The following is a 66880-nucleotide window of genomic DNA, read 5'->3' on the forward strand; positions in this document are numbered from 1 at the left end:
CATTTGGCAGATTTTTGTAGAAGTGAAATAAACAGAAAAAAGTTATAGAAGTTTGAGTTTAAGAAAATGTACAATGTAAAAAAAAAAATTATTTCTATAAAATATATATTTTCAAAACATGTTGGACTCTAAAACTGAAAAAAAAAAAAAAATCTGAACAAGTTGTGTTTCAAATTTTAGGTTGATATCTAAAAAAATTAGCTTTCGATAAGATTTTGTTTGGGCGCAGTACTAAACTTTTTCACTAGGTGACAAACTGACTCCATTACTGCCATAATGGCACCTCCATTTCCATATGTGGTTTGAGTGATCTAAAGTATTGGAAGTTTGGCAGATTTTTATATGAATTCAACCTCTAAGAAACAAATAAAAAGAACACATATGTGTGTTTATAGCTCGCTGCCACATCACAAATGGACTATTATTATTTTTGTTACTCTATTAACATTTTCAGACCTTTTATTTCTAAAAAAAATTGAACGGATGCTATCTTTTGAACTCTTGGCATGAAAACGAACTGAGGTTTCTTCCATTCTTTCCTGATTTTTTATGTTCATTACCATTTCAAAATAAAGGTCTGAACAGGAGTATGAAAATATTCTTGTTGCAAATTAATAAATTACGGCTCCTCTGTAATTTATTTTGAAAATCACCTGAGAACTAAAAACTGAAAACTAGAGATTGTAAGCTTTCAAATGATATATAGTTTGTCAAGATTAGTTTAGGTTTAGTATAGGATATTACTGTTTTAAATATGTAATGGCTGTGGTGGGCCGGTGACACTTTTTTTCTCACTCTCTTCCATTGTGGCACAGGATAATAAAAGGACTGTGGTGTTATAGTCTCAGGCCCTTATTATCACATTCCCCTCCTGACACAACAGGGCAGGTCTCATATGTGAAAACTGAGTTCTTAGAAAGACCCTGTTTAACTCCTCATCTCATTCAACATTTCAGTCCATTAGTCGCGACTCGCTAGTGTTATTATGTCTCTCACACCCACAGTTTCATTCTCCCAGTGATTAACTCCCCTTACAAAGCAGGAGATACAAAACTCTTGCACTCTTTTTTTTCTTTTCTATTTTTTTTTTTCTAGATGTATGCAAAGGGTGTACTTAATTTATTTATTTTGCATTTCTGATATAGGCTACAAGTGAATTTGCGTACTCGAAGGAAATATATTTTATTGTCTGAGTTTGCTCTATCAAAGCAAGGGAAACTAAATGGAGTTCTCATTAATATTTCCTAAAAGTATCAAATTGACTGCCGGCCGTCAGCACAGAACGTGGCTCTACATTCCACTTCTTTTCCATTGTTTTTTATGTAAATGCACTATAGACGGACATCTTAGACCTCTGTGCTTGCGTCTTTTGCACTACAGAGCAGTCTAATAATGTGGAACTTTTATAAAATGTCTCTTGACCTTTTTTTTTTTTTTTTTTTTTTTTACCATTCCACTACCCTGCATTTCACATTTTTAATCACATGCAAAAACGGGTGGCAAGTTCACATAAAAGTTATTTCACTCATTTTATTAAACATGCTCATTGCACATGTCTCGATCCTTTTTTCAACGTGTTTATCACACACAGTGTTGTCAATTCCACGGTTTTCCCGTGGAATTGGGCTACTTTTACACTGTTGACGCAGGTTGTTTTTTTTAGTCTGCTGATTGAAGTGACTCAGTTTTCCAAAAAGCATCTCGAGACCCTGTTTTCTTTTTAATTACATTTTGCTGCATTTTAAAACAGAAGAATGCATTCAAGCATTTAAAAGCGTCAGACCGCTGCAGTAATGGAAATAACAATAGCGGTAGCTAATAGCATAAAATAGCATAACAAAAAAAAAGCTGCTGAACTGAGTAAAATATTTTTACTTCAAAATAAATACATTTACATTCACATTTACGTTCATGTTTTAAACAAGCTTTTGCTGGCAAAAATGTGGTCCATTGTCCATTTGTAATAATGAAGCACACTTCACACATAAGTCACTTTCAAACCAAGAAACGTTTTGTTAGTGAATGTGGCAAATTCGCGTAACCATCTTGAACATGACCAACATCTGCATGGGGAAATCTTTTGCAAGAAGCTTCACAAGAAACTCTTCCTATTGAAATGACTGGATTTCACCCGTAAAAATTCACTAAACAACAAAATATGAAATATTACAGAGACCTCAGTGTTTTCTCTTTCCTATAGATAACTTTTCTTCTATACCCTTTAAATCTCCAAGCAAACCATAAAAAGATCCTCATATCTGCTCAATGAGATACAACATTGTAAAACAGGGGAAAACAAGTTACTTGCATTTAGACTAATCACAAATCATATACTGAACGGATAATACTGCAATCCGTAGCTCAGATGGTTCGTTTGGAGATCTGAACAGGCCCGCAGATGCAGAGTAAGCATTTTACAAGTACAGTGGTTCTTGCACACGTTAACCTTAGGCTGTAATTTACATTAAAGCTCCTCAACCTTCAGTTGTCACAAGGCCTTGTTAAGTCCACTGCTGAGACTGAGTGTCCTCATAAACATTTGAAGGGTTGGGGGCACGGGCCCGGGCTGCTTACTTTTAAAGCCCACTAAGCTCAAGTTGTCTATAATTTATTAATGAGCTGTTAGGAAACCTTGAATTTTTAAAGCAGTGAGGGATGAAGATTAAAATTTAGCCCAAACCGGTTGTCGACAAGCCCATCCGGCTTTTGCTGACTCTCTCTCTCTCTCTCTCTCTCTCTCTCTCTCTCTATTTCTCTTTCTCTCTCTCTCTCTCTCTCTCTCTCTCTCTCTCTCTCTCTCTCTCTCTCTCTCTCTCTCTCTCTCTCTCTCGCCGTTGTTATTACTCCTAATGCAAACCCTTAATTTATTAACAGAACGTGCTTTGAGATACTTTGCTGTTTAAAATGCTCAACCTGTTCCTGCTGTGTGTGAGACTGTGTTTACTGAACATTTTGCTGTTCCCTCTCGCTCGCAGGGAAAATCACTTTGAGGGTGACCATTTCTACACCTATAAGTGTGTTGTGTGTGATAGTCTGGGCTTCTACTGCCATTTCAAAAAGGACACAGCTCCCTTTTACAACTTTCCCATACAAAAGGCTTGGATTTATTTAATAAGTAATTATGTTGAATTTATAATATGACAATTTTATTAATTATGTACATAATTTCATGTGTAAATACAATAGTCATCATATTATAAAGACATGTTGTTTCCAAATTTAAATAAGTAGCTTTAATTCCACTGTTCTAAGGCCAAAGCAAATTCTAAAAATATAATCTAGAAGTAATTTCATTAAAAAAAGTATATATATATATATATATATATATATATATATATATATATATATATATATATATATATATATATATATATATATATACTGTTTTTACTGTTAAAACTAAGATCTCATGATTTCCATCCAGTCTTAAGAAAGCAAAATAATAATAGCAAATTTGTAAAATGCTTTAAAATATTGTTAAACATTTATTTAATGAATAAAAATGGTTCAATTAAATAAGCATTTAGTAGGCTACTTTGTAATAAATTATTAAGTGTTTTTATAAAGAAGTAGTTTTTCTCTTTGATTTATTTAAAAACCCTTGGTTTATATTGTATTGAGATCTTGTTATTCTATGGTGTACATTTATTCGATAGTCTACAGTTATTATTTTGAGGTCATGGGAGCAGGCAAGCTGGACAACTTTTCACTGCTAAATCTTGTTTTTTAAAGGCCAGTTTCGAAATATGGATTTTGTCAGACACAAGAGGCACTCAAAGCATGAGTGGCTATTGGGAAGATTACAGTCACTCCATATGCTATATAAGATTTATCCTCAGCACAATTCTCTTTGAAATGAGATCTGGTTATCTGTTCACTGGTAAAATTGTTTTCTGCCACCATCACAATCCTCTACAGCCTTTGTTGTAGTTTTGGCAAGGAAGTGTAAGAATATTCGAAAATGTGTCTGTACTTTTCTATAAAAAAACAAACAAAAAAAATTAACACAGAAAACAATTTTAAAAAATTCATTCAAAGACAATGAAACAATGAAAGACATTATTATTATTATTATTATTATTATTTAAATCTCAAGGTTTCTGTTCCATTTAAACAGTAAAATAGTCTTTTCTTCCCTATTGTGACATACGTTCAAGAGAAATAGGGTGGGACTTGATTTTTTTCCAATTGGATGGTTGTGGTTTGCTAATTGCTGTGATGTCATGTGAGTGACAGGTTGTCCCGCCCTCCTGCCAGTAAACATCATCAGAAAAGAGATGTTGCTGCAAGTGAGAGAGGAAGTTATTTTGATTAAAGATTATAAGGGGGTTTAAAAAAAATACAGTGATGTGAACGGATAAATCATTTCTAATAATTACGGCAATATTCCATAAAAGAACAAGAATTGTTCATTTTGATTTTATGGTGACTTTGAGGATAAATTAGGTTTCTGTTTTTGAAAAGCTTTCACTTTTTGCAAATCCATTTGTTTTTGGTTTTCCCTGCACCAAAAAATAAATAAATAAATTTGTTACCAAGACTCCTCTGTGAATCTGTTTGGAAAGATTGCAAGGAGACAAAACTGCATTCAGTTTTCTAAGTCATTTTGGTCATGACTTCCATGTGCTCATTAGCTTAAGTGGCTACTGTTAACTATACTAAAATAAGGCTGTTTGATCAGAGTATAAGTGCATGCAAAGTCTTGAGAGATTAATTTGGAGTCATTTCCCTTCGATGGGTCAGCAGAATTACATTCGCTATGTTTACGTTAGTTATGTTTGCAGAATGAGTTCAGAGGAATGTTTCTTCCCTTGAGTCAAAGTGAGTGACAGTATATTGGCAGCAGGTGTTCTCCTGGAGGCCGTCCAATCACAGAGCACGTCTGTGGAGTGTGCGCCAAAGCTGAAGCCAATCAATTTTAGAGAGAAGTGTTGCAACCATCTCGTCCTCCAGCTGAGTCCTGTTCAAAGCACTATTCAATCATCTTCCTGAATTGAGTATCACCACCAGAATCCACTTTGCAAGAATCCCAAAGCAACCCACATTTTTTGGTCTTACTCTAAAAGGACATTCATGGGAACAGGACAGTCGAGTCATAATATTTTGCATCAGTTTCTTTATTGTAAATGCACTGTGGGTAGAAATTGTATAAAATGTAATATTGCACAATATAAATCAATTGCACTTTCTCAAAGTATAACGATGCATCTGTGTTATGCTACAAGAATACGCTATGCAGGTACTGTGCTCCAATTAAACAAGATATTGTGAAGTGACCAACTTATTATTACTTTTAAATATATGACATATAGTTATCAAAATGCCCTCCAAGTATGAAGGTTCTTGGGCTACCAGCTAAATACAGTGTTTGGCACTGTAGTGAATGTGTTGAAGACATTTGACTTGTGAATAAATACAAACACTTTTTAAAGCTAAATAAATGCTAAGCACAGATTGTATATACATAGCCCTCTATATGTTACCTGCATTATTACTTCCCAAATTGTGTGTTGTGATCGTTTCATTACATTGCTTTAGGTGGGCAAACAAGCACAAGATTTCAGTGATTGGCTGCCATCATATTCAAATTTAATTGAGCAAATGACACGTCAGCTTGAACAGAGTGGTGTGTATTATAGAGCCTGTATCTATTGTTTTGTGTTTTGAAGTTGTGCACTTTCCACCATATAACATATAGGCTAACATATTTTTCATCATGGGACATATTATGTTATGTTACCAATTTTCAGCCAATTTAGTAATATTTTCAAGCATCTTTATGAGTCTGACAAATATATGAATTATAGATATATAAATTTATGTTTATGCTGTAAATACAGCGTCATATTCCCAAGAAAATATTCAGGCCTGAAACACTGCAAATTTACATTTTTCTGTGAATGCTTTTCTCATCTCAAAAATGTTTATAGCCCAATATTTGATACAGAAATCAATATAATTGAAAGACAATTCACAGTTTGTATTTTCAAAAAAATAAATTAAAACTTTAAACAACTGTGTAAACCCATTTTCATTCATACATTTACAGCCTAACAATTTCTGACATACTAATTGTACATCCTCCACGTTTTTCAGGAAAAATATCTCTACAAAGCCATCGATTATTAGTGCATGCCGTCAACTGATTCTGCTTTTACTCACTACAATTTTTTATTTATTTAGTCATAGAATGATATCCAATTTCATTTAAAATTGAAGAGGTGAGAGACTTTTAGAAAGAAGGAAAGCAAGAAAGAAAGAGACAGAGGTATATCTCAGCTATCAAATCTACTTTTTAACTCTCAAAAGTTTGTGCTTTGCTGATTAGATGTCTTTGATGTACGGCTCCAAAGTAGTTTTGTGGCAAACTATCATTTAGCTTTGAAGTTTCTTGTCGCCTCTGCAGGGTCCCTAAATACGACAGGATAAATGTAGAAAGGACAGAGAACGATCAGAGTTAAATATGGGAAACAAAACACACACACACACACACACACACACACACATACACACTGCATCTACAGTACAAACATCCCTGCTCTCTTACCTTGCTAACTTGTCTAAACCAAAGGATCATTGTGTAATCCCTTTGGAAAACGTGAGATCAGGTGAATTCAGCAGTTCCCAAACTCAGAGGGTTTATCAGAGGGTCATGATTAGAAAACAACTGTTATTCCTTATTAAAATCCAGTCACTCGATGGATCCCATGGTGCATGTTCCAAAACAGTGGCTAGCAGTGAGCATTTCTCCATGTTTATCCATTTAGTGAAGCATAATTCCACTAGAATTTGCTCGTTGTGGTGGCCTGGTGGTTTAAGGTTCCCTGAATCCATATGTTAGAGGAACCAGAGTTTCCATCGAGCGTGCTTCTTGGTCTCAGTCTTGGACTTGCGTTTGGGTGTGGAGGTGAACACCTCGTGTGTGTAAGGCAGAGACGGGTAGCACGGCTCTTCTAAAGGACACAGTCTCTTCATTAAGGGCTGCAGTTTGTCCTCTTGAAGTTTAAAATCTAGTTCCACACTAAAAGAAAAAAAGGGGAACATTTTAGATGAGGACAATGTGGAGTTGAGATCATATAAAATCAGATTACAATGTCTGAATGGGGGTCATAATAAAGTCAACAATAAATCAAAGTTGACTCCATTTACTTATGTTAAATTAATCTCCTTTTGTCATATTGTGCCCATTTCATGATCTCAAAACGCTAGTGCATCAACATTTTTCAAAAACAAAGTTTGTCTTCATAATTTTTCATCAAAATGTAATAACTTGAACCACCTCTGAAATAGCATTCCCTTTTAGCTAACATCACTTACAGGTTGTTTTGATTGTAGAAAAAAATTATAATTGTTACGGTTGGTTGCAAGAAGGGAGCATATATGTAATCGGTCCTACTTGACCCACTCCGAGTGGGATTTGAACCGTGGGCTTCGATGTGGGAGGCGGGCGCACTAACAAGGACACTAAAACCCACAGTCGCTATAGGGTGCTTCTTGAGGCCAGGGGAGTGAGGTTTACACGTACAGCTCTTACTGGCCTACGTCCGTTACAGAAACAGGATCTATTTGCAGCTAGTGATGGACGCTTTCGAAACACTGCTTCATGAAGCTTCGAAACCTTTACAAATCTTTTGTCTCGAATCAGTGGTTCGGAGCGCATATCAAACTGTCAAAGTCACAGGCTTCGTTACATCATAACTGTATCGAAATGATTCGAAATTTCAGTGGTTCACCGCTGGGGGGCGATGATCTCTGAAGCCATGAATCATGCAAATTCACTGAGATCGCCCCCCAGCAGCGAACCATTGAACAAGTGTCTATAGTTTTCACCGTATCTCTGATCAGTTTAATACCTTTGTAAATCTTTTAATGAGACATTTGAATAATTAAAAGGAATAATACTAATTAATGGTCTCTTATTTCCCTGTTTAGCTGAGCCATCCATAGAACGAAAAAAAACAAGCCCTGGAAATTGATAAAAGAATAGGGGTGTAACGATTCGTTTTAACAACGATTCGATTCGTATCGCGATTCGTGGTTGTCGATATGATTCAAGGACGATATTGGTTCATTTAGAACGATACGATCCGAACCGATTCAGTGACTTGAAATCGATTCAGTGACTTTTTAGCCAAAAATTCTTGTAAGGGAATCAGATATCAATTAATTATGGATATAAACAAACAAGTAAACAACAATTAATGTCAAATGCATTCACATTTTATTTGAATAAAGTAGGGCTGCACGATTATGACAAATCATAATTGTTGATTATTCCCTTGATTATTCCCTTGGCATTTTATTATGGAAACAAACAACAATTAGGCTACCATGGTGATACACAATACTTAGAAGAACTGGTAAAGAAACATGGAAACTGCTCCTGATAAACAGCAACACACATGACGTACCAATAACGTAATTTATTGGTATTTTACTTTTATTTCGTAACTTACTAATTTATGACGTTGCATGCTCGTATTTCTTTTTGGTTTTAGTGAAGTGATACAGCTCGCGCCGGCGCATTTGCGCGTGCAATTAAAGAGTGCATGATGACAGGACATGAAATTTCGTTTTTCTGAAGTGAGAGACTTTATTTCGTAGCAAGTTATGAAAATAATGGTAGAATAATGACACGGACATATAGCCTGACAACATCATCTGACCGCAGATACTGAATCTGGACAACTCGTTTTTTTTCTAATTTAAAAGGTAACGACGTTGCATGCTTGAAGTTTATTTTGTGCTTTATATATAGTGAAGAGATATAGGCCTACAGCGCGCTCCCCGGGGGGTAGGGGTGTTATGTTGCATTTACACTGTTTTGACCAGCAGGCATCACCAGCATAAGGGTTTCGAACACTTCGAAACAGTGTCCCATTTCGTGAAGCAATTAGTTCAATTCATTTGAAGCTTTGAAAAGCTTTGTTTCTCCCATCACTATTTGCAGCAGTCAACTTTAATTAACAGTAGATCAAAATAACAAAACACTCTGGAACACTGGACAGAACAAAAGCACGCAGGAGAAAGCAAACCAAACTATACAGCAACAAGAACAGACAAAAAACAACTGAGAATGAGGGCCATATATAGACAGGTTAACTGAGGAAAACAAGGCACAGATGGGGACTAATCAATCAACTAAAGAATCACTATGACAACAAATGCAAATATACTTAGAAACCAAGAAAACAGAAAGGAAAAACAGAAAACAATGAGAACCAAACTAAAACTCCATGAAACATTAAACTAAAACAAGTCTGCACGTTACAATAATATTACTTAAAAACATTTTTAAACATTTGAAAAAATTAAGAAATGAATACTTCTATTCAGAAAGGTTAAAGTGACAGTCACATGTAATAATACATTTGTAATAATATTTCACAATATTTTTATTATTACTGTATTTCCAACCCAAAAGGTTTTGAACAGTATTTTAATATCATTAGATAATTTTAGCCAATCACCAAATAGCTGTTTAGCCATTGTTTTACACAGTTTTAATGATCAATTCCCAATAGATAAAATCTTTTTTTTTTGTTGTTGTTGAAAATCCTGTTTTACTCAGAAATTCACAATGTTATGAAAGTACATTGAGGTGCAAATGCCGTTTCATGCCCGAGTTCTGTTTGCCTTAGCAAATTTTATGCTATACGCACCTCAGTCCTGACCTCTAACATCATGACTAAGCTGTTTAGCACAGTCTCAGTGTATGTGTCTATGTATAGGTTTGAATGTCCTCGCACAGCCGTCTGACCTCGCCATCTCTCTAAAGTCATAATCCCATGACAATCAGATGATTCCTGATGATTGCAGTGGCTAAACTCCTAGATTAACCGTCAGAGGCAGCTTTAATCTGATCTAAATGAAATCATTCACAAAGCAGTGTCTGACTCATCAGTGTAAAGAACAGAGACAGACAAACCAATCACACACAAGTGCCCCATTTCTCTCTTCTTTTGACTTTCCTGCAATGCAAATGAGCGTATTGGAAATCAATGCTGTTTGACTCATCAATTACATCCATTTATTTAGATTTGTGCAAAAAAAGATCGCTCTGACCAAACTGCAGCATGGGAGTCAATTATGTTTTATCTACGTCCTTACACTGAGGGTTTATTTGGTTTGCGGTAAGGAATGCCTACTTCTTATAAGACAGAAGCCTTGCAAAAATCCAAAGTTTTGTATTGGATAACCCAAATAATGCTGCTATGCATTGAATTTTAACGTTTTTAAAAATACAATAGTGCTTTATCACACATTCACATAAACAAACCTTAAAAACCAAGGACTTTTCCCCCAAAACATATGTACTGTGACAACAGTGCGCCAAAAACAGACTAAACCCCACAGAGACAAAGCGATCTGCATATCATTTTCAAGTCTGCCCTGGATTTTCACAAATGATCAGAAAAACTTCTCTGGAATGATATATTTAGAAGCTGCAGTGTTTGGTTTGTCTATTTACAGAAGTTGTGAAAGCGCAGCGATTCTCGGCAGACTCTCTGAGGGTGAAAGAGAATGGAACAACAGTGTGTTCCTGCTCCAGGTTGAGCTATACTACACTCAGCAATTAATCACAGGACAAACCTGAGCAGTTACCTTGTGTACACTACCGACAGGAGAGAATGAAACATATGGGTGCCTGGTAAACAATGCACAGTAAACAACTGCAGAATCTGCAAACCTGGCTCAAAATAAAGAGGATGTCTTATGACGGTAAAAGAGAAGCAAAACTCGAGAGCATGTAGATGTGAATTTGAGAACTTGTACAATAAATATTTGTACTTGCACACTAAAATGTACACTCCTGTACAATATTTATTGTACAAGTTCAGTTGAATGTTGAGATTTGCACTCGCAGTTGTTGCAGAGAAAAGTAGTCACAAATGTGTAAAATGTCATTCACAGAAATACAATGAGACACAAACTTGTTTGTGTCTGTCATTGGATTTGTGTGAATGACATTTTACACATTTGTGACTACTTGTCTGCAACTTCAAATTCAGAATACAGGTTTGTGACTATTGTCTGTGAGTACGAATTCAACATTCAACTTCAGATTTGTATTTTACAGGTTTTCACATCTGAGCTGTGAGTGTAAAATTTTGCGTACAAGTACAAATATTTATTGTACAAGTTCTCAAATTCACATCTACATGCTCTAGAGGTTTGATAGAGATAGGGTTTTGCAACCACAAATGCTGATTATCAGTTCAATTCATACTCGATACTCATTCAAAGCAAACAGGATTTTGTAATAAGATATTGTTGACCAAAATGAAAATCTTACTATAGAAAAAAATTATGATACTCTATATTATATTATATTATATTATATTATATTATATTATATTATATTATATTATATTATATTATATTATATTATATTATATTATATTATAAGGTCTGTATTCTGTTTAAATAATAAATTAAATAATAATAATATTAATACTGTGCACAATTTTATCAAAAAGCAATTTACACATTTTAATAATTTAAAGTCTTTTAAAGGAATAATTCACCCAAAAGATCTTGTCATTCCAAACCTTTATGGTGAATAATAATAACAATAATAATCGAATGTTCATCAAAAAGAGCAGCAATTTATGAACTTTAATATATACTTTGGCAAAAAAAAAAAAACGGAATAGTTCAGCCAAAAACATGATGAATGTCCTTTTTGGTGAAATGTTTTGGAAAAGAGCAGATTGAACATTCTGCAAAATATCTCCTAATGTTCCCTGTTATATGGGTTTGGAACAACATGAGGTTGAGTAAATAAATGTTCATTTTTGTGTGAACAATCCTTTTGGCTTCCAGTAAATTCACAGGAATTTAATTTGAAATTGATTTTTAATAAACCGCTCTGATTATGAATAGGCGAATGTTAAAATAACTTCCAGTTGTTAACATCAAATATAAGTGACCCTGGTTCTTGCTCAATTATTTGCTTCGCTGCTTCTCGGTAATGCAGAGACATACACACACAAACATACAGTCAAACTCAGGGGGCAGTAAACATGGAGCTAAATATTTAATCACAGTAACACTGATGTTATCCTTTATATAGGTATACAAACATTTAGTTGTGTGCTTGAGTCAATGACAGGGTACAAACGTCAGATGCCAGAAATATTACCACAGGGAATTTTTTTTAATAAAGTTCAATCTTGGACACAACAATGTGAAATAATGTTCCAGTACGAGTCAAGATCACAATTGATTTTAAAAGGAGTCCTAAAGGTTTTTATCCGAGTGAGCGGAGGCTGGTGCGAGAGATCAGTTGGATCATTTCTGAGGGTTTTACAGAAGCTATAGTGGATTATTCTCAAGCTTTGTCTGTAATTTTTGCTTGAGTGGCTCCGTTGTCCTTCCCTGGTGTGCACATTGCCGGGTCTCTCTGCCACTTCTTATTCAAACTATACCACTGTACCCTCTTGTGTCCATGTCTGAATTCATGTGGTGCTGCGTGGACAGGTCAGGGCAAGGTTGTGCTGAAGGACAGGCCCGTCATGTGACTAATGGCCACATTGTACCTGCAGCCTTGTAAAGGCAGCCGCAGAGTGAACTTATCCAGTCCACTATGCCAGCAATAGGCATCACAATCAGCACTTCCTCACTGGCCGCTCTCCCAGCTCAGGGCAGGAAATGAGATTTTTGGCAATCAGACAATCAGACTTCCTCTTGTCTTCTGTTTCCTCTCCTCTGTTTGGTAGTGAAGAACTGATCTGCTCATTAGTGCAGAGTGGAGCACGCAGTGTTCAGCACCAGTGAGCACCGGCATCCAACTGCAAAAATCTTCACTCTCTGGGTCAATCCTACTATACAGTATGATGATTTTTTATCATATTTATAGAGGTTCAAATGTTCTTTAAAATAAAGAAAGAAAAAGAACTAATAATAATACAAAAGGTATGTCAAATTCTGACATTATTGTACTTTTTTTATTCAGACTTTTCACTTTAAAAGTATCCAAATCTTTTAAAAAATATTATTATAAAGCAACATGAGCATTTTCACTAGTGGTCCCAGACATATGGACCCCACTGTATAGCTTAATATTTTAGAATTATTAAACAAGTTTTTTATCACTTATCAAGTAGGTGAACATAAATAAAAACTTGAAGGTCATTAGGAAATCTCTGATCAATATTTCAAACAAAACATTTCACTATGGAAATAGTAATATTGTTTTTTTTTCTGTATACTTTATACTGCTTAAGCCCCCCTGTTGTTAAACCCAATATTTGAAGGCCCCCTTCTATGTAGACTATAATATTTTCAGTATTTCTGCTGTAATTATGGCTTTTTTGTTAACAGAAACTGGAAGAATTGATATTAAATTAACCACAATTAATTTTGTGATTCCATAAACATCCTGCTGCCCCCTTAGAAGTTTTCTGAGCCCCCCTAGTGAGCCCCTATATTGATTTTCATGCTTTCATTCTTTTTCGTAATATCCTTTTAACTGGCATGTGTCACGTGTGGTGATGCCATCCAAAACGAGAACGAAGGAATTTAGTCCAATAAAGCTTTAATCCACAAAATAGAGTTACGCAGGAGAATCTCACAAGAACACAAAACCTTAGCACATTAATTACTGACAATCACCAACAAAGAACTGAACAAAAGAGGGAGTACTTACACAGAAGTGACAAGTAAAACTAATGATCGACAGCTGAACTTCATAAGTAACCAAGGAGACAAACTAGGAAACAATCAAGGCTAAACTGGACTGAAGCACAAGAAACAAACACAGGGAACGAAAAGACAAATAAATAAAACATAATCCTGACAACATGAATCTCCAAGAAGTGACATCATCGTGTTGGGACAGCAGCACAAAAATTAGGAAGTATTAGCTTGAATTCTGTGATGTTTTCTGTCATTAGAAGATTTGTATTTTTTTTTTTAACATTCCATCCTGTTTGATTAAAATACATAAATCAATTTGATTTGATAAAAATGTCAAAAGATGCTTAGAATTAACTTAACTTAAAAAGTCCCTATTATGCTTTTTTTCTAATATTACCTTTCATGTAGTGTGTAAAGCTGTTTGCACTCTCAGAAAAAAGGTACAAAAGCTGTCACTGTGGCAGTACCTTATCAAAAGGTACACTTTTGTACCTAAAGAGTGCATATTAGTCCCTCAAAGGTACATATTGGTACCAAAAGTGTACATATTAGTTCCAAAAGTGTACCTATTAGTACCTAAATGGTACATTTTAGAACCTTTTTGAAGGGTACTGTCCCAGTGACAGCTTTTGTACCTTTTTTTCTGAGAGTGTGTGTATGTCAAATGTCTGCAAAGTTTTAAAGATCAAAGTGCACAACAAATAAAGTTATTGTCTACTAAAAGAACAAATCGATTCTGAACTGCCAAAACGAGTCGTCTGCAAATCCAGTCTCTCTTTAGTTACACATCTACATAGATTTTTAAACAATTTGCATAATGCAAGCCTATGGTCAACACTGGTCATCGTCTACTTTGACCTTTAACACCCAAACACTTTAGTTGGTTTGTATTGTTGACATAACGAGAAGACGCTTCGAAAGCAAATTTTCTTTGCATACACTTCCAAAAGATGAGGATGTGAAGAGATTTTAGAAATTAATTTTTTCAATGTTACCACAGCAGTATTACTCCAAACTTTTGTTGTGTTCCCATCAATTTACTGGTCCAGGTTTTATTCTTCCAATGTTTTGAAATTGAGTTTCGTTTCGAACACAATCTGTAAGCGTTAGACCAATCACAACGGACTGGGCCATCTGACCAATCAGAGCAGAGTAGGCTCGTGGAATGGAAGAGTTTATAGAGACCAATCTTCATCCAAACCGTTTCAGACACTTTGAGAAATCAGGTGATGTGCAATGTGTTTTTTGACCTTGGATGCATGTGAATCCAAAAAAAATGTACAATAGCCAGTTCGATAATAAAATGCAATTGTCACTCTTGCTGATAACAAACTTTGTGTGAACGCAGTAATATTTATCACTCTAAAACAGCCATATTCTGCTGCTGTGTGAATGTAGCCATTGTGATTAGCTGCATTTCTCTGAGCTGCCAGGGTGTTAGGCTGAGAAACAGAGAGAAAGAACAGGGACACTTTCCTACATTTTGAGAAATCATCTAGAGCCTGTACAAAGCACAAGATTTACCCAGTTTATTCCTGGTTCATAAATACTTAATGGAAACCGACTCGCTGCTTATAATGAGAACTATTGCAGCCTTTGAAAGTGAGAGGAGGAAATCTGTATCACACCATCTCAATAATTGATGCACGAAAGACACTTACAGTAATCCGCTTGGAAATAAACAAAGAAATATAAAATACCATGCACAGATCCAAATGGAATGAACTGCAACTGAATTTGGCACCATTAATAGGCCTTCGTCATAAGCTCATAAAGGTATTGCCAAACGTCTGTAGAAACCAACTGGGCCGCCGTGCGATGTGACACAAAATAAATGAAGTTGGAAGGGAAAAGGTGCTAAATGTGTACTGTATGAATACCATAGGGAGTTATCTTGGACACCGCGCAGAAAAACTGGCGGTTGCCACTATTTCAAAACTCTAATGGTTGTTTTTTTTCCTACTTCTGATGAATGAGTCATGCCTGTCTCCTGTCAGCGCACCCCGAGGACAGAGGCTGCGGCAGGACGACCACAGGTCGGGCTGTTCATTCTGTCGCTATCTGTCTCCCAGTATGTGTCCAACTACAGAGACATCGCAGCAAAATCACACCATGCTGGCTTCACTACTCTGACATATGAGAATGTACAAATATCCAAAAGTGCATGTACTTGAATGTATAAAAAACAGGTGCAGACTTTTGAGGCACATGTGCATGCTGATACCATTTTGTCTTTACATACACAGAAGTTTGCAGAAGCGTCTGCTGTTGCATTGCCATATATTTTGCAGCTATATATATTTTAAATTCTTTATTTATCTCCACAGAACTCGATTGTTTGTTAATTATTTGTCTTCAGCAGAGGAGAGAAAGCCATTCAGGTTTAGAATCAAATCAGGGAGAATAAATGATGATAGAATGTTTCCTGTGATATTTCTATTAATGCTTTAGCAGTGACACCATACAGTACAGTGCAAGGCCTCATCCTGCAGGCTTGCTTTTTTTAACCAATTTGTGCACATGCTTTAGAGAGCATATTCAGGGAGTCATGTGGTTCAGTGAAGAAATAAGTCCCTGGATTATAAAGCCGATGCTGTTTTTGCCGTATGTTCTGGTGCATTGGGCTTTTGATAAGAATCTTTGTAGCCGTGTTCTTTGCGATATGAGCGCCAAACAAAAGCACTAAGAATTTGAGCTTAGTTGAGCTGATGCAAACGCAGAATGAGGATCGAGCATCAAGACACAAGTAAAGTGCACTAAAGGTTCAGTTACAACTAAAAATACCCACAGTATACAATGCATATCAACTCACTACACATAGCAAAAAGTCAGGGTCATTCTTTTAAATTTGCTTAATGGCAGTGCTGACCGGTATACTGCTAGTCTTCGATGTTTTTTTGTTTTTTTTCCTAGAATATCTTTTTAATCTGCTATGTGCATCCTCATTTAAAATTTTCTTAACAAGGTTGTTTGGTTTGGCCCTTTGTAAGTTCATAAGCTGAAATGTGCTTAACTGTTCATGAATATTTTATTGTTCTTGTCAATAAAATTAGCAGTGTATAAATTCAAAGATTAAGGCCAGTTAAATAGTGCACTGAAAATTAATTTAGTTAATTTAAAAAAAAGTAAAAATTTATATATACTATATTTTTTACACTTTAATTGTTATATGTCACATTTATGTCTTGTTTAGGTCATAGTTTCTTTATCATAGTTTCCGTCACTGTTTTACCTGATTTCTAGTTCGTAGGTTGTTTCCATGGTTTCTGATTTGTTACACACCTGTTCCATGTTTCATTATTTATCTTATCTGTAGTGTATTTAAGCCTTCTGTTTTCTTTGTTCTCTTTTCTGTGGTAATGTTATACAGTATGTTGCTGTGTAGTTCTGGAGGTGTTCATTAAAGTTTCTTAGTATCTTTCTTCATAGAATAGAATAGAATAGAATAGAATAGAATAGAATAGAATAGAATAGAATAGAATAGAATAGAATAGAATAGAATAGAATAGAATAGAATAGAATAGAATAGAATAGAATAGAATAGAATATGTCACACTGTTCTGATATAGAACTCCAAGACACCTGATAAGCTTTCATCAATGCAAAGGTTTGGAGAAGAAATACACATAAAATAGTTTGGGTTAAGTGAAGGATGTGTCATTGTTTAATGACTAAAACAACAATGTGGCACAGTATGATGCAGCCAGCTAGTTGGTTGTTTGCTGGGAGCATGCTGCTCTCTTACAGTGCTTTCTCTGTTGCTTTGTGAAAGTTGTGATGGAGGAACAGTGTGAGCTGTCTTGCATCATGCTGGCATCCATTTTCTTGTGGAGTACACTGAATGAGCAATGAACTTTGACCCTGTAGGCCGCCTTCTCTTGTCCAGAAGGATTTGTGAGCAGTTGGATAGTGTACAGGAATGTCAAAGTACAATATATTAGTATGAAATTTATACTAAAATAAGAAAACAATGTAATAATATTGATAATGATGCATGCCAGATGTTTAAATGTCTTTATTTATACATTTGATTAAATCTTAGAACTAATCTTAAAACTACATCTAATTTACTTGTTTACTTGAATACTGCTGTTGCATGCCTGAAAAAAGTACAGATAGCCTAATAAAAATTTACTCCAAAAAAATCATTTTCAATTGTACTTGAGGTACAAACAAACTTAATTTGTAATGTACTTAAGTATTAAAAGTAAAAAGTACTGATTGATGAATGTTTATACATTTTATAGGGCCTACTCCATCCTACTGCTCAAAATGTTTACTTTATTACTAAAACTTGTCATGAACTGATAACAATTACTGATAATTACTGATAATTACAAGTGTGCAAACAAGTAAAAAATGAAATAAATCATATAAAATGAGACAAATATGTGGACAAATATAAACAGACATAATTTAAAACAGACGTCACATATTTGGGAAAATGCGTTAAAATTAAGGAGAACAACAGCAAACATACTAGTTTTCTATCATTTTAAACATTAATTTGCATTATTTTAACATTATTTTAACCTTCAGATTGTAATACAAAATTTTGTATGCATTCAAGCATTACATACAGTGGGCTTAAACCGCTCGCCCTTTTACAACAGATTTTGTTCACAAATAACTGACAAATATGATTTTCATTTACAATAATAAATCCCCAAATTCGGCGTTTGTAACTTTTTGCCTCATCAGTCGCACACACTAGAGCTCCGAGGATCTCTCATTCTTGGATCATTTTGATTCAGACTTGTGAGTTCAGTGAATTGTTGACTCAAGAACAGATGCAATCTGATCGGCCCAATCCACGAAAGAATCCTTTAGTGCGATTTGCGAACCGATTTATCAGGTTTACTGAAAAGAATGAGCAAGTTCATGAATCAAACTCTGCTATTGCGTCTCAGAGCAGGTGACGATTTCTTCAGTTTAAAATAATGAGAAAAGACTAAATGTAGAGGAGTAAAAAGTATTATAATATGCTTTCGAATGTAGTGAAGAGAAATTTTCCCGAAATAAAAATACTGCAATAAAGTAGTCTACAGATACTTGAAAAATTTACTTGTACTAAAATAATTTGTTGCTGTCCAGCACTTGAAATACTTGAAAGCTGCATGGCATTATTTTAATTTAATATGTATTAAAATATTACTATTAAATGTAATAATTACAGTAAGTAGGGCCTATTAAATAAATATGTTATATATTAACTTTTGCTGTGGAATCTTAATTGACAATTGAAATTTCACTGGTATAGACCAATTTCGAGCCGACATCCCAGTTACGTCACGGCATTAGCTGGTGGCAAAACAAAGGGAAAACTGGAGGCGGCCAATACAAACCAGCACATATTCGGCTACACAATAAGGAGCTTAAATTATTATTATTGTAATTAAATGTCATCTTGTTGTGTTGTTGGGTGCAAGAATCGACGGAGTACAGGCTCCAATTTGAAATTTTATTGCATAATGTTTTTTAAATGATTGTGATTATTTGTGAATCATCTATGATTTTATACATTGTTTTGATTGATGATAAGAAAGGGTAATCAAATACATAGTTAAAAAATTAATATGCTGTATCTGGAATTTTTATTTCTAGAAAATATTCACATCGTTAAAATTGCACCGTAATGTCACTCTTTACATTGTTGTCTTCTGTCTGTCCTTGGCGCTGGCTAGGCAGAACTGCGGATCGTAGGCTACCACACAAGTCGTGTACGTGACCATTTATTACAGTTATAGGCATAAAGATTGATATGCCCTCAGTTTCTCTTTACGCTCAGTTTCTCTATCAGGTAGGTGTAGAAGTCAGGCCACTCAACCGGAGGTAGCATTAACGTTAATCCTGTCAGATCGTCCATTCATTGACTGAGCATGTACGGGTCAGCCAATCTGGGATGTCCGCTAAAATTAACTTTTGCAAATAACTATCGCGGTCCTGGACAGTGAGTGACCTTGCACATTAAGATAAAATCAGATTTTCTCCAGTCATTATTAAAAAACAAGCTAACAAAACTTGCAAACTAACGTTAGTGAAGCGGCCAGAGGGATCGTTCTGCCACCACCAAAGCTCCGCCCACAAAAAAAGTCACCATGTTTACCAACTGAAAAGGGGTCTATATCGGATACTTAAAGTGGTTCATAACAACCCTATAGTGTAGAATGAAGTGCTCTGTCTGACCACAAACACACACACACAAACACACACACACACACACACACACACACACACACACTCAAAGACAGGGTCTGATTCACTCAACAAAGGCGGGGACCACCTTTCCCCTCTTCACCACCTCATCACTCTGGTAACTATGACAACCACATCATCCTCACCAATACATCTCTCTCTCTCTCTCTCTCTCTCTCTCTCTCTCTCTCTCTCTCTCTCTCTGCTCAGTATTCCTCTCATACTAATGTCACAGTGTGTCCTCTTCTGTTAGAACCTTCCAATGGGGAGGTTATCGGGGATATCTGGGAAAGGCATTGAACTGCAATTTTAACCCACTATGTTGCTCATCCAAACTCACTGTCCCTTCCACTGTGAACTGTTTTTATCGGAGAACCGCAACCAATTATAGCTTTTGCGAATCAGATCCTTCAATTTCATGGTTTGCTTAACAAACAGAAGCACCCCTGAGCAGAACGGATGAATATTCACGATAAACATTCAAACAATCAAATAAACAGTCTTTTAATACAGATGTTAACAATATTATCATATCTCACTGCTGCAAAATCACAAATTTGGATTGACGGGCCCTATTTAAACGATCTAAGCGCATGGTCTAAAGCACACGGCGCAAGTGCACTTAGGGCGTGTCCGAATCCACTTTTGCTAGTTTGACGACGGGAAAAATGTCGGCACGCGTGGTTGTCCCTATTCTCTTAATGAGTAATGGGTGTGTTTTGGGTGTAACATGAAATAAACCAACCAGAGTCTCATCTCCCATTCCCTTTAAAGGCCAGTAGTGCTCGCGCCATTGTGGATTGCTATTTACATGACGGAATTTGCAAGTGGAAAGACTGAGGGCCCTATCCAAAACACACCCATTGCTCATTAAGAGAATAATGACAACCCTTTTAGACCATGTGCCGCGAGCGCCGACCATTTTTCCCGTCGTTAAACTAGCAAAAGTGGATTCGGACATGCCCTAAGTGCACTTGCGCTGCACTTGCCGTGCGCTTAGATTGTTAAAATAGGGCCCTGAATGCATCTCCAGAGAGCAAAGGGTCCACGTGCTCATGCGCAAGGTCAAAGCACGCAAGTAGACCATCTACAGGACAAGCCGGATTCCACCATATCTTTATGTACACAATATTCATCTTTTACATTGTAATCCTTTTATTTTTAATAATTGGCTAGTTTGTGTGCTGCTCCCCTGTGTGTATAATAAGCTGAGTGTACGCACGTTGTGGACCCGCCTATAGGCGCAAATAAATTACAAAAAAAAATTGCACCATTGACTTTTGGTTTTTGTTGGTCAATGGCGCAGTCTATTTCAGTTGCCTCAAAATAGCAATGCGCCAACAATGCGGCCGAACACACCTCGTTTTCAGACCAGCACGCCCATGGGTGCACAAATAGGCGCAAATGCATTTGCTATTTAAACAACGTGGCACAGAACGTAAAAATGAAAGCTGCGTCAGGCTGAAACTAGCAAACTTCCGTTGCGCTTGGCGCTGCATTGCACCGGGTGTATGATAGGATGTCAAAAAACAGCATTTAAAGATTTCATTGTTGATTTTAAATTATTTTAATTACTTTAATTTAATTGAAATTGAACAATTACACCTAAATAAACTGCCAGTTACTGTGTGTGCATGAGAGTGTGCACTCTTTGGTGAATGTTTTTTAGCTTTTCTCTATTGTAGCGTAACTCCAGCCCTCTGGGCTAGTGTTCAAAAAAGAGCTGACATGCTGATACATTATATGCATATCTGTGTGTATTTGACTTCCCTCACTGTGTAAACTGAATTGCATATTTCTGATTTCTTTTCTGACCCAGGTAATGAATTCCAGGTCGTCTGGTTTGCGGTGAAGTGCTGCATTTGTCTGATGATAGATGGCATGCTTTTATGTACATGTCACTGCATTTGATTTCAATGTGTAAATGAATTAATACAAAAATGCTTTAGAGGCAAAAAGTTTTTGTTGCTTCCATGTGCCAACATATTGCTGCAAAACGAACATTAATGAATAAATAGCCGTGTGTGTGTGTGTGTGTGTGTGTGTGTGTGTGTGTGTGTGTGTGTGTGTGTGTGTGTGTGTGTGTGTGTGTGTGTGTGCTTGCGTGTGTGCGTGCATGTGTGCATGTGTGTGTGTAATTTATGTTTGCTGCATTCTGGATTTCAAAGACATACTACAGTAGTTTGAAAGACACGAATGTGAGTAATATTTTTTTTTACAAATTGTTATAATGTTCTCATAGGTCCACTTTTAATGTTAGCAAGATTTTTACATCAAAAAAACTAATTTAGAAGTAATAGGCTATTTTCTGTCCTGTTTTTGACCCTGTTTGAAAGACTTTATTTTGACAGACGTGCCCCATTCAAGACTTTTAAGACTGCACCCGTCTACTGCTAATTATTAGGTAACAGTTTTGCATATTGAAATAATTTCCAATGTTCCGCCATTAAACATGAGGAATTGTTTTGAAACTTCCGATGTTGAAAAATGGCAACCAGCGAAATTCAGCCATACATTTTTGAGCCAGAATCTGATGCCAAATCAGAAGACAATACATAAGGAATTAAAATGTATATTTCTTCCTTATGTATTTGTGAGGTAGTATTGTATTTTATGACCTTATATTAGTTTTGAAAAGAAGATGTTTATTTTGTTACATCGTTTAAACATTTGCCAACTGTGAAACATTTAAGTGTATTACATATGCTTTATTGGTCTTGGTTGTGGCAAGTAAAGTTTAAGTAGGCTACTTGGAGTTACCAAAGTTATAGTAATTGCCATTGTTTGCTGCACTGTTGTTCTTATATTCATCATTTTCAGTAAAGTAAATGTAAAGTGCCTTTTCAGTGAAGTGAGTACATATCAAACGAATTGTATCAGACAAAGCAATAGTGACCCCTGGTAAAAACATGGTTTCTCACACTCGTGTTGCGACATTGCTGTCGGATTCAAGATAGTCGCCACTGTATCATCTTTTATTTTCAGTCTCCCTGAACAGTCTTGTTTAAAAAAAAAAAAAAAAAAAAAAAAAAGAATCCGCAGTAAAATGAAGCGAACACAAAATGTGTCTTTCTGATGCGATCTGGAACTTTGTTAAAAATAAAATTCAGCCACGCTTTCTTAATTTTAGGATCACAAGGAAGGAAATGCGAAGACTGTTTTTCCACAACTTGCCACTGAAAAACGTCTTGTAATCCTCAGAAGCATCTTTTGTTGCTGGAGTAATGCTGTGTTTGCATCTCTCGTTTTTATTACTACATGACAAACGCGGATCGGTGGACAGGGCTATGGTGGAGAGGCAATGACGTAGAAGTAAACGCTGATCTTCTTCTGCAGAGGCGGTATTGCATCGCACTATGATTTCATACTGAGACAAAATCTGAAACAAGTCATTTTAACAGCTTGATTTCAATAAAAGCTGTATTTGGACTAACAAAGAAGCTTTGAGGTCTGAAACGTTTAGGATGTTTTTTTTGTTTGTTTTTTACAGTACAATGACATCTTATAAGCCAAAACATCAAGGAAAATTTGATTTCTCAATTCATGACCCCTTTAAATCATCCAACCCATATGTGTTCATGTTTGTGTGTAGCAAGAGAGAGAAAGGAAAACAGAAAAAGGGGGATGTGGAATGACGAAACGTGCTATTTTTATAGAAAATGAGAGCACTTAAGATGCTTTTAAAGTGCTTCATTTAAAGTCAACTGGCCCCTTTAACTGCAAAATCATTTAGAGATTATTGCTTTTATAACAAGATAATTAACAGCAAACCCGTTAATTTAGGAGGAATTGCTATGTTTCTGAGAATCATATAATTATATCAGCTATACCTAACTTGCATTCCTGTATTACAAACAAACTTTAAAAAAAGTTAATCTACGAGTGGATTTTTCAATTGGTCTGGTAAAAATGAATAAAGTCTATATGCTGCATGCATCAAAGGAACTCACTCAGTCATGATATTTTTCATTTTACCCTTGAAAATTTTCATTGGTAGAAGAGCTCAGGCTAACAGCATAGATTTTATACTCTTCAGTTCTTCAAAGCTCTACTGCAACAGAGACAAATTTGATAATATGATTGGACACTGCAGCTGCACTTGTTTGTTTGGGATATCTGCACCTTAGTATGTAAATGGATCTTTGAATCAAGGATTCAGTTGCCCCTCTGTGTGAGTATTATGCATGGAGCATCAAAATGTGCAATAACTTTTTTTTTTTTTTTTAAATCAATAAGTGTAAAAATTTGGACCAAGCTCAGAGATTCAGATATAGCATCAGATTGAGACTCACCTGTAGATGATGCAGGCACTGTTACGACACGTATCACAGTTGGATGTGTCCTGCCCAGTTCGATATGAAAGTCTGTAGAAAAACAGTGTGTGATAAATGTACTGTAGCATAAAGAAAAAATACAACTCTTAACTTAAAGGTATAGTTCACAAAAAATGAAAATTATGTCATCAATTAATCACCCTCATGTCATTCCAAACCTGTATGACTTTCTGTGGAACACTAAAAAAGACATTTTGAAGAATGTTGAAGTCCAAACGACATTGGGCCCCATTGAATTTCACTGTATGTACAAAAAAAAAATGTAATTCATTCAGGTTTAAAACAGAATGAGTGTGAGTAAATTATGACAGAATTTTCATCTTTGGTTGAACTATCCACTATTTTTTGGGTGAACTATTTTATCTTTTATTTACAAGGAAGCATTCAATTAATCACAAGTGATGATAAAAACAATCCTGAAAAAAAGATCATGGTTTCCACAAAATATTAACCAGCACAACAGTTTTCAACATTGATTATAATACGAAATGTAAAAAGCATCAAATCAGCATATCAGAATGATTTCTGAAGGATCATATGACACTGAGGGATGGAAAATGTCTGCTGAAAATTCAGCTTTGCACCACAGAAATAATTTTACAATTTAAAATAAATTAAAATAAAACAGTACTGTATTTTTAATGAATTAAATGCAGCTATGGTGATAGCTTTATTGTTTTAATTGTGTCAAGATTTATTGATTAATTTGATTAATGAAACCGCATATCTAAATTAATTCAATAAAATGTTTTGATTGATTCACAGCCCCAAATTGTTCATGTGCATTGATGCAGGGCTTTCTTGCAGATTATTGCTTTATTCTACCCAGTGCCCAAGATTTCTATAGATTATTTCATGATGGAAGACACCGGGATTGAATTCCCTGTATCTATCCGCAGTTTACTCATGGCCCTTGGGCTTCAGCAGCATTAATGTATGTACAAGGGGATGATGGATCATGCACTAGCCTGGCATACTTGAAGTGGTTTTGATATATTATTTGTGTGCTGATGTGACACTGTGACACATGCCTCGCATTTCTACGAAGACAATAACGGGGCTGTACCCAGCAGCCATGCAGTTATGCATTTTCATTAAAGCTTAATGAAAGCCTAATTGGATCACTTTATCCCTCTGAGCGCTCAAGTGTCAGGATGGTCATTGATATTCTGCATTCAATTCGATCTGATGATGCTGAGGAGTTCACAGCGACAGTAGGTGCACACATTATGTCCAATCGTAGAAGATCAATATTTGCTGCAGCCATGCAGCAGGAACGAACGGTAATTGAACTGGGCTTTTACTTTATTTGCTTATAGACTAAAGTTATATTTTTAAACATAATGATATTTTTACCATATAGGCTCAGAATCAGGGCACCATGATGTCATGGTAGGATAGAGGAGTACTTAACTGGAAGAAAATCAATATGGTCAACATGATCTGGAATAAATGGGAGAGAGATGAGATTGAAACCTTCATCGCGGTAGATTCACTGGAGAAGAATTATCCTAAAGGTCAGGGAGGGCAAGGAATTATTGGTGGTTAATGTGACCCATATGTGATGAGGTCTGTTGGAGCTGTGTCCAGGTTGGTGTGTGTTTAGGAATGTACATAAAAAGCTGTCATCATTTACTCACACTCCCCCCCCACCCACTGTGGGACACACAAGATGAGATTTTGTAAATTGTCTCAGTATTTTTTTTGTCCATGAAAGTTAATGAGGTCCAATGTAGGCGTGAAACATATATATCATCTAAGATAATCTCGTAATTGTTGTTTTAACCCTGTGCAAGCAGACATTATCGAGTATGTCACTCACTTTGCAAAAACCAAAGAAACCTGAAAGTGCACACTTTCATTGTGAGCATCACACAGCGATGTTTCAGTACAGAATGAATTTGCATGAACATTATTCAATAAACTATTTATAAAGACTAGAGTCACTTGCTTTGTTTCTGAATCAGCCATTTTGAACACATTGTTTTAATAAATGATTCAGTGACTCATTAAACCATTTAAGAGAGATTTACATTTACTGGCATACTGGTGGTTTTAGCTTTATATTTAAAAATATGTTTAATAAATTCGAAATTTTATTTTTAAAACACTTTTTGTCTTTTTATTCTAATTGTATTTATTGATTAAATATAAGACTTTGCCATAAAAGAGTCCTACATATAATAAGGTTAGACAAACAAATGCCCCTGGAAATTAGTTTATATCAAATATCACCCCTTAATGGAAAAGTTGATTTCTGTCACTGTAACCGCTGAAAAGATTCAGAAGAATACGGTCTATGACAGGCCTAAACCAGGCAAAGTACCAGCACAAAAATACTCAGCAAAATATAGTCTAATTATTGTTAATGACTAAATCTCATTTTTATTAATATTGCACACCCCTAGTCCAGTGTTGTTTTGGACCCCACTGACTGCATGTGCATTCTTTAAAATATCTTAATTTCTGTTAAACAAAAAGCCAAAAAGGTTTGTAACAACATTAGGGTGATTAAATGATGACCAAATATATATTTTTGTGTAAACTTCCTTAAAGCTAATATGGCCATCTAAGATGGTCTACAAGCTTACACCAACTAATAACCAGTTTAGAATAACTAGAAACCAGCTACCATGTTACAAAACAGACCTATGGATTTTCCAGCAGGGAATAATTTAGAGTTTCAAGGTCACTGGACAAATTCTATGGTCCTTTTCTATTTTGTGAGCGGATACATTTATATTATGTATAAACAGTATCTTATATTTCAGTTCTTTTGAAATAAATATTGATCAGACAGTGTGTGCATGTCACTGAATCACACAAGTGCTGTGTGTTCCCTGCGAGCTGGCTCTCAGTTATTGCAGACATCAGCTCTGTTGAAAGACGCGCTCTGCCCTCTCCCGCTGGAGGTGTGCCCTGAGTCTGCAGGGAGGTGAACACTGCTACGCTCCTGGAATAATCTGTGAAAAACTGACACTGGCAGAGGAAGCACGTCTCACATTACACACTGTGTAATAGCGTGCTAATGTTTCTTTCTAACGTGAATTCACAATGGCTCTGCATGTTGTTGAAATTCAGTGAATGCTATTAGGACATACCAGTGTTACCACACGCTAATGAAAGTAATATGTGACAATATCAGTAGCAGCAGCATCTGATGATACTCATATTGAAGTCCCTTAACTTCAGACACAAATATGTGCTGGAAGTTGGTCATGGATAGAATACAAAAGAAGAACCAGATTTTTATGTTACCTAAATTAAATGTAACTTGTGCGTGCCTAGGATTGGGAACCAGGAACCAGGAACCGGTTGATGTTTGATTCCCAGTATAATGGCAATCAACTGCCAATGTAGACGGAAAACCACACTAAAATATTCAGACAGCTTCCTGCAATAGTTACGTAACTGCGCTGCATCACTGACACAGAAACGTCTCGGTTACGTATGTAACCCTCGTTCCCTGAGTAGGGAACGGAGACGTTACGTCGGATGACGACGAATGGGGTTTCGCTTAGAAATCCTATCATCTTCGAGTATTAAAACACGAGCCAATGGCAAAGAAATGCCATGGGTCTGCGGAATTTGCATAGCGTACCTCCGCCCCACCCTGGGGGTATATAAGGAAGTCGCTGGCAACATGCAGATATGTCTTCGCTGAGGAGCCGAGACTGAACTCAGGCGTTCCAGCGGTACAGCGGAAGTGGCAGGGAGACGTAACGTCTCCGTTCCCTACTCAGGGAACGAGGGTTACATACGTAACCGAGACGTTCCCTTTCGTTGTCACTCCGAGTTACGTCGGATGACGACGAATGGGGTTCCCGTATAATCACGCCACCTCTCGACTGTCTACCAGTGCCCTGCGTAAGTCTGAGCTCCCTGTCGTGAAACTAGCACGGACGAAGGAGTCCTACTTAACACAGGAATACCAAGGTACACTGGGAAGCATATCCAGTGGAAATATGCAATCATGCCCAACCCGAAGGGGGGGACTTGGAATACACATATGACCCCGAAGGGCTGCATACGGAGTAACACTGGGGTGTCCAGCCGCAGGTGGAATATTTCAACCCCAGGGGTGGCAAGGTGGCTTGCCAAGGGAAAGACACATGCTCAAAGAGGCTTACAGTGGAATACACATGTGGGGGTCGCCCGAAGGGAACCATGCACATGGTGGCACCTAGCCAAGCGCGAAAGCTGCCCGTGGCATAACTCTGGCGTTGACGTCATCAGTGCTGGAGGAGACTCAGGGCTTATGAGGCTCACCTGAGGAAATATCGCACGTATCCCGTCCGTGGAGAGGAATGGCGAGCAAGCGAAGACACCTGAGCAGAATCTAGTACCGGCTAGTTGAAGCGAGTACATGAGAAGAAACTGGCTCTACTCGGAGATTGTAAAATCTCGCAAATGTGTTAGGTGTCGCCCAGCCTGCAGCTCTGCAGATGTCTGTTAGCGAGGCGCCATGCGCTAGAGCCCAAGAGGCTGCCACACTCCGAGTGGAGTGGGCCGTCACACCAAGGGGGCACGGTCGACCTTGCTGCTGGTAAGCCAAAGCAATGGCGTCCACTATCCAGTGAGACAACCTTTGTTTGGAGAGAGCCTTTCCCTTCAGCTTCCCACCATGACAGACAAAGAGCTGGTCTGAGGTCCTGAAACACTGCGTTCTGTCTACGTAAGCACGAAGGGCGCGTACTGGACAGAGCAGTGCCAAGGCTGGGTCTGCCTCCTCCAAGGGCAGCGCTTGCAGGTTCACTACCTGATCTCGAAAGGGTGTGGTAGGAACCTTGGGCACATATCCAAGCCGGGGTCTCAGGATCACGTGAGAGTTAGCCGGCCCGAATTCCAGGCACGCTTCGTCAACCGAAAATGCCTGCAGGTCCCCTACCCTCTTGATGGAGGCCAATGCAACCAGGAGCGCTGTCTTCATTGACAGGAACTTAAGCTCCAATGATTGCAAAGGCTCAAATGGAGCACTCTGCAGGGCAGTCAGAACCACTGAGAGGTCCCAAGAGGGTACGAGGGGAGGGCGAGGAGGATTTAGTCTCCTCGCTCCCCTCAGGAACCTGATGATCAGGTCATGCTTCCCCAGAGACTTACCTTCAACTGCATCGTGATGTGCGGCAATGGCGGCAACATACACTTTCAGGGTGGAGGGAGACAGCCTTCGCTCCAACCCTTCTTGCAGGAAGGAAAGCACGACACTGATCGGGCATTTCGTGGGTTCTTGCTGTTTAGAAGAACACCAGTTGACGAAGAGGTTCCACTTCAACGCATAGGCATGTCTCGTGGACGATGCTCTAGCGGAAGTGATGGTAGCCACCACCGCTGGTGGTAGGGTACTCAAACCTGCCTCGTCCCGTCCAGAAGCCACACGTGGAGGTTCCAAAGACCGGGACGAGGGTGCCAAAGGGTGCCCCGTCCCTGAGAAAGGAGGTCCTTCCTCAGAGGAATTGGTCAGGGAGGTGCTGTCGCAAGGAGTATGAGTTCTGAGAACCAGGTGTGGCTGGGCCAGTATGGGGCAACCAATATAACCTGCTCCTTGTCCTCCCTGATCTTGCGCAGGGTCCGCGCAAGAAGGCTCACTGGGGGAAACGCATACTTGCGTAGGCCCCGCGGCCAGCTGTGCGCCAGTGCATCCGTGCCGAGCGTGCCCTCGGTCAGGGAATAAAACAGGTCGCAATGGGACGAGTCGTGGGAGGCAAACAGGTCTACCTGTGCGTCGCCGAACTGATCCCAAATCAGCTGAACCGTCCGGGGATGGAGTCGCCATTCTCCAGCGAGAGGCTGAACTCGAGACAGCTCGTCGGCCGCCTGGTTCAGGTGTCCCGGGATATAAATGGCTCGAAGCGACCTCAGATGCTTCTGACTCCATATGAGGAGGTGGCGGGCGAGTTGCGACATACGGCGGGAGCGTAGACCACCTTGATGGTTGATGTACGCTACTGTTGCGGTATTGTCTGATCGGATTAGTACGTGCTGACCCCTGAGCAACGCATGGAAACGGTGCAGGGCGAGACGTACAGCCAGCAACTCGAGGCAATTGACATGCCAAAGGCGCTGGGGTCCTGTCCAGGAGCCCGCGGCAGCATGTCCATTGCACATGGCGCCCCAGCCCGTGGTGGAGGCATCTGTTGAGACAACAACATGCCGGGAAACTCGTTCCAGGGGCACTCCGGCCCGTAGAAAGCTGAGGTTCGACCACGGGGTGAAGGTCTGACGGCAGGCCGGAGTCACTGGGACCCGGAGCTTGCCGTGTTGCCATGCCCACCTCGGGACTCGATCGCGAAGCCAAAGCTGAAGCGGTCTCATATGAAGCAATCCGAGCGGCGTTACTGCGGCTGCGGATGCCATATGCCCCAGGAGCCTCTGAAAAAGTTTCAGTGGGACCGCACTCTTGCCCTCGAACTGGCGAAGACAAGTCAGCAGTGACTGCGCGCGCTCGCTCGTAAGCTGCGCGCACATGGCGACCGAGTCGATTTCCATACCGAGAAAAGAGATCCTCTGCACTGGGCAGAGTTTGCTCTTCTCCCAGTTGACCCGAAGGCCCAGACGAGCTAGGTGCCGGAGCACAAGATCCCTGTGTTCGCAAACCTGGTCTCGAGAGTGAGCTAGGATCAGCCAGTCGTCGAGATAGTTCAGGATGCGAACCCCGTGTTCCCGGAGGGGAACAAGGGCTGCCTCGACGACCTTCGTAAAGACGCGAGGAGACAGGGCTAGCCCGAAAGGGAGAACCGCGTACTGGTATGCCTGCCCCTCGAAAGCAAACCTAGAAACGGTCTGTGTCGAGGTAAAATGGAGACATGGAAGTAGGCGTCCTTCAGGTCGATCGCTGCAAACCAATCCTGTGGCCGCACACACTCGAAAATGCGTTTGGCCGTGAGCATCTTGAACGGCAGCCTGTGGAGGGAGCGGTTCAGGACGCGCAGGTCCAGGATCGGTCGTAACCCACCCGATTTCTTCGGAACAATGAAGGGCTGTAGAAGCCGGACCTCATTTCGGCTGGAGGGACAATCTCGATCGCACCCTTCGCCAGTAGGGCGGTGACCTCCGCTCTCATGACAGGGGCATTGCCACCGACCATAGTGAAGCGGACTCCGCTGTAGCGGGGAGGAGATCGCGCGAACTGAATCGCGTAGCCGAGCCTGATGGTTCTCGCGACCCAGCGGGACAGTCTGGGAAGCTCTAGCCAGGCTTCCAGAAAGTGCACCAGCGGGGTCATACGGACCACAGACGTTCCGTCGGGGGTGCAGCGAGGCGGAATGACCGGCCCAGGCGTGGGTGGCATAGCGGCCCAGTGCGGGGGCACGGTCATTAGCCGCGTCCTGCCAGAGGAGGCCAGGGGAGGACCAGCGTCCCACGGGGGCGTGCTCTGGCAGGGGTCTGGCGACAGAGGGGGATGAGAGGAGCGTGGCCCGTGGGCGGCGCGTGCTGTCATCCACAGCCTCTTGGGGCTCAGAGAAAGAGCATAAGTTCTTTTGTAGAGATCTTCACCCAGCCCTCAAGCGGGGGAAGGAGTGGTCCTGCTACCAGCTCCTGAAGAACTGAGCCCTAACTCCAAGCTGCCTGTCTCAGGTTTGTGCTGCTCAGCCAGGTGTTAGCCGGCTAAGGGGCAGAGACAGGCGGTGCCAGCCTCCAGCGACCCCCTTGTGCTCAGGCCAGTGAAGGCTCGAGGGAAGGAGCCGCAAGGAGGCGGCGTCGGCGGGAAGCAGACTAAGCAGACCACACCGACGGATGACCGTCAGTGCAGAAGCCTCAGTCTGCTTGTGGATTGATCGAAGACTGTTGGGCGCAGTCCTCAACCACCCCGCCGACCAGGCTGCCCGCCTCAAGGTGCTGTTTAGACTGGCGTGGCAGTCTAAGGGGCGGAGACGGGCAGCGCCGCCCTCCTGCGGCTTCCTCCTGCTCAGGTCCGTTTGCAGGCCAGAGGGGAGCAGCCGCATGGAGGGGGGCTTGGCGGGAAGCAGACTGAGGAGGCCGCACGGATGGATGACCATCGGTGCCGGACCCGAGTCTGCTTCAGGTGGTCGAAGCCACCCCGCCAAAGAGCTCAGCCTGGGACATGGGGGAGCTGAGAAAAAGAATTCTCAGACCCTGCCACATCAACCTGGCTAGGCCCATGTCTGGACCACATAGTGGACATCACCTGACCCAGGATCACGCAGGTACCGATGTCGCCCGAGAGCGAGGTCAGTAGTGTGCGTGGCGGAACAACCAGGCCGGGCATGGGAGGCACAGCGTCCCAGCATAGGGGCGTGGTTAGAATTTCCGCGTTCTGCCAGGGTTGGCCAGGGAAGGACTAGCGTTCCACTGCGGCCGGTTCGACAGAACTCCCGGGACAGCACTGCATCGAAGGCGCAGGCGACACACAGCACTGCATGACCGTGCCACTATAGTGACAGGGAACATACAGACCATGATCGCCATGCGATCGAAGCAGCGAAGGCGGAGGACACCCGCGGGCCGCGAAAGTCACGTGGAGTTTCGCGCAGCGCAGGCGTCCTGATGCACGTCCGGGAGAAGCTTACAGCGCTCGGGGGGAGGGCGGGGCCACTCCAGCCGATGCTTTCAGCTGCCCGGGAAAGCATGGCTGACAGCTCTGGATCGGTCCCGGCAACGATGGCACTCCCGTGGGAGGCAACGCAGTCGAAACTTCATTTCCAGAGGAATCAAGCCCGCCTTGTGATGCTGTGAGTGCATGGTCTGCGATGTGGAGGGGGGTGTGGCCCGAGGAATTGACTCGTCGGTTGTTGTGCCACACCAAACCCTCAGATCACCCTGGCCACCAGCCAAAGTATCCCTTCTCGAGGAAGAGATAAATTGGGGTGTGGCAGAGGGGACTCTACTCACATGGAGATCATTGAGTCTTGATCTATAAACATCGCGATGGTCATGTTCCCGCAATGAAAACATGACTCATCAACGAGCGCTGCCAAGCGTGATTAAGCCCAACACGCAAAACAGCGCTCGCGACCGTTAGGCAGATGACTGACGCACACACATCCAGAAAATACACGGGCGAACCGTCTTGAAAAAGACGTGCCGCGTGCAGCTCTTTTAGAGAGTGGAAAAGCTCAGCAGAGTGCTGAAGCACCCAGGGAGAAACACACTCACTGTCGGCAGATTACTGCACAAATCAGCAGCAGGAAATGCGATCTCGCTGGAAGCGCCGTCACACCAACACACTGAAGAGCCGCTCGTCTCGAAGAGATTTGAGATGACACTCAAAAGGCTTGTGGAGTGAAGTACTGAACTTGGCTCCGAAGCGAAAACATATCTGCATGTTGCCAGCGACTTCCTTATATACCCCCAGGGTGGGGCGGAGGTACGCTATGCAAATTCCGCAGACCCATGGCATTTCTTTGCCATTGGCTCGTGTTTTAATACTCGAAGATGATAGGATTTCTAAGCGAAACCCCATTCGTCGTCATCCGACGTAACTCGGAGTGACAACGAAAGGGAACTTTAGTGCAAAACACACAGCTTGATAGTCTGATTCCTGAAAGAATGACTCTTATGAGCCTGTTCATTTTTAGTGAATCAAAAATATACGGTGCAACAAGTATAGTGTGTTTATAGAACAAATCACTCTTGTGAGTTGTTGTTTGTTTTTTTGTGAATCATAAACATACAGTGCAACCAGTGTAATCATATTCCCAAACTAATAACTCTTATGAGTGTTTTTTTTTTCAGTGAATCAAAAACATATAGGGCAACCAGTGTAGTCTAACTGGTGAATCTTATGAGACAGTTTTTTTAATAAAAAAAAAACATAGGCCCCAACCAGTGTAGTCAATTTACACTGCAGAGTTTCCTCTCTAGGGATTGCCACCTTGTCATAAGGGGCTTTCGCACTGGATAGTTCTAGGAACTTAGTTCTAGGAACTAAACACCAGAATGGTTCCCCGAGAACTCCCCTTGGAACGTTTTCTGGTTGCATTCGCACCGTAGGAACTCTGAAGTGACGTAAGCAATGCTCATTCTTGTGTCTTTTATTTTGACAGCGCAGCAGACCTTTATATGGCGCAGAGAACGCCAGCCAGAGCCTGAGCAAACAGTGCTCGCATTCTCCGTGTTATAGTTTACGATCTGTCTAACAGTCCTGTCTAATATGTTATAAGATAGAACTATTATATGTAGAAAGTAATGAAAAGTTAGTTGCGTATGCCGTGTGGTTGATGTCCAGTGGTGCTAGCTGAGCAGAAATACATAATCATGTTTCGCCAGGTCCCCTCAAAGTTGCGTTGGATTTTCACCTCAGTGTAAAGGTTAAGAGGCCCATCTATTACTGGTTTCCATGCTCATAGAGTTACTTTGTGGAGTAAATATATAGGCTATAATCTGTGTGTTTACATACACAGTCTTTTTAAAAATGGCGGGTGCTGGTGTTTCGCGTGCGTACACTAACATCACGGATAGTTCCATAGTGTTGGTTTAGACCCTACTCTGAAGTAGGAGCTAAATTAGTTCCTCCAAAAGATTTCCTAGAACTAAAATAGCTCCTAGTTCCTGAAGTGCGAACGTGCCAAAATCCAGGAACTTTCGCCGATAGCTCTAGGAACTATGAAAAGCCCCTATAGTGGAGAGGCTTGTGTGGTCCTGTGATCCCGATAGCAATGCCGCCTGGAGCTATGCTCCTTGTAGGGCCATCCATGACGGTAAGGTTGAGGGGGAGATCCCTGACAAAGACCAATCCAACCAAGACCTCAACGATGGAACAGGCGGAGGATGATGGCTGGCCTTAGGGGAGCATCACCCCGACTGGGAAGGCAGACAAAGGCTGCAGCAGTAAAGGGCCCCCAGTCTTCTTGGACCCCATGCCACTGCATTCTGACCCAGATCTGTCAAAGACTGTGTGGTGGCTGTCAGTGCACCAGTCACCCCAAGCTAAACAAAATCACGTACAGGCTCCTGGTCTACAGATGGACCGGCCATGTCATCCGCATGTCCAATACCGCACGTCTCCACAAACACATTCTGTAGAAGAGAATTTCAGATTTCAAGAGAAATGTTACAAGGACAATATCAAGGCCATTCTGAAGAAATTCCACATCACATCTAGCAACTGGAAACACATTGCACTGGACTCGAGCTCCTGGAAGAAATCCATGCAGGAAAGTGCTGCACGTTATGAAATAGTACTCTGTGACAGCTTTGCAAGGAAAAAGACAAAAAGGCTCAACCACCACCAACGATCACCACTCTCCTCTTCCCACACTGCACCAAAGTATGCGGATCGCGGATCGGCCTCTACAGCCATATGAAGACCCACAAGTAGACGACCCAGTGGAGAGGACAGTCATACTCGCCTTGAGTAACCGCTGATGAGTCCGTTTACATAACCAATGAATCTTATTATCTAGTTCATTTTAGTGAATCAAAAGATTATATACAAGCAGTGTAGTCTGCTTCCCTAACAAGTTACTCAGAGTTTGTTCCTTTCAGTGAATCAAACAAAAAGTTAGCTTACATCTAGCTAAGAGGACAGATCAGTGCTTACTGACTGGTTGTTCAAGTAACAAAGTATAGTTAGTGTTAAGTTAGTCTCAGCCTCAGACGTCACGCCCACGTACCATTGGCTGAAAGTCTGATGCATATGGCACACAAAATTGAAAACACTTCAGGAGTTTTGAAGTCATCATCTGATTGGTTGAATTCTACAGGATTTCTTTAATGGACCACCTGGAAACAAAGCTGTCGTGATGACAAACCCCCTCATGGAAGAAGAAAGCTGTTGTGTTTACAACTGTGACAATGAACGCTTGACAGGGTAAACTAAAAAATGGATTGCTAAGGTGTTCAGAGAGCTATTTAGTGTGCCTTAGCAGCACTAATAAGCATCATTGACTATTTCTTGTTTGCATTGTCATTTATTGTGAATACTTGGAAATGCACTAGAAGTGTAAAGGAATCTAAATGCCCTCAAAGCACAGCAGAGCATGCTTTGCAAAATCCCATTGTCATCCAGACACTGACAATCTGTTGCCGTCTGGATAGGGTGCGGAAGTCATTGACACACTAATGAGCCAATCGTGATAATGATTAAAAAGCAGTTCAGGCGGCTGGATCTCCATTTGGATACATTACCCAGTGACTGTCCTTGGAAAGTACTGCATTAAAAAAGCTGCAATTATCTAATACAATGGTGAAATGAGCCTCAGTGAGCAGAAAAAATAAATGTGTTAAAGTACTTGTGAAGAAAATGTTGTATTGTTGCTCATTTGAGGGATCAGTAAAGTTAGCAAAGCAACACAAAATCTTCATTTATTCCTCCTCGACAATTATCTAGCAATTGCCTCCCTAAAAAACAAGAAACTCATGCCAGCATTTGAAAAATGTTCATTGTGTTTAGTATCTATACTTCTTGTGCATATAGGAGTGTATCGCAGAAGGAATCATCACGTCAACAAAAAAACGTTCAAAAGCTTGACTGGAAAGTTGTCTTCCTTGTAACTGTTGATCAATTTAATGCATCCTTTCAAAGTTTAAAAGATTACAGTATAGTATAATATATATTTACAACAGTGCATTCTGGTTCTCGACTCTGATTGGCTGAGAGCCATTTTCCAGCCATGCGACATTCTACCAGTATCACCACGGGAACCATTTCACCGCTTGTCTCACTTTGTTGCAGCATTTTTCGTAGCATCATGGCGGCTGTTGATCAACTTAATGCATCCTTTCAAAGTTTAAAAGATTACAGTATAGTATAATATATATTTACAACAGTGCATTCTGGTTCTCGACTCTGATTGGCTGAGAGCCATTTTCCAGCCATGCGACATTCTACCAGTATCACCACGGGAACCATTTCACCGCTTGTCTCACTTTGTTGCAGCATTTTTCGTAGCATCATGGCGGCTGTTGATCAACTTAATGCATCCTTTCAAAGTTTAAAAGATTACAGTATAGTATAATATATATTTACAACAGTGCATTCTGGTTCTCGACTCTGATTGGCTGAGAGCCATTTTCCAGCCATGCGACATTCTACCAGTATCACCACGGGAACCATTTCACCGCTTGTCTCACTTTGTTGCAGCATTTTTCGTAGCATCATGGCGGCAAGCAAACCACTATAATTTTACCAATTTTACTGTTGTTGTGTTACAAAATGTTGTTTTAAGAGTTTTTTGGTGAGAATGTAGTAATTTAGACATAAAATTTGCGACTGATAGATAAACTTTGTGTAGACGTTTTCGGAGATGTGAGCTTCAGGCCGTCAGCGGACATTCAGCGCTCATGTAACCGCGTCTTGGGCGGTTTACCTCGACCAATCTTTTGGGAATTTGCTGCTGGCTCTTATGTAGATAGTGTTTAAACATGAGGTATCATTCATTTTGGGTATATCAAATGGGCAATCTTTGATCTTATTAATCTATTACTTGTTCCAGAGAAAAGTGATTTGGCTAAAGTTTCATAACTTTATATTTTTTTATTTAACTGAAATCCTGTACTATAACTAGAGCCGCTTTTGAATTTTTGACTGAACTCTGTTTGCTTGTGTTTATTTCCTGTACAAACTTCTTATCATTTTATAAAGGCTAAACAAAGCCTTATAAGATGCAACTTACAAATGCATTGACTAGCACTGTCATGGGTAATCCCCTTTACTGTTAAAAGGACAAATACAAAGATATTGCTTTCCTCATCGGACATTTAAACTGATTTTGTGATTATAGATATAAGATTGACCTAAATAATATCAGCTCGATGCAGGTAATGCACTCACTTATTCAATATCTCTCTCATAATACTCTACATTATATTAAGATTCAATGAAGCAACTCAGCATTCCTTCATTGCTAGTTCTAAAGTGAAATTTTATAATTAGTAACGGAGGCTCCACAGTTAAACTGTCAACTTGAGATTTGAATCTGTGACGGAAGGAAGTAGTTTAGCACAATTTTTTTTTAAAGACACTATGTTGTCGTTTATTTAAACACTGCCGTTGAACTATTGTATAAATGCAATATCTAAGAATATTGCACACGTAGCTGTGCGATATGGCTCTATATCAGCACAGCTGTGATTGCCTATGGCACGAGGCAATCGAGCAATATCACATGGCTACTTGTGTGATGTTGCTTATTTATTTCCAGTAATATTTCACTGTTTGATATGTCGTGAATTCTTACTCAGATCAGTATGTAAAAAAAAGGCCTAAATCCTGTTAGACTGATGAATCAATCAGTGCACAGATAATATTGTGAAATACTGTAGTATTTTTCTATTGCCAGCTAAAGCTAACTAACTGGCCAGGTACAGCACGTCTCTATCAGCACTAAAAGCTGGATTAACACCTGAAGGCTCTACACCGGTGTTCCAGAGACATCCATGCCAGGGCTCCCAAGTGCTTGGCATTTTAGGCTCTTCCCACCCTGGCTGTCAGCAGCATGCAGACGCTTTGTTTGCACTAAAAGCTTTGCTCTCAGACAGAGAGGAGCATCAAACTCTTGGCTCGGGTTGGTTTAACCCAGGGAGACTGGCTGGGCTTTCATGTGCCCACACTGAGCCACTCATCGGTTCTGAGCTCAGCTGCTCTGATGACACCTAGCATGTGGGAGAGCAGGCACAGAGGTCCTGCCTCTAATAATAGTCCCCACACTCATTGTGGAAGATGGAAGCTACACATACACGCAAAAAACAGACACACTTTGTCCTTTGGAAGATGAAAGGGCTGCCTGATGAGGCACTGCTAATTGAGGCTGTTTGAGTAGTGGTTTTGTGCTCTAAAAAATACGCTTTGCTTCCCTCCCTGGCTTAGGAACAGAAAGAAATCCAGCGCTCCTTAGACAGTGAGTTAGGCTTGAGGGCCATTAACTGCCCAAAGCAATGCCTGAAGGACCTTAATTGCTGAGACTAGAAGTTTTAGACCAGCTCTGAGTGGCAAATTTGACTCATTTCAAGGAATAGTTAAGGTGAGATATACACAAATCAACCATGTGCTGCTGACGAGACGTCTACCATACTAAATGGGTAATGGTATGGCTGGTCGACGTAAAATACTACCATTTAGAACTGGACCATGATTGACCCCTCACTGAGGCCCAGCCTAAAAATGTTATGGGCCGATCCTAGCAGCTGTTGGATTATCAAGTACTTTTGGTTTCTCGCATGTCATTCTACAGAGGATCTCTGTGTTTGGATAAAGAAAGAGTAATTTCAGAGAAATTATCCAGAACTATGGTCAAATGTTGATGCCGGGTCACTCATAATAGGCACAAGCTATCCAGAGAGGATTTTGTTATCAGTTCTAATTGCTTTTGAGGATTCAGATGCATTTGACTGTGAGAAGCCTTGATTTCGATTTTCAGTTTTAAATCACATTGCTGCTTAATTTAACAATAAAAAAGAAAAGCATCAGATCATTTTATCACAATTTATTCCAGCCAATGTAAAAAAAAAAAAAATAATAATAATCAAATTCATACCACAGTAGACATTATTATACATATTTTATTTTTAAACATAATAATAGAAAAATATTGCAGAAATCTCTAGTTTATTCCTGGGATGTTCTGTAAAGCTTGTCTGAATAAGCAACAGTAACCATGTGTCATAAATAGATCAGAAGATGAGAAGATAGCGCAGATCTAAATGCAGAGAACTGCTTTAATCTACTTTTTGGAAGTATGACCAACATAAGAATTTTCACTGGAAAATGTCACCTGAACAAGTAAGTAACATCCACGACTATAAATCTCAAGGCTATAAATCTCCACCTCCAACATCCTCACACGCAATATGGCCTACTAGCCGGGACACCTTCTTTATGTGTACAAATGTGACGTAATGATTCAAAGACATGCTTGAATTTCCTGCGGAAATCCACCAGTACAACTGGAATTAAAAAAAACATTATAACAAGCTTACCGTTTTGAATTGAGCTAAGGCAAGCAGATAGTTTTGAACACTGGCTGGTTATGTACTTGCTAAATTTATTTTGGATAATTTTTTAACCCAAAAAAGTTACGGAATGCAGCTTTAAGACCAACGCCTTAACCACTTGGCCATCCTGGTTGTGCCACTGCTCTCTTTCAAATGTTTAATTTGTGCTTAGAAATCTTAAAAATCTGAAAAACTTATTTTAATTAACAGAAGTGTGGTTTGAACCCACAAGGACATTTGTCCATTGGATCTAAAGTCCAACACCTTACTCGGCCATCATGGTTGGGTACAAATCAAGTTGAAAACCTAATTCTTATTAATAGGAGTTGGGTTTGAACCCACGAGAACATTTGTCCATTGGTTGGGACAATACTCTTTTGAATATCTGTGTTGCATAATATTTTTTGTGAAAACTGTAATAAACATTTTTGCAGGATTTTTTTAATGAGTATTTAATGAAAGCTCAAAAGAACAGCATATAATTAAAAAATATATATTTTGTAACATTATATACTGTATGTCTTTACTGTCACTTTTGATCAATTTAATGCATCTTTGCTGAATAAAATAATAAATTTAAAAAAAAAATATATATATATATATATATATTATTGACCTGAATTTTTGGCCGGTAATGTATATGTATAAAAAAACATAAAATGCCTAACATTTCTTCTGGAAGTCTACCAGGGATTAAGAGCTGCTAATATTTCCAAAAGCGCCTCTTATCGACTTTTTACTAAATAAAGTGTCACGTCCCGTCGGCCAACAGCTGAGGCAGGCACTTCTAAAGCTTCTAGCATCCCAACCAGAAGAGACGTCCACTTAATGGAGGGGCATTATTAAACATGAGGAGCACTGATTGTATCGAGCTCTTTCCTCTCATCGGGCAGGCCGTCACAAGCGGCAGAGAGAAAGTGAGGTAGGCTCTGTGCCTGTAGAGCATCAGGTATTAGGGAATGCAGGAGGACATCTGACATTGAAGTGTCCCTGTGTTGTTGTGCAAGTGGCTTTCAACAGGCACCAAAGTATCTTTTCAACTCATTTGCTTCCCCAATTTCAACAGTCACCACACAATGCATAACCCTGAATTTTTGGCACTCACTAAAGATGCTGACATGAAAATGGAGCTGAAGTGCATTTAAAAGCTTTAAACACTTGTTATAAATGGATGTTCATGTTGCTCACAGTGCCGGATTATACCTGTGTGGCATCGACACCATAAATGCTGTGAAATTAAAATATTCAAGCTGCTGAAATTGAATACATATTCCCTGCTGACTACCTACCTTTCATTCATAAATCAGGTATGATGGATCATTTTAGAAATGCTTTGTTTACACGTGACCTTGTCTGCTAAATGAAGTAGGTCTATAGTGCAACACAAGAGTAGCTCCAGCACAAACATTATTCTTCAAGATTAGTGAACAATAACTAATACAGCCAATGACTTGACACTTCACTAAGCCCTGCATCCCTTTGCTACTGTTGCTTGACTAAACATCTTATAGGAATGACGTTATTGTCAGAAAAATGTGCTCATAAAGTAGTAACAGGGTAAGGTAGTTCACCCAAAAATGAAAATTCTGTCATTATTTACTCACCCTCAAGTTGTTCCAAAACTGTATGAATGTCCGTAACCATTTTTTTTCTATGAAAAAAAAAAAAATTTACTATGCAAGTAAATGGGGCCCATCAAATGTTTGGTTATCAGCATTCTTCAAAATGTTCATAATTCTTCTTTTGTGTTCAGCAGAAATTCATACAAGTTTGTAACACCTTGAGGGTGAGTAAATGATGATTTTCATTTTTGGATGAACTATCCCTTTATCGAATGAATAGTGACGTTGCCTTTACAGAAAGTGTTAAATATTGCAGTTATGTGATTAAAAACTGCAGAGACTGCAAATCACAATGGAGGCAAATGCTTCACAATCAACTGAAAAGTGTTATTTGAAGGCAAGTGATAACATTAGTGTAAGTGAACAGAACTGTTTCTAACATTTCTACAACACACTCACTGTGGTACTGTGAACTCAGCAACACTACAATGAACTGAAACAATACATAAATGATATGATGTTACGATTAATTAATCCCAGAGCAAATGTCAGTGTTCTTACGGATGTTCAACATGTTCATTCAGAAAAGCGTGTCACAGTTTAATTCACTTCATGCACTTGTCAAGGTTTATTTAATGATTTGGAAAAGGACAAAAACACTGCTTGGGTCCCCTCTGGACACTTGTGTCACTATTATAAATGACCCAATTTCCATAAGAATTGCATTTAAACGCATAAATGCTCAGAAAGAAAAGTGTCAATAACACGTGATTTTAACTACCTACTATAACTTGGTGCCAACACCAGGCTAAAAGGAATATTGCAGATTATTTACAACTTGTTATTTGGACCACTTCTGTAGAGCCCTGTTGATTACCACCGACAATGATAATATGGAATAGGATGAATAGGAATCACATTTACATACAAATATACTTAACATGGAAGTCTAGACACGTGGGGCATGAGCGTTTTAAAGCAGATATTGTATGTAAGGATTGTATTACATCGTTAAAGAACTTTATTTAAACTCGAAGTCTTCAGTTTAAGTCATCATAAAATTAAAATTCGCCCTATTTATTTTCTAAATGCATGTTATTGATCTTACTGTGAAAAGAACGTCCATGCATAATTGCCACCACTTTCTTGCAAATTGACTGCAAGCTTACATTCAGTTCGCCCTCCATCCAAACATAACCAGTTAACTGAATCAAATCCACAGTGATTTTTTTAATTTTCAGTAATCCATTTAATTAGGATGTACGTCACAACAAATAAGAAAAGATCTGTCGATAATTAAATTTCATTGCAACAAGTTTTGTTGTCAAGAGTTGTCAAGTTGTTTAAAATTAGGGATGCACAACATATCAATACCATATTGGTCACTCTCCAATTTGAGATTTTTTTTTATTTATTGATATTGGATATGCTGAATCAGTTGATATATTTTCCTTATTTTTACATTTAAATGACCTTTGATAAAAAATGTGATCTTTATTGCTAAATGAATATCCATTTTTCATATTGTACCATGTAATGTTGTGATGATAAAAATCACTTAACCTTTAAAATTACTGATTTTAGTATTTAGGTTTTTATATTTATTTTAGAGAAAATACTAGCATACAGAAACTTTTTCAATATTTTTTGAAAGTTTATCGGCAAAAAATTTCAAATTCATGCATAGTTACGGTTATACTTTTGAACCAGAAGTATACATGTGATGCTGCCTTTTTTCACATTGAGAAAACAAACCTGAAACACAAAAACTGCGCAGATACAATTGATGAATAGTAAATGTGTTGCATAAACACTGTGACTCACCCCTCTCGCTGTGCTTCTCCTCTTTCCAGTTCCTGAATGACCCCCAGCAGCACTTTGATGGTTTCTTGACTGGAGCTGATCAGAGCCTCCATGGCTTGAAGCCTGGCTTTCACATTCCCATCGGCCCCGGGAAGAGCAATCATCTGCCCCCTTGTACCCTGCCTGGTCTCTGCGGTGCCCGACTTTTGGCTACTGTGACAGTGGGCATGTATGTGGGCCTGGGAAGCACAGCTCACCGAATGAGGCAAAGCCTGAGACTGCCCCTGCAATCCGTTCAGCTGTGCTGTGTCTTTTTTGCGTTTGCAGCTCCCTGAGGGACTCTCCAGGCATTCCACTTGTGTCAAAGACGTCCATGCAATAGGGCCGGAAATCTTTGAACAGTCACCCCTGACCTGCAGAGGTTGAGTCGGCGTGGTTGAGGAGGCACAGTTGGGCTGCTGGCCTGCCCCTGCCTCGCTCTCACTTGATAATCCTTTGTGCTTGGCCCCACTCCCCGGGACGCTGGCGTCTCTCCTTGAGTCCGCATGATCAGAAACCGTATCTAATGGATCAGGGCAGAGTTTTCCATCCGAGCAGTCTGGCCCGGCGCATAAGTCCTTTGCGTCGCTGCACTGCGGCGTAGTGTGGAGCAACACTCGGGTCTGCTGCACCCGTCCGTCACACCTTTCCGCTCGCTCCCCACCCTTCACGTCACTGAGAAAGCCGTTGTTTTGATCCGGGTAGTTCTCCACCAGAGCGGTGTGTTTAATTACGTTCCCCTTCTTGCGCTCGAAGGGGAAAGTCTGGTAGCGCTTTTTCAAGTCGGGTGAGGTTTGCACACCTGTGCTCTTGGTGACATTCGGGATGGAACGGCGTGCCGGCATGGTCATGTACCTCCGGTGGATGACCTTGCAGGAAACAGAGCGGTTCCTGGCACCTCGATGGGCGGCCTCATTCTGCGCCTCGCAGATGTCTTTAAAGCGCACCTGCAGGGCTTTGTTTCGCTTGCGTACCGAGTCTGCTCCGCTCTGTTCCAGCGAAGGCCCGCCGGACTCCGAGTCAGACTCTGAGCTTGACAGAGTGCAGCGGCCTGCCTCCTTACTGACCATAACTCCTGCGACAGAGAGAGAGAGAGAGAGAATAAGGGATGGCAAGAGAGTTTACAGTTAATAAAATGGCAGTGATTGCAGCTCAAGCACAGATGGCCTAGTTTTGTCTTTTCTTCAGCGCACAACATCCTGGCAGTCAAAGCTAGTTTTTGTGTGTGTGTGTGTGTGTGTGTGTGTGTGTGCGTCTGTGTTTTGTTTAGCGGTGGAAGTCACAGCTGACACAGAGCGACCTGCATTCATGCTCTCTCATTACAGTAAGGCTTCAGCTCTCTAATGAGGCTGCCAGTACATGGGAGATGGGGGGTAAAGCACAAGATGAACAGGGCCTTTGAATCATCATATATGAAATATAACTCAACACTTGATAGCAAATACAGACATGCAAGAAAACATGACACCTGAATTAAGAGTAACAAAATGGTGTAAACACATCAGCAATCAAAGATGTGTGTAGAAGTGCAGGAAAAAGAGTGATGCATACAGTAGGAATTTTCACTATTGTCACTTTTTAGAAATTTGGATGAGAATAAGCTGCTCATGTACTGAAAAATCTAATGGATGGTGTGTGTGCTAAAAAAATCTGCTTTACCAGTTGGTGGACTGTGAATAATTTGCCAGTTTGCTTTCAATTTCAACTATGGCTGTGCAAAACTCACTGACAGTGCTTGGGTGAGTGGTTGCCAGGGCTATGCTATACAGCTGCAAAAGTGTTCTAAGTGGTTTTGATGCATTGCTATGGTGTTCTGGGTAGTTCTGGGGAATTGCTAGATGGTTTCTAAGGTGTTATGGGTGAATGCCAGTGGTTGCTTGCAAGCCCAAATCAAAAATATGCAGTCCTCTAAGTGATACAGAGGGGGCAGTAACACTACTTTTGTGCAAGTTCCTTAACTTAGCATAAATAGCCACAAGGTTACAGCTTGCTTACTACTAAATATTTGAAGGCAGCACCATTAAACTTTAAAAGGAAAAAGTAGAAACATAACCCTGCGTATACAATAAATAAATACTGAAGTCTACGACCAGGAGTTACAGTTGGACTAAAATGGCAAACCAAATGGATCACATCAATAAGCTCATGTTTTCCGTGACAGACTTCAATGCTGTATATGATGTTGACTTTTACACTCATTTATATTTTAAGAGCGAGAACATAATGTGAATAAATGACATCTAATCTAAACTGTGCACAAAAAATATAAATTACAACAACATAAATGTCAAAATGTTCTATTTCTTGTATTGGTGTTTATTTATACCCTCTGCATGCGTGCATACATACATATACAGTATAGGGTATAAATTAAGGTAGTTGATGTTTTAAACATTTTTACTATATAGTATATATATATTTTATATGTGATCAAATACGTTTGAAACAGACAGAATAAACTGAAATGCACAGGGGAAAATTAACACAATGAAAATGAACTGGACTTGTTCAGTCTTGCTCAGAAAAGTAATAGCACACATTGTTGTTCCTCAATAAACTGCACAATTTGAAATATCATTCATGTTCATAGTTTATTATTAAGGATTAGATCGCAGATCACCAAGTTCTAATAATGTTGTACGCATAAATTCCACGTTCACACAATTTGTAACATGCCACGGCTGGGCTATACGAAGTCAAATAAATGTTTCAACATGTATATAGTGCCAAGAGTACTTCATTCTGTATCATATTCATTTCACTCAGCTGTTGTCCATCATTTACTATTAGTCATTGCAATGTCTGGCAGGCTCAGTAACAGGGAAGAATGCAAATGGACACCTTGTCATCTGTCAGGCAGCAGCAGTTTCTTTCAGTGTCTGATTTTCACTCCGTAAGCTTATCTGACTCGACAGTGATAACACTCATCCTCCTTGAGTCATTGAACTGCCCCTGCTAACGATTTAATCAGCATCTCAAAATAATGAGCCTGGTGTCCTGTCAATTTTTGGAGCTAACATGGTGGGTACTTTTGGCCAGGCTGCAGAATATGCAGTATATTATGGCAGTGATTGTCAAACAGGGTTAAACGTACCTCAGTCAGTTGTTATTATTAACTACATCTAAAACTGTTACTATCCCCAAAAAAATTGTTAATTAAAATAAAGATTAAAAAACAAAATGACAAAATTACTAAAAGTTCAAATAAAATTATATCTAATACTATAACTGAAAATCTAAAAATAAAAGCTAATTCAAACTATTAATAAAATATTATATCGCTGTTACGTAATAATGTACATTTTAAAACATGAACTACAATGCTAAATGATGTACAGTGGATTCAAACAGCAAATATTTCTGGTTTGGTATCAGTGTTGTGTGCATGTCAATGAAGCCATTCGTCATTCTAGGCCTCAGAAGAGTGGTCACTGCCCCTCGATATGCACTTTTGCAGAGCCCGCTGAGGTGTGGACTTCATGGTGTCGGTGGACTATTACCCAGCAGGCCATGTGGCAGACCCAGAGGAGTGATGCAGGTGCCATTTGGTACAAGGCCAAAAAAGGGTTTGTAACACTATGTAGTTTGTGGTTTTCCAGATAAATGCTTTTAATACATATAATCACTTGTCAGAATTGCATTGTCTTGCACATCCCAAAATCTCTCATAGCATCTGCACTCCCACCAATCTCTGATTTATAGCACCATCTGTCCTTAAACAGATGGCGATTGCTGATTGATTCATTGATTCTGTAATTTAATTAAATCCACATGGTAGTGGCTCACCTGCGTGTCTCGTAAGTGCCAACTGAATCGTGAAAATGATTAGGACTGAAAACAATCTTTGGGTCATTTGTAAGTACTCACTGTGGTGTTCAGGGAAATGATTTTGAAATGTCCTGGGAAGGCATTCAAAGCCACATAGAGGCAATTATTAAAACTAATAGTGGACACTTGTGCAACTGATTCTGTTTATTCTCGTGGAAGGTATTAATGGTCGATACCAGAGGCCCCAGCAACACTTTAGTGTTGTAATCGTGTTTCTTGATGGCAGCAATTACTGTCATCATTACTGTCATCATCAATAATTTGTAGTGAATAATTCTCATCTCGAAGAGCACGCGGCAAAAATACCTTGACATTATACAGTACATAGAGACCGGACTCTTAAGGGGGATAGTTTACCTAAACATTCACCCATCATATACTCACCCTGGTTATGTTTTTCCAGCCAATTACAATAAATGACACTTCAAATAGGACCCAACAGCACCATAAAATTATCATAAAAATATTCCATATGAACATGAATCTCTCTCACTCTCAGGCACTTCCAGGCACACACGCAGAGGTCCCCCTTCGACCCTGACAATTTGGCCACCGTCAACCCCAGGATTATGAGTAATGCATTGAATCTAAAATTGCAAAAGTAATCCTCTTAACTCTCCTCATGCACTTTAGCAGCATGTCAGTTCAAACAGGCCCGCTGCTCCTATTGAAAACGACTGTAAAAAGAAACAGACTTAACTCTATAACTATATGCATTTTTTTTCTAGGTTTTCAACATATTTATTTATTAATTTAACCCACACTTTCATCCAGCTGTGTCCATGAATGGTTATCATAGGTACTGTAGATGGTTATCGTAGGTACTGTAGATATGTAAAGCTTCCAATGCTCTTCCTTTGGCAGGGGAGCCAATGTCCCAAACAATGTCTTGTTCAAAACATAATCTTATATCCCTATTCAGTGTCATCTCAGATGTTTCTTTATGTTTCAGATCTCATTTATGCCTGCTTCAGTTTTTTAATCCTATCAACTTGGAGCACAACCTGATATACACAACCTCTATATTCTGCATTAAAGGAGACTTCAGATTTAGGGGTCAGTTCCACCAGGGAATTCATATCAAAAATCTGTCCTAATCTCATGATTTTGGGTGGATAATAAGATTTGGCTGTGGATTTGTGAACTGATATGACTTTTTTACCACAGAGATATAATTAGTATTCCTTTTACATCGCAGTGATATAACCGTACTTGCTGGTTTTATTGTTGTGTGTGCATCAGAAGCTTTATTGTGTGCTATTGTACTCAGCTGTTGTGTAAAACCTACAAAAATGAATGCAAATGAAGCATGGTGTGTGAATGAAGCATTGTAACATTTAGCAGGGAAATGCTCTCTAATTCTCAGAGACAACATATATTAAAATATAATTCAGATTATACAATGGTTGTGTTTTTGTTATAATGATTATCTTGCCACGATTCTCTGTCAGACTGCTAAATACGAATTTGAACGTATTATGGTGGAGAATGCAGGCATATTTTAGCCATGGTATTTCTAATATCACGCCTGGTTCAAACCATCAGTTTGAACTGAGCTGATTTGATGACTTGATTTTCTGTCTTCCTTTTTTATTTCTGTGATGGCGCCTGTGAGTGAAGCAATCAACCAACTACCAGCAAGCTTTCAACCCACAGAGAGAGAGAGAGAGAGAGAGAGAGAGAGAGAGAGAGAGAGAGAGAGATTTTAGAGTTGATATTGTGCCTTTATATGATCAAACACTTGCATGTGTCATTATATTATTAACAATGTACCAAAATCAAGCTCAAATAAGGTTTTTGAACAGTGAGTGTCAGAAATACGTGTTTTGTCCGCATTACGTAGATGTAGACATCCTGGTAGATGTTATATCTCATTACGTTTTCATCAACTTCCAGGTTATACAGTTTATTGTAATTATTTTGGTGAACAGCACATTCCAGGGCCCAGTTTTATGGCACGGCACCTCTCTGTACATTTGCTACATTTTGATTGGATCTTGGTGAACTAACACAAAATAACTGTCAAACACCATCAGATAAAGATGCTATGACAACAGCCAGCCACCTCTTAGAGGGCAAGAAGAAGGCCTCTGGTACCAAGACCAGGAAGGACAAGACTTCTCTTTTTTCCTTTCACCCATCTAGAGACTAATTCCTAAGATTTTGGCCTGTGACTGCCATCAAAATTCCTCGGGACCTCCGGATGCAGCAGCGGTGATTGAAACAAATAGAGACCACAATGATCCATCCAAATCCATTCACAACTGTTTGGAAACCTTAAAACTGATGTAAACTACACACATCCATGTAAAACTTACTCGGAGAAATAAATATTCTCAGTGACAGCTATTTGTAGTGCAACATCTTACATAAATTCAGTTGTTAATGAACAAATGAATGAATGCATGGCTGTTCAATCTTTTCTCATCTTATTTGGACTCTATTTGTTTAGAATATTGCCAAAGGTATTCTGGTGGTGGTTTGGAAAGTGAGAAATGCATTGTTAAAACTTTAAACACACTTTAAAGTCTTCTAACTGCTTTATGCAAATGAGTTCCACAGGGGAAAGAAGGGTGGGCCACACTGTGTGTGTCCCCTCTGATGTCAGCAGCCAATCACAGCACTGGAATGGAGAAGCGCCAAATTGCAATCTTCTCCTCATCGGAAAGACATAAATATAAATGCACCCTTTCAACAGACACTATTTATTCTGAGTTTGCAAAGGTGAGACATAAACAGATCAACCAAGTTCTGAGTCTCCCATCAGGCGAGACATAACAGATACACCGGTTCGTCCAGAGAGACAACAGATTCCATAATCTGGGTCTACAGCTTGTGAGACAGCAACAGATACGACCACCTTTCAGAGTCTTCGTCCAGAGAGACAATAACAGATGCAGCACGTTCCAAGTCTCCAAGCCAGAGAGACAAAAGAGGACTGACCAAGTTTTGAGTGTCTGGCCCAGAGAGGCTAAAGACAAACAGACATTTGCAACAAGGTTTAAGCTCAGGGGAGCAAACCTTCACTTCAAGGTTCCTTCGTCTGCGTGTTCCAAATTGTTAAGGACCTTTTGCACCTACCTCAGGGCGTCATCTGTGTGTTCCAGATTTTAGGACCCTTTGGTGCTCCCGGAGATCAGCATCCCACAGAGCTGTTGAAATGGATTCCGGCTCCTTTCCCCACTGCATTGTCACACAGCACAACCAGTGGAAGAAGTCAACGCCATAGGACTGCTCACTCGACCACGTGGAACGTAAATATCACTTTACCAAATCTCTTTCCAGTGACCTTGGCATTGTTGTGTATTATCAGTATATAATTTTCTGATTTTTATTAGAGGTAATATAGCTGATGCTAGCTAAAACCAAATAAACTTTTGTTTATTTGTTTGATGCATTATAAGGTTTTTCACCTTATTGGTTTTAGAGAAACAACAGTTTATTAAGATAACATAACTCTGCCATAGCCGCACCCAACTTGATCACTTGTATTTTATGCGTCATATGCACTTTATTCCTTTATCATTCATGGTATTCATTTATTGTTGTGTTAGTTATTCTTGTTTATCTTTTGTTAATACAAAAAATGTTATTACATTTGTGTCTTACTTGTGTTGATAATGCAGAAGAGGCTCTACAAGTTAAAAATATCTCACCAATCTTTCAGATATATTCAGCTGACCAACTCCCTCCACTTTACATTAATTCGAAACGACTGAACAGTCTCCAGGGAGTGTTCCCATACTGCCAAGGTAAAAGTCCTTGACTGGTGCCCCAAACTAAGAGAGGGGGGAAGCGGTCATCTGATGTACTCATAACCACACCTTAAGTGACATGTGATCCAAAAATCACCACGTCAGTGGTGACACGAGTACCAATCACTACATAATTGGTGTCTCATGGGCGAAAGTAAACTCACTACATCGGTGCTCAGTTTTTATGTAATTTGTCCAAACGATGAAGTGCTACGCACAGGCTTTTTAACACAGTATTGACTATAACTCGATGACAAATGCTAGACTAAAACCGTCTTCTCCATTATAGTGAAATAATAATAATAATAATAATCATTTAAAAATATATATATTATTTCTCCTTATTGTAATTGAGGAGACGTGCGAGCATAGGCACGTACCTAAATCAGGCCCTGTCTGCCATAGATAAAACAGCACCTGACTGACTGTCCTTCTGCATCACGCTGAGGTCTTGAGCCGTCCTTGTCTGTTGCTCTTTTGATAACACGCTAAACTGACATATTTCATTAGGTCCCTTTGAAAAAAGGCTTGACCACTTTGTAATAAAACATTGTTCAAAATGTCACAGACGTCAAAATGTGACGTATTTTTTGTGACGCATGACCGTTGATTAGCATTGGGGTTCACGTTAAAAATGAAAGCTGACCTGTCTCTGTGCTGATTTGTCAGATCTTACCTTGACAATTCAGCCTTAAAAAAGCATAAACATGAGTTATTAACTTCAGTCAAAAAGAACCTGTAAATGGACTTCCAGCAATGTATTTGTCTCCTTTGGAAAACCTTGGTGTGTTTGCTATTTATAAATGTATCGCTTGTTCCAAAAGCACACAGATAATACAATATCCTCAGCCAGTCCAATGTTTTCCTTTTTATCCTCTCCCCCTCCTCCCTTTATCATAATCCCAAGCTGCATGTGGTGCAACAGTCATTAATATTGGGAGCGCTGTAATCTCTGTCTTTTATTCTGCAAAGGGCTTTGAGCCCTGCTTGTAGCACCAAACCTTAACGTGAAAAACAATCTAATGATTTTCCTGAGCTGCCGTTGCCTTCCGTTGTCACCACATGGCTGCACAGTCTGAAACCCGAAAGCACTGACACTGCGGTACAGTAAAAAGTTATGAGTCACTGGAAGGTTGCTCGCTGGGAGGCCAAAAGTCCTCACTGCTGTCTAACATAAATGGAACTTTCCAAAAAAAAGGTACAAATTAGGCCTGATACTCTTAAAAACTGAAGTCAGTGAAAAATAGATGTTTAACCTTCAGAAAAAGTCTGGCTCTTGAGATTCAAATAAATGTTAAATAATAAATAAATATCCTAATCAGAATAAATTATTATGATATACAGTACATTTTATAAATATAAATATGTTATTAGTTACTGATAAACATATTTCTTGTGAAAAACTTTTTTTTCTTACAATAACTTTTTAGATTGACAAATGCAGTCAACACTACAATTTCCAGTGGGAGTAGACGTGTCACTCCTCATAGACACACAGCTGGGCTCTGGTTCTGATCTCTTCTGATGAACTGGGCTGCGTTCTCCGAAACTACCTTAACGCTACGTCGTTCTTAAGTTGTACCTTAAGAAGTACCTTTTCGTTAATACGTGGTTTCCGAAACCTTCTTAGTTAAGTATACCTTCTGTAAGTCATACGTTCGTAAGGTTGGTCTGGACCACTCTTAGCTTTACCTTATCACTGTTGCAGGTCTATATGAATATAATTCAGAAGTTTTAATACACCCAGACAGTGTTCAGTTAGGCTAATTCAATTATTTTCATGCAAAGAATAAAATTGTCATTACAATGATTGTTGTTAGAATTTTAATTATATTATTATATAATACAATTTTATAAATTTATTTTAATTAAAGAGCGCTTTTAAAGGCCAGTGAAAGCATAGGCTACTGTTAAGTCCTATTCGGACGCTTTCTCATGGGCTCGTACGGTATTTTAAACATTTACAGGGGTCGGTTATTTTAGTGCCATCCGAATCCATAATATCAGTGTTTTTTCTCACCCAACCTGTGTAAAAATCCCTGTCCAAATTAGTACCTACTGTTTTTTGACAAACAGGTCGTGTGGTAATTTAATTGCCGTCTGAATCCACATCTCCGAGTTTACAAAAAGAGATTCAAAATCCACTGTTTAAATCCTTTTTGATCACTGCCGAGCACCGTACGTGACGTACACTTTTATTTACTGAAATGGAAAGTATTTACAAGAACAATATTTCATCGCAGCTCCACCTCAGCGAACAAAAATGGGAAAGAGAAGAAAGCACATAAAAAATTAAAATGGTTATTATGGCAGCAATATATGATAGCCTATAATTTTAAAATATGTAGGTAAGTATAGGCTATAGTAGTTTGGATTATTTTTTAAAATATCCCATGAGTCCTAATAAATGCAATTTAAACTATTTCTGAAGTGATTATTTTATAAAGGACACCACTTTCTAGCTTAACGCAGTGAAACAGCCCCTGCACGAGAGAATAATTGATTCTCGAGCCATCGATTTCAACCAATTCAGCACCATCGCCACGGACAGCGCCGGGTAACGTCGCACGTAAGAAGGTATATCTTAAGCAGCTTCCTAAGGTATGGTTCGGGGAACACACCTAGAAATGGTATACCTTCAGTTAAGTTATACCTTAAAGGACAAATCAAGTGAAAAATGAACCTGGGGTTAATTAACACATGGTTACCGAGTCGATCGTTCCCTGCGATGCGTTTTCATGAAAATCGACTAATCGAGCCACGAACGCCGTCGATAGGATAGCTGGTCGATAGGAATTACGTTTGTGAAATCTAACGTAGCACGGCGTTCGTGGCTTTATTAGTCGAGACTGTTTTCCAAGATGGATCCTGCATGTCAACGCGTAATGTACTGTCTTTATAAAGTATCTTCTTATTAAACTGTCTGTACACTTACAAAGTTCTCAATGCTTCGGTTTGTATGTAAGGACCCTCATTATGTTACCGTGTTAGTGTGAGGCTATTTTGAGCCTTGTTAGTGGTATTAACTAGCGATTTATTTTTACTTACTCTGTGCCCAATATACTAGTGTTATGAGCTAATCTGTTTTTAGACATAAAACTCTTCACATTCGATTTTCATGAAAACGCATCGCAGGGAACGATCGACTCGGTAACCATGTGTTAATTAACCCCAGGTTCATTTTTCACTTGATTTGTCCTTTAAGAGTCTTCGTAGCGCGCTAAGAGACAACGTTATCGGAGAACGCACCCCTGAACTTTAACATAAATAGATTCAAGTTAATACATTGAATTACTGTATTGAAAAATCTCATCGTGCTGTAAAAAGCATCTATATACATAGTTCAGTCATGAAACTCTAACCGAGCGCTGATTCGTTTATCTAACGCCGTTGCATTAGCCAACCAGACATACATCCTAATCCACGTAACCATTAAACCATATTTGTACCCTAGCCTGCGATCGCCCTGCTGCACGATTATAAAGACTTTTTTTTTTACCCCTCCTCCTCCCCAGCACCACCTATAGAGGTTTGCTATGGGGGGTTTTAAAATATTCTCGCAGCAGCATGTCCTTCATTATTTTAAGTAAGCTGAAAAAATGATTGTACTGTACATGCTCAGCAACAACAGCAGCAGATCTCATAAGCCAAAATCAAGCATACAGTGAGGAAAATAAGTATTTGAACACCCTGCTCTTTTGCAAGTTCTCCAACTTAGAAATCATGGAGGGGTCTAAAATTGTCATCGTAGGTGCATGTCCACTGTGAGAGACATAATCTAAAAAAAAAAAATCCAGAAATCACAATGTATGATTTTTTAACTATTTATTTGTATGATACAGCTGCAAATAAGTATTTGAACACCTGAGAAAATCAATGTTAATATTTGGGACAGTAGCCTTTGTTTGCAATTACAGAGGTCAAACGTTTCCTGTAGTTTTTCACCAGGTTTGCACACACTGCAGGAGGGATTTTGGCCCACTCCTCCACACAGATCTTCTCTAGATCAGTCAGGTTTCTAGGCTGTCGCTGAGAAACACGGAGTTTGAGCTCCCTCCAAAGATTCTCTATTGGGTTTAGGTCTGGAGACTGGCTAGGCCACGCCAGAACCTTAATATGCTTCTTACAGAGCCACTCCTTGGTTATCCTGGCTGTGTGCTTCGGGTCATTGTCATGTTGGAAGACCCAGCCTCGACCCATCTTCAATGCTCTAACTGAGGAAAGGAGGTTGTTCCCCAAAATCTCGCAATACATGGCCCCGGTCATCCTCTCCTTAATACAGTGCAGTCGCCCTGTCCCATGTGCAGAAAAACACCCCCAAAGCATGATGCTACCACCCCCATGCTTCACAGTAGGGATGGTGTTCTTGGGATGGTACTCATCATTCTTCTTTCTCCAAACACGTTTAGTGGAATTATGACCAAAAAGTTCTATTTTGGTCTCATCTGACCACATGACTTTCTCCCATGACTCCTCTGGATTATCCAAATGGTCACTGGCAAACTTAAGATGGGCCTTGACATGTGCTGGTTTAAGCAGGGGAACCTTCCGTGCCATGCATGATTTCAAACCATGACGTCTTAGTGTATTACCAACAGTAACCTTGGAAACGGTGGTCCCAGCTCTTTTCAGATCATTGACCAGCTCCTCCCGTGTAGTTCTGGGCTGATTTCTCACCTTTTTTAGGATCATTGAGACCCTACGAGGTGAGATCTTGCATGGAGCCCCAGTCCGAGGGAGATTGACAGTCATGTTTAGCTTCTTCCATTTTCTAATGATTGCTCCAACAGTGGACCTTTTTTCACCAAGCTGCTTGGCAATATCCCCGTAGCCCTTTCCAGCCTTGTGGAGGTGTACGATTTTGTCTCTAGTGTCTTTGGACAGCTCTTTGGTCTTGGCCATGTTAGTAGTTGGATTCTTACTGATTGTATGGGGTGGACAGGTGTCTTTATGCAGCTAACGACCTCAAACAGGTGCATCTAATTTAGGATAATAAATGGAGTGGAGGTGGACATTTTAAAGGCAGACTAACAGGTCTTTGAGGGTCAGAATTCTAGCTGATAGACAGGTGTTCAAATACTTATTTGCAGCTGTATCATACAAATAAATAGTTAAAAAATCATATATTGTGATTTCTGGATTTTTTTTTTTTTTTTTGATTATGTCACTCAAAGTGGACATGCACCTACGATGACAATTTCAGACCCCTCCATGATTTCCAAGTGGGAGAACTTGCAAAATAGCAGGGTGTTCAAATACTTATTTTCCTCACTGTATATACATTCATTGCACCATTCCAATAAATACTGGTTAAATAATTCACTCAGAGAGAGTGGTCATGATTGAAATTATTTTTTTGTAAGTGGGAGAAAAACACAGCTACTGTAAACATTTAGATTTTTTGGGGAAATTTTGTTTTAAAATATGGTTTTATAAATATTGTTATAAAATAATTTTTACTAAAATGAACTATCAAACAAATTCTGAAATTTCTGTTTTCATTTTTGCATTCAGCTGAGAAGTTCGAAAGGTGGAACAGGCCAAAAATCACCATTTTCTCCATACAACCTTTGGAGACTGGCTGGTACACTGAAAGTGCACTAGTTTGTAACACTGGATTTACAGCAAGCCATCTAAGGAGTACAGTGGGATCAAATGACTGCTATTACCATAGCTCTGTGTGCGGGGCTGTGAATGAGAAATGTGGCACTAATCCCACTAACAAGTATTAAAGTGACTGAATATGGAGGAATCCCCTTTTGGATTTGTGATGTACACTTGGGTGTCATTAGTAAGTGGTTGGTGTATGACAGAAAGAAAGAAAATTAACCCTTTTGGTGCATGAATCACAATTGCTAAGTAAAAAAAAAATGTAATCATTCACATTTTTTATTCAAAATGTTATACTTTGCGGTTCAAATTCTGAATTCACAAATTCTTCCATTTAGCATTTTTCTAATTTACAATTTTTTCCATTACAAATGGTTACACATATAATTTAGGTGGGTGGGATTGGAAAAAAAAAAAGACATTTTGCTTTACTGACAGCAGCACTCAAGCTGCATGAACTCCACAAGTCTGTGTAAAACCTGAAGATCATGTTCTTCAGCATGATTTAAGAATGATCTAAAGAGCATCTTGAGTTGAAGCAAGAACATCTGTACAGTGTCTGTAAATGTCTCAAATGTTCTTATGTTTTAGTGACCACCTAGAAATAGAGCAGATTGTGAAAAAAAATTAACAAATTTTACATATAGCCTAACCTTTTTTTTTTTTTTAAATGTTTCAAAATCGTACAAAAACGAAAGCCCACTGTATTTTGACGCACATGTCCTCTACAGTGGACTACGACGTCATGACTGAAAGGGCTGAAAGAAAGGTGAGTGTTTAATAAACTCTACATGTTGCTATGAAATCATTAATGAGATTAGGTGTGCTGAAAAAAATAAGTGAAATACTGCGATTTATCCTTTAAACTATCTTTCCTTTGTTCACACATTTATAGAATTTAAACTCAAAGGCTTATTTCAAAGGGACCATCATCAGTCATGACTTACAGAAGTGAACAAAAACTGAAGAAGGAGCAAAAAAATAAGAAAAAGAGAGTAAAGATGTTTTGGAGCGTGACAAAAAGCATTCATCCTCTGTTCAAATAGAGGCCTAAGACTTGTGCAGAACTGGGGACGATGGATGAAAATGGTATACTAAAATGAGGTGGAAGGATGTAATATACCTCACTCAGTCTGGTTTCAGACCTAAGGATGAAGTCTCAAAAGGTAAATCTGTATAAAAAAAACAGCATCTAATCTTCCTGCAAGGAAAAAATAATGAAAGAATGATGAGAACATTTTACTCAAAATGGGTAAAAAGTAATACGCTGGAGAATTTTCCATTCTGGCATGTGTATAAACGACAAAAAGTTCATATCTGTAGAAAATGAGATTCTGAATCACAGTGAAGATAGCAAGTGTCGTTCTATCATACAGGGTGGCCCAAGTGGAAATCTCTCTTTCTCTCATACACACACACACACCCGCGCACACACACAATGTAGCACAATATCATATGGTAAGGATGCCATCATTCAAAGGCACATCCTCTCATGTTTTGCTGACAGGTTTATACCTTACATAAAATAGTAAATAATATATGAAGATCAATAAATGCTTATTTAATAGGGATGGGACGATACACCTATCTCCCGATTCGATACTATCGCGATACTTGGGTGCCGACACGATATGTATTGCGATTTTTTTTATTTAAGGATTGCGATTCTACAATTATTGCGATTCGAGTGTATTTTTAACACTAGATCATCGGGAAAAGTTAAATCATACACTTATACAGACTGTACATGATGTATAAGATGAGTCAACAAAATCATCCCATCTTTCTGACAATATTTCAGAAGCATCATACAATACTACATGCTCTTGAATAAATGATTCAATAACAAATACATTTTTTTAACAGTCACTTGTCGCCACTTAGTGGCGATGTTATGATAAATGCGTTAATTTTAAGCACCAAGTTTCTATCAAAAGCTGATTTTGATCGCTATCGTAGACATCAGTGTTCATATTTGAACTTTAAACTTTTATCCAAATATCATTTTAACTATCGCCTCATAGAAATAATGATACTATACAGTTGAAAAGACTGTTTGTGAAGCGGTTTCCTGACAACTCTCTCCGGGTCAACGGTAGCGCCAACATAGCTTTGAATGTTGCGATATGATTTTGTCAAAGTTTAATAGACAGACGAATTGAAATATCGCGTGGGTGTTTGAATCGAGATCACAGTCTTTTAAAGGGGTGGTTGATTATACTAATTAATGACTAGAAGATAACTACACATAAGCTACATAAATTCATCAACTAACCATTCAGAAATGTTGATGTTGTCATTTCTTCTTGAGTCTCTCCATCTTTCTGACTTCGGTTTGAACATAAAATGCTAAAAGTTTTTGAAATTTTCATTGCATGTCTGTGTGAGGTAAAAGAGCAAGAGCTCTTGAAGCTCCGCCCACTGTGTCGGGAGCAGCAGCTCATTTGTATTTAAAGGGACAGACTCAAAAAGTGACAATTTTAACATGCTATATAAAAATATCCGGCGGGTATTTTGAGCTAAAACTTCACATACACACTCCGGGGACATCAAAGACTTATTTTACATCTTGTGAAAAGGGCATTATACCACCCCTTTAAAGATGAATCGTCCAGCTTGTCTTATCTCTCTCTTAGCATATGAGTAGCACGAGGGCTTTTCAGTGCTTTTAGTCTCACATCTCTTCCACGCATCCACTTGGGATAGCCCATTATGTCACTCAACACTCATAGATAACGACACATTTCATCCTCTGTTGGAACGAAAGTGGCTAACTTCTGTCAACCTCATCTACCAGCAAGGACAAAATTAAAGCAAGTGAATTTTAATAAAAAAAAATAATAATAATAATTAATAATAATAAAAATAATAGGCTAATAATAAAATATTAATAAAAAAATCGATTTTAGAATCGTAAAAAAAAAAAAAAAAATTGCGATAGCTAGGTGAATAGATTTTTTCTCCCAGCCCTAACTACCCATAATAGTGACAAACAGGTTTTAAACAAGTATGCACCATTAAAATAAATAATTAAACTGAAGATACACCTAATTCATAAGAGAAAAAGAATTACAGCAACCAATCGCAAACATATACTGAACCTGCTGAGGCGTGGGAGAGAAAAAACCTCATCCACGAAGGACAATCAAACATTCATCAAATTGCTTTTACACCTACAAATACTGTTATTGCAGCATGCAGGACGTATTGTGACGTGGCTTTTAACATACAATATTTTAGGCAGTAGAAAGACTGGAACTAAACATCCGACTTTTGCATGACAGAACCAACTATATAAAATAGCTCAAACAAACCGCATAAATCTCAAACCTCACAAGCTCCATCGTCTCCAGGGGACAGAAAAAAAGTAAAATTAATTATCATCCTCCAGTTTGTGGCACAGACACAGATGAAGTGTAATTGAAACCAAGCTCAATCAGTCACTTAGCACCAGTACAGTAACTAACCGTCAGCCAGCCGTATTTCAACGAAGCACATTGCAATGCACAAACAAACCTTCCTGCTCTTCCTGATGTGAAAAAGAAGCTGGACGGAGGGCAGACTCACCCCAAGAGGACCATTTGCGGAGGAGAGGAAGACAGTGAAGGCGTCAGTCTCCCGTGGCACTGGGGCATATCCGCTTCTTTAGGAGCCATGCGAGGCGGACGAGTTGTTCCACACTGGCTGAAGTGCAGCAGTGAGAGGGTTTGCCCAACGCCGGAGCTGCAGCGAGCGGACACGCTCACGCGCACACACGCGCGCACTCACACACATGCAAGGAGAGTATGTGAGAGCGATGCGCGCTACGTTTTGCGTCAAATTGAAATCCCACCTCAAGGAGGCTTAAGAGATGCGTCCCTCTTGATTTCTCACATCACCGAGAGAGGCACATGTGTGCGCGCACTGCACACACACACACATAACACACACACTTAAGAACAGACAGCTGGCGCGCGCGCGCGCACGCAGACGATGTTCCTCGTCCGCTGCTGCAGACTTCGTGTGTTTGATAAGAAAAGAGAGAGAAAGCTAAAGGAGAAAGGATGGGAGGGAGAGCGGAAGAGATGTGAGGTGAGGGAAGTCCTGTTTCAGTTAAGTTTAGTTGGTCATCTAACAGAGCTTATGTATCAGATGGTAGGTGTGTGTTAAGGGGGTTTCGAAAGCTGAGAAGTAATAATACTGACGCATTTTAATTGGCTGGCCCGTGTATTATCACACTGATTAAACCTCGTTACAAGATGTCATGATTTAAATGAGAAAGAGATTGAGATTGGAAGATTAGTCTACAATGTGGGTGAAAAAAAAATCAGATGTAAGGAAGCGTAATTGGATTGTTAATTAACGCGAGTCATCTCTGTGTTTTATAATTACCAGAATTCCTCTGGGGATCAATCAACCTTGTTGTTGCTACTTCTAACACGACTGTGTCGTTCATCATACTGCTCAGTAGTATGCCACGCAGTAAAAATCATTCCTAGTCTAGATCACGTAAAAAAACAACACCATATTTACTTGATTGTGTTTTGTTTACGTACTATGAGCTCTAGCAAAGTACAACTTTCAGGAATAGCTACAACAAAAAGCTTTTATATTAGGATATACTCTGCTTTTTAAGTCAAATCAAAAAGCATATAGCATATGATTTGGATGAATGCATTTTTGTTAGTTCTACGCTGAAGAAATGATTAGTCCCATCCACTCTTTACAGCATGCACTGGGACATGAATAATTAATATGGTTGTATGTTTGACCAAGGACTTACAATGCTGTTTGTGATTTTGTTGTCATGTTTAGTAAATTATGGTGTCATATGTGTTTGCTCTTGTACTCAGTATAATCAGTTTGTTGATTATTTCATGAGTGTTTTTGTGTCTGTGTGTTCAACGCATGTCAGTAGGTAGGCTACTGTAAAAAAAAATTATATGAGCGATAAGTTCCCAGCAGGCAATAGCCTTCATTTCACCATAGACACCATAGTACGGCTATGAGTAACCCACTTCTAGCCAAAATAACCTTGAATTTGGTTACATGACGTTTTTGCCGAAATAACTTGCAAGATGTATGATATTCCATCATGTATAAGCAAAGTCAACAGTGATTAGTTTCACTACAAGGTGTTTGGTTTCATTTCTTTGACATGTTATCCGATTGATGACTGGTCTATTCTTGATCTATGGTTTAGACTATTAAATTTTATTTAAAAAACAGCCCAAATTTTGCCTTGTTAGATTTCAGGGCTGTGTTTGGACGCGTATTAAACTTATTTTAAATGCAAAATTGCTTGCTGGGTTATGACAACATGTTTTTACATTGCTTTAGCCTAACTCACCAAAATAAGTTAAGCAATTAAAAAATGTTATACAAGATTCTACTCATTTTTAAAGTCATTTTAAAGCAATTTAAGTTGAAATGACTTAAACAGCCAAGTTGATAGTACTTAAAAATTTAAGGCACTAACTTTTTTTACAGTGTATAGTTTAAGAGAACAAGCATTTTGCTTTCCATCTACATTTTTCATGTATGACAGATTATAATAATTATAAATGAATAACTATGTAAACAAAGGTAACAATTTGCAACTTTTGGTAACATTTTGTAACAACTGCAACGCTATTAATCAATAGTTAAGTAAACAGTTAATTCATCATTTATAAAGCATTAATAGACATTAATTAGCAGTTTATAAATACAGCTATAAATGCCTGATTCTTGATTTATAAGCACATCTATAATGTGTTTAATAATTGTATTTTCATACTTAATTAATGATCAATTTATCATTTCTAAAGGAAGTATTGCATTATTTACAAACCAGTTATTTAGTTGTCAGTGGTTCATAAGATCACTTAGAAAGTGTAAGTAAATGATTAATAAACTATTTAAATGTACATTTATACATCTTATTATTCAGACATATAGTAATGTTAAATGCTTTATTAACATGTATTTCTACAGGGTTAATTCAGGTAGTTATAAAGCATTTAGTAGTGGTCAGTTAACTATTTTCTTGAGCTCATCTAAAGTGAGGACTATATGCCTTGTAAAGCATTTACTAAGGAGATTTAAAGGCTCAGTTAAATATTTCTATGTTCTGTATCACTGTGTTGTGTTTGATTCCTTAAATCTCCTTTGTAAATGCTTTACAAGGCGTAAATAGTCCTAACTTTAAATGAGCTCACAAATATTAAACAAGCGTCAGTTCTGGCAGGTCACGTCAGTCAAGCTCGCATCAGCTGACTCTCAGCTTCAAATCCTGGAACTGAATCTTTGTCTTTGCCACTGAGATGCACATGAAATACAAGCTAGAGGAGTATAACACTTCATAAGCCTGCTTCAGAACAATTCAGTGGGGCATTAATTCAGTGTCAGATCCCTTTTACCGTACCTCCACTGGAATGCCACTCTGCTGATGATAATAAATGAACTCATGGTCAGGGATGTGACCTTGACGGTCACTGTTCTCAAAGACAAAATCATTTCCCACATTTATGGTAAGAAATGTTTCTTGAGCAGCAAATCAATATTAGAATGATTTCTGAAGGATGGGACTCTGAAGCCAGGAGAAATGATGCTGAAAATTCAGCTTTGATCACAGGAATAGATCAAATATATTCAAATAGAAAACAGATATTTTGAATTGTAATAATATTTCACAATATTATTGTTTTGTTTTCCTTCATATTATTGATTAAATAAATGCAGCCTTGGTAAGCATAAGAGCTTCATTCAAAAACATTACAAAAGCTTACAGACCCCAAATGTTAGAACTGTATGGCAACAAGTAGAACAGAATTATATAAGTTTGTGAACACCTTGTTTTGTTTCATTGGAAAAAAAGAAACTGTACTGCATAAAGTTTTTAATTTTCACTTTTAAATTTGCAACTAACTAGAATCTACTTGCCAGACCATTTGGCGTTTCATTTGCACTGACAGTGTTTGTACAACCTGTTCAGATTTTTCTCAAAAAAAGCTTGATTGCTTTACAAATTCAGCTTACTTTGCAAGAGCTAAAAAGTGTTCCTGCATCAATAAATGTCCTCATATCATATTCATGAACTTCTGAAAAATATTCTGCATACATAGTCTGCAATTAAAACGGCAAAAAAGTCTGTTCTCATTAGAGGGTGAGATGGAGAGTTCATGCACATTGTCTCTATAGCCACAAAATGTTCGTCTCTGTAGGTGTCTGTGAAATGGAACTTCTCTCCCTTGTGCCTCAGGCCATCGGCTGTCATTAAGCAGAAAGTAAAATAAAACTCTTCTCTCCGCCAATTACTGAAGGAGAACATTTTTCATAATTCAGCAGAATATAGACTCCATCTGCTAGCACATCTTAAAAACACAAAAAAATGATTTGTAAAACACACTTTTCGGGAGAATCTTTTCACAAGACGTTAAGGATAGGAAGTATTTTGAGATGACATTTCCCAGAATGCCCTAAGTGGTAATAGTCAGTGTGCAAATTATACAGTGACTTTCAGCGAGGTCAAATCTTTTAAATGGAATATCTGCCGCTTTCAGGACGCCCTCTGTTGAGGTTTGTCTCGTGCAATTCAAATTGTCTTTTGGTGTCAGCTCTTTTAAGGTAACAATAAAATCAGAATATGCCCAATGGTGTACGTACGGGACACCCCTGAGGTGTGGGTTGGGATTGGGGGGGGGGCCATCCTCTTAGCATTATGAGCCAGATATATCATGGTTCAATTCGCCTGTCAGGACTGATTTCTCTCTGCATAGAAGACAAAATCGAATTCAAAGGTGTCAACAACAGACATTAGAACAACATAAGGGAATCATTTTCTCTTCTGGTTGTTTTAACGCTGATCTGAACATGCCCTGAGGTGTGAGTCTGGATATGAAGGAAAGAAACAGTGAGAGAGACAGCTGAGATGTTTGCTGAGAGGCACCACTGAGCTCTTGCCTATATTACTGAGCAGGATAATCAGAGGAGTGAAAGGAGAGAGGAGAAAATCCTTTTTGTGCTCCCCATCTTGATGTGAGCACATCCTCCTGCTTTCTTCTAATTTTCACTGCTTGATTCCCATTGACTCAGCTCTCACTGAAGGCCGCTGGGCTTCCTCCTATTGTTACAGGAACAGATCACCTGCTGCTCATTAATTTTATAATGTGCATGCATATTTCCTCCAGACTCCCACTGCATATATATTGTGACTGTGCATTGTAACTAAATAACCTCCAAGGATTTTCTCACCATCCTTTGGGTCACTTAATTTCCATCCTTTTATAGTTCAAATAGATATAAAAGGAATGAGCATTATAATTAAAATCACACCCATGGAATATTTCTTCTTTTTAATTTGATCTACAGATAGGTTCACAATGTTTGACCACAATGGAAAATACTTCTACACTGATAAAAAATATATATATATATATATATATTGTGGTGAAGTAAATACTACAGAAAAAAACAACAATATAATTTACATGAAAAGTTAGTTCAGTCAAGAATTAACTTTTACTCAATTCAAGCGTGTAAAAATGAAAGCGTAAATATCAACTTTTCTTTTCCCATCATGCACTGGGCCTTGCATAATTAATGAGGTTGATTTTTCACTGTTTTCCAGCTGTATTTACACTGTTCATTTTTGCTTTTGTTGTTAGGATTAGTAACTTGCCATTTTGTGGCATTTGGAGTTCATTTTTTCTTGAAAAAATTCAAAAACAAAAACGATCCATCAAATGTTACCTGTGTATAGTCTACCAAGTAGGTCTCTGCGTTCACACGACTTTTAATTTCTGATAAATAGATATGGTGTCTCACATAATATCTATTGTATTAATTACTTAGATGTTTCTAAGTAAAGCATATACTTTAAAAGTGTGGTTTAATTCAATGTTATATTGTTTGAGTGAAATGTATTGCAAACGAAACTTCAACTAAATATATTACTCAACCTTTTACTAGTAGCCAAGTTAAAATGACTTATTTTCTTTGTTACTTTCACTTAACTTAAGTAGAGTTTACATAATTCCATGTGAAATTTACTTTCAAAATTTACTTTTTTTTACTTTTAAAATATTTGTGCAAAAACTTGCCTAAGAAAAATTAAGTAAATTTTACCCCCAGTGTATTTTACATTCTTTTTTTATTTAATACCAATTTCCTTCCATTACACATTGTATTTCTCAAATGCAAATGTAAATCATCCACAGATGAACTCTGAGAAACTTATACAAGGAACCATCTAATGTGGGACATTCCAAAAATATTGATAAAAAAAATCATCATTAGTGCCCAAACTATGCAGTAATCACGTTTTAACAAATATAATAAATACAACCAAAAACTGCCCAGATAGCAACTGAAGTAAACTTTAAGTTGCATTTCTTGTGTAAATCTGTTATTTAACAAAGTGTCGAATTTTTATAAAATGATCAACTTCGTAAATCGGACTAGCACATTGGTCGTGCTGTGTGTTTTTGGTTCACTAAAAATAATCGTTTTAAAAGAATAATTTGTTCATGAATTGGATTACACACATTACTCACATTGTATGGCTTTGATTCACTAACAAAAAATGTTTAAAAGATTAATTTGTTTGTGAATCTTACTGCGCTGGTTCGCTGTATCTTATTGCGTACAGATTGCAAGCATAGCAAAACAAAAAGCTGTACATATTATTTTTGTGGTTATGTCATCTCATTCGTAATGCAAACAGGTTAAAATATGACTTTAGCTGTGGTGCTAAATATTATCAGCATCTACATTTTAATTTACATTTGAATTTGTATATTCTCCTTTTGCATTTTTTTACATTAAAAAAGAAGCAAAATATTTATGTTTTGAATCTGTATTTAAAGAGTTACAAAAGACCTAACAATTTGCTGACAATTGATTAGTGGCCTGTAATTAGTGCAGAATCTTAATTAGCCTATTTATTATAAAAAATTTTACACTTACATCTTCATTCGACTTTCTTTTAATTTTATTTCAATCCTAATACTTATATCCCAGATTTTCAGTGTGGTTTCAGACTTTAGGCCCTCTCCTTATTTCTGCAAATACAATGTTGGGCTACAACTACATATTATGAAAATACGAGATTCTCCAGAGCACACTGTCTGGATGATTCAACCTTGGCTGAAGGAATGTTTCCACAAATGATTTAGTAATTCTACATTTTGAGGAAGAATGAGCAAAGGTTGCTAATATAGAGTAGGATGAGGAGTATACTGTGATCTCATGAGTGCTATGT

General features: G+C 38.9%; 1 protein-coding gene across 1 annotated transcript; it reads right to left on the reverse strand.

Annotated features, from left to right (window-relative positions):
• Positions 1–5105: 5105 nt before the first annotated feature.
• On the reverse strand, positions 5106–60662 carry insyn2ab (inhibitory synaptic factor 2Ab). The gene is made up of 4 exons (XM_081394240.1): positions 60226–60662; positions 43448–44540; positions 24129–24200; positions 5106–7021 (listed from the first exon to the last, which is right to left on the reverse strand). Exons 2-4 carry the CDS (start codon positions 44533–44535, stop codon positions 6838–6840), a joined length of 1344 nt encoding a protein of 447 aa, XP_081250366.1. The 5' UTR covers positions 44536–44540; positions 60226–60662; the 3' UTR covers positions 5106–6837.
• Between the last annotated feature and the right edge of the window lie 6218 nt (positions 60663–66880).

Source organism: Scardinius erythrophthalmus, assembly GCF_964197995.2.
Source record: "Scardinius erythrophthalmus genome assembly, chromosome: 19".
Taxonomy (NCBI): domain Eukaryota; kingdom Metazoa; phylum Chordata; class Actinopteri; order Cypriniformes; family Leuciscidae; genus Scardinius; species Scardinius erythrophthalmus.

Excerpts from the sequence above, each read along its gene's own strand:
- insyn2ab (XM_081394240.1), bottom strand. The coding sequence starts at position 44,535 with ATGGTCAGTAAGGAGGCAGGCCGCTGCACTCTGTCAAGCTCAGAGTCT. Across the intron at positions 24,201-43,447 it reads GGAGAAGCACAGCGAGAGGG|ACTTTCATATCGAACTGGGC; the intron begins GTGAGTCACAGT and ends GTTTTTCTACAG. Across the intron at positions 7,022-24,128 it reads AGTGCCTGCATCATCTACAG|TGTGGAACTAGATTTTAAAC; the intron begins GTGAGTCTCAAT and ends TTTTTCTTTTAG.